Source organism: Ochotona princeps, chromosome 2, assembly GCF_030435755.1.
Source record: "Ochotona princeps isolate mOchPri1 chromosome 2, mOchPri1.hap1, whole genome shotgun sequence".
NCBI classification, from domain to species: Eukaryota; Metazoa; Chordata; class Mammalia; order Lagomorpha; family Ochotonidae; genus Ochotona; species Ochotona princeps.
Genome location: NC_080833.1, coordinates 127,838,217 through 127,909,162, shown reverse-complemented (window position 1 = coordinate 127,909,162; position 70,946 = coordinate 127,838,217). Strand labels below are relative to the sequence as shown.

Genomic DNA, 70,946 nt, shown 5'->3' with positions numbered 1-70,946 from the left:
TGCCGAAGCTGAACTAGGGCACCTTCATCAGTGCCTGGAATTCATTGGTTGGTTCATCTAGCCATTGTGTATACTGGCTGTGCCATGCTAGGGACATCGCAGCCCAAGTACCCCACCTTGGGGCATCCAAATCTAGTCCACACAAGACATGTCAGACCATGGCCTTGCTATGCAGGAAAATCACAGCAAACCATGCAATGAGATAGATTCTGGGAGGTGACATCTGACCTGGTAGCCAAGAAACCCCCATGGAGATGCAGAAAGGGGGCATCCTGATACAGAAGAGGCCCTCTGTCAGTAGGGAGCGTGGTCACCATGGTTGATCATGACAACCTACAGGTTGCATTGTCACCATGGTTGACCACCAGAGCCCTGGGGCAATCTTTGTTCATCATATATACAATGTCACACATGGCAGGAATTTTCCCAGCTGAGCTTTGGCTCCTGGCCTGTATATTTTCTCGAGTCTGAGTGCAGATGCCCCCCTGTATGCCCCGCAACTCCAGTATTTCAAGGAAATTTTATATGCAGGCAGCAAATGGCTGCTTCAAACTGCAATATTTCAAACATCTTTTACAGTATCACATTCCTTCCAGAACTCGAGTGCAGTAGGCAGAAATGATTGCCTTTCTCCAGCCCACAAATCCATTCTGAGAGTGACAGCCGGCCCCTGCACTGTGCGGGGCTGGTAGCTTCTGGGGAAACAGTCCCGCTCACTTGCTGTAGCCTGAAAGCTTCATGCAGACTCTGGTCAACCAGAATATCCTAGAACAAAGGACTGGTGCCAATTCCACAGCTGGGTGCCATCTCCTGCGCATTCTTGGAGAAAGGCCTTAGTTCTGGCAGGACACAGCGGGGTTTAGGCTTTTGGGTCCCACTGGGGTGGGGCCGCTGGGGTTGGAGAGTAGATGACTTGCAGCTGTTCCAGCCCCACACAGGTCCCGGCTGAATGCACAGGTGGGACTAGCAGGTGGCTGGGGAGGTGTTGAGATGAGTTTGTGTCCCTAACTCCCAGCTCCTGACTCCTTTGAATAACCCTCAGCAATCTCTTCTGGAATCTTCTCTCCTGCTGCCCTGTGTTACCCAGGAAGCTCCATTCATATTCAGGTACCAGTGATGACTAGGGCCTTCAGACAGGGATTCAAGTGACTGGTGCAGGACTAGTCCCCCCATCTGGATTGTTTCTCCAAAGAAGCCAAGTTATACCTGCCCAGAGGGCCAGGACGGGGTTCAAGGCCCCCACAGATGGCTTCCTCAGGGGATGAAGCTGCATGAAACCTGAGAAGATGCTGCTCATGCCTTCTCTTCCCCACGGCACCTGCCTGGCCCTCCACCTGCCCAGGCCTCCACTTGCCTAGCCTCTACCTGCCCAGACCTCCACCTGCCTGGCCCTCTACCTGCCTGGCCCTCTACCTGCCCAGGCCTCCACTTGCCTAGCCTCTACCTGCCCAGGCCTCACCTGCCTGGCCCTCTACCTACCCAAGCTTCCACCTGCCCAGGACTCCACCTGCCTGGCCCTCCTCCTGCCTAGGCTTCTAGGTGCGTGGCCCCCCACCTTCCTGGCTCTCCACCTGCCCAGGCTCTACTTGCTTAGGACTGTGAAAAGACAGCCCCCTTGGAGCCAGAGGTCTCCTTCACTGGAGCTCATTCTTCCAGGAACAGAAGGAGTGAACTAGAGCCTCTTCAAATTTGAGAGAGGAAGAAGAGCAGATAAAGAGAGTGGGAGGAAGGGAACAGGAGGTGAGAAAAGGGGGAGGCAGGACCCAGCATGGACGTGGTCTTTGAATTATAATTCAAGGTCTTTGAATTATTGTTATTTCTGGGTGTGTCTGTGCTGGTGGTTTGGGGATGGCGTTGGCATGGGTAGACTGAGTAAAGCAGATGGCTTTCCCCTATGCCTTGGGCATCATCCAATGCAGGTGAGCCTGAATGCGACAAAAGGGTGGAGCGGGATCTCTTTGTGGCCTCAGACTGCACCCTTGGGAGCAGGGTCTCCTGCCCCGGCTCACCCACAACAGATCCTAGGACTTCTCAGCCTCCACAATTGCATGCATCAACTCCTCATAGTCCATCTTCTTACCTCCTTCCTTTGGTTCTGTTTTGCAGCACAGCCTGTACATCCCCTGCCTTGACCCCCACTGGAGCAGCTCCCAGGAGTTATTGCCTGACCTGGGTTCTCTTTCACTGCCTTACGCAGCTGGTCACCAGCTGCAAGCAATGGCTTTGCATCCTTGGTTCTGTTTTATCCATTAGGAAGGAATGTTCTGGGGATACACTAGCCCTGTTTTTGAACTCCAGTGCAGGGTGCTTGGATCAGGACCTGGGTCCTGAGCAAGCACTTGGGAATGATCAAGGGAGCATGTGTTCAATGGGGGAAGGAAACCAAAATAATATTTTTACAAGAAATAACGGCTATCCCCCTCCCAGGATCTCAGAAGCTTGTTAGGATCCCTTTTTGTCCCCATCTCAGCCCCAGCCTGGGCCAACGCTGCCAACACAAGTCACCTTGCATTAACTGGCTGGTGCGTGACTTGCATGTTTCACATTGTCCTGAGCCAGGACGCTGTGCTCCACACCCCAGGAACCACTGCAGCTCACAGTGTTGGCTACAAAGGCAGGTCACACACACCCTCCGGCCACGGCCCAGTTGTTTGTGGCTGTTTTGGGGGTTGGGGCTGATTTGGCTGTTCCGGAGCAACCTGATTGTTGAAATCCTGGCCACCAGGAAAGCTGACCTCAAGTCCTGGAGACGCTGCATCTGAAACTGTTGCCAGCTTTTAGCATCGCATGGGTGACGAGGGACTCAGGAAGGGGTGGGTGCGAAGGATACCCCCAATGTCCTTCACAGGGAAAAGCAGGTCTGAGCGACGTGACCCCACACTTGGGCCACACCACCGCCCCTCCTCTACAGCAGCCAATACTTAGGATGAGGAACAAGTGTAGCAACATCCACCCACTCACCACCACACAACAGCACACAATAGCACACACCCTCCAGCCAGCTCTTGGCTCTGTCTTTGGCACCATTTTAGCTAAACAACGTTCTTGGTCTGCTTGGCTGCCACAGAGCGCACCAGACACTGGATGACTTCTCCACAGTCGACATTTATTCCCCCCACTTCTGCAGGCTGACAGATGGACATCAGGGGCCAGCACGGCTGGGCTCTGGTCAGGGCCTGTGTCTGCTTCACAGATGACTAGCCTCTCACCGTGCCCTCCACAGCAGGAGGGACCACAGAGCAATCCAGGGCTCTTCTCGTGCTCCACTCTCAGGACCCACTCACACCTGGGACATAGTTCCAGTAGGGGCAGGGCACAATGCGGCCCCCACACTCAGGTTCACTCATCCCAAGGGATGGCCTGAGCTGGGGTGGAGAGGGGGAGCCTGAGACACCAGTAGAAGAGCTCTTGTCCTCATCGACAGTGACCGAGCTGTGTCCACCACCAGTGCCGCTTCCTGAAGGAAGTGGAGGGAGGATGTTTCTGGTCATTGTGCCCCGTGCCCACTCTGCCTCCTGCACCAGGGATCTTAAGTCAGCACAAAGTCACTTGTGTGGTCTAGGGCCTCTGTGAGCCCACACATTTCTGTGAGAGGCTCCTTGCTGTCCTCTGGGAAGCCTAACTCATTCACACACCTCACCAGGCTCTGCTCCACACACCATCCCTTCGACACCTGCCCTGGCTCCTCCGAGCTGCTGCTTTGGAACTCTGTCATGGGAGATCCCCACTTCTGCCAGGGGCATCCAGAGTGCCCACCATGCAGACGCTGTGTTCTGGTCCCCCACCCAGTGCACAGCGGTGGAGGTTTTCATGTTTGTAGCAGACGCCTCTCTCCTCAGAGAGGAGCAATTGGTTTGGCGCTGGCCTGTGGGGCCAGTGAGGGAGGCAGCTCAGTCGTCTTCATCCTCCTCGTCGTCCTCCGCATGTTTGTTGGGGGCACACCTCTGGAAGCACTGTACCACCATGGCCAGGAAGAAGCTGGAGATGATAGCGGCAATGGAGACAGCCACGCCCGAGAAGATGATGATGTACAGGTCAGTGAGTGACAGGCTGAACTTGCACTCGCTGAAGCTGGCTTCCGACAGCTCGCGCAGTGATACCCTCCGGTTCTCCATGGGCAGGGAGCACTGGATGGCATCCAAACCTGTGGAGAGGCAGGTGGAATAACAGAGAAGTTTAGGGATGGCCTGGCATAGCCAGAACAGCAGCAGCACCTCCCCTCCCCTGCTTGTTTTAGCAGCTGCAGGGAAAAGTTGCTGCATGCCCTCCCTGTTACAGCCTGGCATTTGTGACCATGAATGACATGGGGGGGGGGGGGGTACAGATGGAGGAGCAACAAACAGGTTTAGGGCTCAGGATGCAAAATTGGGTTACAGAGCACCATGGGAGGGGAATATGGGGACACACAGTGAGCAGGGATGGTGCCACCCAGAGGCTGCCATCTCTAGCCACATGCCATCCTTCTCTCTGCCCTGACCTGGGGCAGAAATAAGTACAGGGTCTGTGAGACACTGCAGGAAGCCAGCTGCCCTCTAGAGGCTTTCCCTGGAGGCCTGCAGCCAGTGAGGACAGAGCTGCATGTGGCCTCCAAGGAGCACCTGCTGCTTCGGAGCTTGGCTGGGGACTGGGGAAGATCCCTAGGTGTGAGAAGCAGCTGCGGGCTCTGTCCAGTGCAGCTGGCCAGGCACTCACCTGGAGTGTCAGCTCAGGCCAGTACAGAGCAGAGGCCCCAACTCTGAAGTTTGTTTCGTTATTTACTTTATTTGAAAAGCAGAAAGAGAAAGATGGCGGTCTTTCATCTGTTGGCTCCTTTCAACAGCCAGGACTGGGTCAGGCCAAAGCCAGGAGTCCAGAACTCCATCTGGGTCCCCCAAACTGGTGGCTTGGGTGGCAGAGACCCAAGTCTCCCAGGGTGTGCATGAGCAGGAAGTTGGGCTGGAAACTGGGGAGCCAGGATTCCAACCAGACACTGCGATATGGCTGGCACATGCACACCCCAAGTGGCAACTTCAGTGGCTAGGTCCAACACCCACCTCCCATTTTCACTAGGTGACTCAATGCCACACAAGTTGTCATCGGCCGAAAGCTCTGGGACTTTTCCCCTCCCATGACTGCTGCTGCCAGTATGAATTCACCGGAGAGTGACAAAAGAGGCAGCACCACACCCTCCTGGCTAGACAGAGACCACAGCCGAGGGTGCAGGGTCAGAACTTGACAAGAGCAACGGCAGGTGACATGGCCCAGAATATCGCACAGGCCAGGAGCCGCTCTCAGTCCCCAGCATGGCTCAACTTACAGACACCTTCCAACAGCTCGCTGAGCCTCCCGACTTCACAGATGGGGGACCAGAGATGTCACATAACTGGCTTAGAGCTGCACAGCAAGTACCTGGCCAATCCTGGACTCCAACACCAGCAGTATGGCTCCAGGGACCTGACCCATGGCTGTCACATTCTGAATAAAGGAGAGTGGGGGGAGGCTGCTGGCGTGCAGGGGATGGTGACGCAGAAAGCGGATGCCTTCTTCCTATGGGTGCCTTCAAGGGAGAGGGACAGATGCTGACACTCCCGAGGGTGAGGACGGAGCTACTAGTGCAATGATTAGAGCAACTTGGAGACACCTCCTAATGGCTATTCTCCAATCCGTGAGCTGCTCTTTTAGGGGTACCCCGTGAAGCGGGGAGCTCTGAGAATTGCTGTGTCCTCTGTCTACTCCCAGAAGTCCCAAGGGAGGGTTGCCTGACAAGAGAGAAACAGCATCGCGTATGCTTACACATTCACTCAACAAACACCCACTTGGCACTTTACCTGTGCCAAGGGGTTGGCAACAACAGGGCAAAGAAGGCCACTAAGTCCAGACAGTGTAATTGCCAGGAGGAGAGAGACACTTGTTCACCTAGTCCACAGACATTCTCGGAGTATTTAGTACACAGCAGGCTTCAGTAGCCAGAGCTTTTAGACACCTGCTTTTAGACACGTGAAACTTTTGGGAGGAAGGATGACCAGTCTCTGAGAAGGTGGGAGTGGGGGTGACCATCTCACGAAGCTCTAAATGCCCACAAGAACTTCCCAGGCAGACAAGAACGTGGACATCTGGGACACAGCATGGCCAGAAACACAGGTGTTAACAACGGAAGACAACGCAAGCAGACACAGGTCTGGGCTGCGAGAAAGCCCCCGATAGCCAAGGCCTCCAAGCACATGGCAGCCAGGCAGTCCCTGGCCCCCCACTGGCCCTCGCTGGACACAGAGCAACCCCACAGATGTGTGTGGAAGAGGCGAGCGCCAGCCCACCCAGCGGGGGTAGCAGTCTGGGTTCACTTCTCAGCTCCCACCCCGACGCCCATGCCCCACCAGTGAGGACCTGGGGAGGTGACTATGACTGGTCACCTGCAACCCAAGTGGGAAACCTGTTCCCAATCCCAGTCCCTATGGATATCTGAGAAATGAATGGGTGAATGGGAATGCATTTATTTCTCTCCATCTCTCCAATAAGTAATTTTTAACAAAGTTCTAAATAAAAAATAAACAGGTGTTTTGTCAAGCCACTGGACTGTTCATTACTAAGTACAACCTATCCCTCCTGAACTACACTCTGACACAGTGACGAGTCCACGCAGGCTCCCAGAGCCACTGACATCTGCCATACACCCCTCATGTCAGGCGGACCCTGTGCTGAGCACACACGCATGGTGATCCTTACTTCTCACAGCACCCTGTAGAGGCAGGTATGAGTAGGAGGCCCATTTTATAGATGGGAAGATTGAGGCCCAGCAACTGCTATAGTGTCCTTTGATGACACAGCCTCATAGTGGCCAGATTAGGAGTGCAGCCTGGGCATCCAGCTCTGGAGTCTGGCACTGGTCCATCGGTTGTGAGGCACCCTGAGCTCAGCCACCACCATCTTGGCTCATTTCGGCTTCCTCTGTGGCCCTCAGCATTACTTATCCTGGCTCTCTCCACAAGTGCTACCTGCTTGTGTCAGACAGCTGACCCTCCATCCTCTTCCAGTGTCTCTCAAAGTCAAGTTGCCTTCTTCACACTTGCTAATGGGCTATATTTCATGTTGCCAAAGAAGCCCTGGAACCCGTGGGCCTTTCCTTCCCCAGCTCCCCAACAGAAGATAGGGGACAAGCCTGCAGGCTTCCCCCTGCCTTCTGTCCTGGCCCCACTCAGCTAGTCTACACCCCAATTACCAGGCTGACTGCCCCATGGGAACTGTTGCCTAGCAACCAGACTCCCTGCTCCTTGCTCTCCTTGAATCAGCACTTGCTTTAAAGACCCTGGAGGTAAGCTGGACCAGTCTTCAGTAGCCATCCCCTCTCTACCCCTGGCTAGAGCTTGTGACGGCTTCTTTTCTTTTAAATGATCAGCTGTTTGATCAATGTGAAAGGCAGAGGGAGGGAGAGGAAGAGAAGGGAGAAAGATTTTGCATCTAGTGGTTCACGCTTCAAATAACAGCCAGACCAGAGGTAGGGTCCAGGAACGCCATCCTTGTCTCCCACATGGTGGCAGGGGCTCCTTTGGGTCCCCAGCAGCTGCCCTCCCAGGTGCAGGGAGCTGGATGAGAAGAGGGGCAGCTGGACTCCTACCAGTGTTCATACGGGATGTTGAGGTTGCAATCAGTGGCTTAACATGCGGTGCCACAATGCCAGCCCCGTCTCTTAAGAGGCCATACCTGCAGCTGTTTCACAGCCTGCTACGTGCATGTGACTAAAGCTGGAATGCTTTGAGACACCACAATGTTGGGGTTGCCTGGTAGACTCCAGTTTCTTCAGTGCAGTGGAGTGAAATCAGTCCAGGCACCTCCCATCCCATCCTACGCCAGCCAAAGATGTCGCGAGAAACAGAAGACATAAGGCCATGTGAAACAAGGCAGGGTCAAAGCTGGGGGCAGGGGGTCAAGCTCCCACCACATCCCTCTCAGGATGAAGAATTCTGTGTTGTGGGCTAAGCTGAGCACTCAGGAATTGGGCCTGCGGCTAAAAGCACCTGGTCTAATCAAACTCATTGGCATCCTATTGTTCTGTTAAAGGGCTTGGGGGAAAGAATATATAAGGGGTAATAAAGAGAGGCTTGAGAGAGACTTCCACCATCTCTGGTCTCTGTGTTGGTGCTTGATCCCCGGACCTTCGCCCGTGTCCACATTACCGGTGCAGCTGGCTGCGACAATTCTGGAAATTCTGTCTCCTGTGAGTGGCATCAGCAAGAACTAGCCTGCCTCGAGCTGCACAGCCCCTGCCGCTCACAGCCACCCCACCCGCTGCAACGGTTCTTGTCCATCCTGACTTCCACCAGTGCCTCATGCCTGGAGATTAGACTTGGCACTTTCACAAAGCCAGGGGTTCAGGGAATGGCAACTCGGCTTTCTCTCGGGCTGCAAGGAACAGGGACTTATTTGAAAACAAAGCCCGTGAGGGGGTGGGTGCCTGGTGGGAATATCCTGATAAGCCACAGGGATTGAATGATGTTTGTAGCTCACAAAGGCAGAGAAATGAACAGGACAAAGCGCATGGGCCAGGCAGGGGGTGGGGGTTTGCTACTGCAGGGACCTGCAGAGAAACCAGAGGCTACCTGGAGGACTCTGAACTTGGGGTTCCTGATTTGGGCTCCCTTCGTCTCTCCTGTGGAACCTTACTCGGGTTTTCCTCAACTTTGCCACAACTGATACTTGGAGCTGGGTAGCTTTCTGTGAGCAAGGGGCTATCCTGTGTACCCTATGATGTTTTTCAGCCTCCCACATGAGGCCAGCAGCGCCATACCCCCCGATAATCAACCATATACCCAGGCCTGACATTCCCTGCGTGGGAGCCCCTGTTTTCGACAGTCATGTCTGCTAAGCAGGTGGCTGCTACAGACTGAATCCCCATATCCCCTAAATCCCAATGTTGCAGCCCTAACCCTTGGTGGGAAGAACTTAGTGACATAGGAAGATATAAGGGCGGGGCCCCCGGAAACAGGCCATGGAAGTCTGCCCCATATCTGCCTGCTCTGGAGACACTGCGGGCAGGCAGGCAGGCAGGCAGGCAGTGGTGGGCCAGCCAGGAAGAGAGCACTCCCCAGAACCCCTGGTGCTGGTGCCCTGACCGTAGTCAGACTTCAGCTCCTGGACAGTGCAGAGACAAATGTGCTGCTTGAGCCGCCTGGCCAAAGGTGTTTTTTGGTGGTGGCCTGGGGTGACTGAGACTGTCACTAATCCAGGGCAGACATCGACTGGGACACTGGCATCCTGCTTTCAGGTGTCTGGGTTTGGGTCCTGGCTGTCTTCCCGATGTCGGCTCTGGCTGCTGCTCAGCCTGGGACGCAGCATGGGACAGCCCAAGTCCTTGGGTCCCTGTCCCCCACAGGAGAAGCCCCCATGGAGCTGCGGCCTCCTGGTTTCAACCTGGTCCAGTCCTGGCTGTTGCAGGCATCTTGGGTACAGACCAGTGGGTGAAAGCTTTCTCTTGGTTTGTCTCTGTCTCCTTGTCTTTCAAATAAATAAAACACAGCAAACAAAACAGTTTTTAAAAGACATCTTTTTTCCCTAGGAGCGGACCTCTCAGGGGGAACTCTCTGAGCTTTGTTAGGTAGGTCTGGCCCCACCTACTGCTCGCTTTGGCTTGAGCTGGGGAGGGGACTAGGAGGGGGAAGGTGCTTGAGTCCAGGGATCTTAACCTCCAGTAGTCACCTGGCTGTGGAGGCCTCCAGGCAAGACAGTCACCTCATGCCTACTTCATATGAGCCAGCCACCACATGCACGTGGTGAGCTGCTCCCAGGTGGCCAGTGCACCATTTGGCGCCAGGCTCCATCTGCTGGCCGCCCGGCAGGGGAGCTCTGGGATTTTGGCTATTTGATTTGCTGCTTAGGTAGCTCCATGCTGAACCCACACTGATTTGGGGCTGTGAATCAATCTTAAAGATTCCCAATGACTGTAAATCTTCCTCTGAAGAACTTGTAATTACTTAATAATGCTGAATACCGAACACCAATTCATTCAAAAGCAAAGACTCCGGACATGCCCAGCAGGATGTCTCCATTACCTGCCATGATGATGGATCAGCAGAGGGGTCATAGTAGGCAGGGCCAAGATATTAACCAGCACTCGAGAACCACATCTGGGGGTAGATTGTGTGGGGGATGTGTGGGCCACAACCTGTGGAAATTCCAACCTCACTGATGGCTTAGGAGTGGGGATGGTGTCAGTCTAAGCTGGGTGAGACCAAGAAGCTTAACAACAACCACAGATGAAAGAACCCTCAACAGTCTGGACAGGTCAGGGCAGCAGCACCTGAATGTCCATCCTGAATGGGATGCGGGGTGTGCCAGGCTGCTGTGTACGTCAACACACGCAAGGCCAAAAGGAAGGCTGGTCTGCGCCAGGCATTGGCCCAAAACTCAACGGCAGGTGTGAGAATTTGGTCTGGGAGGGGATAAAGGGGAGAAACTTGGAAATTTTTCTGGTGATCCATAGCTCCCACTGGTGAACAGGAGGTCCAGACCAGGGGTCGGGCAGGCTGGGCAAAGTAGCTCCGATTGCTTGTCAATGCACGGAAAGGACATGAATTGGGCGCCCTGGGCAGTACTGAGCAAACCTTAGCCCACAAGTTAAATTGGAAACCAGGATGTACCACAAGACATGCCCAGCTAGGTTCTTGCACCAATTGGTCTGTGTGAGACAAGGACGATGAGCCACAGTGTCTAGGGAAGGGATTGTGACAGGCGATGGGCTGTGCCGAGTTGAGCCAGAGCAACCACTGGCACACTTAACACTGGCTGGAAATAGGCCCAGTTGGGGAGTTAGTGGGAGACCCTGGCTGGGTGGAGGTTCCCACCAAGGGTCGCACAGGCTGGAATGGGGCAGCGTTCTGGTTGGGATACAGTTGTAGCCTCCCTTGGCACAAGTGTGGACTGGGACTTGGTGCACCGGGCCAGGTCAGACTGCAACACCTTCTGGTGTTATGGAGGACCAGGGTAGATGCGGGACAGACTGGGCTGGGTCTCAACCCCTACTGAGCCATGTATGCGCTATATGTGGGTAGGGACGAGCCGTGGCTGGGCTGAAACATCCAACAGCAAGAACCAGAATGGGTTGAAGATGAGTCAAGAGTAGCCACTGCTTCTGCTAGGACAGTAGGTGAACGGAGTAGTGCTGGCACATGGACCCATTGGTAAGTGCGAAACCTGGCATCAGGAGGGGTTCTGATGGAGGAGACTTAGCAACTCCTCTGACAGGACACGGATCCTACAAAAAAGTGCAAGAAGCATGGAAGGAAACAGCCCAGAAGAGGTTATGGAAATTGTCCCACTGGCATACAGTTGGCATGGGTTGGGGGCGGACCTGGCTGAATTGGTTTGTGTTGTCCACTGGCAAATCCGAATGCCAGAGCAGAGTGTGGGTCAGGGCAGGTTCAGTGGCAACAAAAGCAGTGCACAACACAGAATGCCAAGGTGAGGCTGCCTGTGCCAGATGAGACCACAGCACCCAACCAGCACACATGAGAATTTGGAAGGGAGGGGCAGAGCCGACAGGGGAATAAGGGGTGTGGTTCCCTTGCTGGATAGCTACTCCCACTGGAGAGCCTGAGCTGGAAGGGGGGTGGACCAGACTAGGCAGGGCTGCAGCACCTGTGCACCTCATGTGGACCAGATCAGGGAAGAGCCAGGATGGGCGGACTATTTCTACTAGTGCTAACAAAACTAGAGGGGATGAGAGCTGTTGGGGATTAACCATAGCAGAAGCTGGCACTAGGAGCTAATAATACAGTCAAATCCAACCACAGGGCCACCTGGAGAGAGCATAATCCGGAAGTGAGAGTGATCTGGGAGGGAAATAGTGGGCTCCTTCCTCTTGGGTCACCACTTCCACAGGAGGGCACAAAATAACTAGCACAGGGGCTGGGGTGGCTAGACAGAGAGGAGCTCAACAACATCCATGAGGGCTGGACAGCTGAGCTGGTTGGATGGAACTAAGCTACAATACCCTTCAACATTTATGAGAGCCCAATGGGATATGGGGCAGACTGAACTAGTCTGCTACACATGCTGGCAAATTAGGGCAGGGATGGGACTGGTGGGGGTTATTGGGGGTTGCTCTGACTAAGCTGCAGCTCCCACTGGTTGGTGTGATGACCAAGTATGTGATGAGCAGAACCAGGATGGACTGCAACACCCATTGGTTCCAGTGGAAGTCGGGACTGAAGACGGAACCAACCCAGCAATTGCAACCACCAGCTGATCAGGGGGATGGACTGTGCTGGGTCCTGTATTTGCTAGTACATATAGGATTCTGGTCTGGCAACACCTCAGAGTTTCTTTAGGGATCCCCTCAACCGAAATGGCAGACTTAGAACCTTAACCAAGAAAAGACGGAAGATAGAACAGGTCAGTCAACCACCACAGCTATATGTTGGCAGCGAAACACTGGACAATCAGTAGATTATTCAACAGCCTCATCATGTCTGGAGTGGCGAGATTGGCAGCAATGCATAACTGGTGAACTACCGGGACCACTTGTGCAAGGATCTCAGAGCATGCCCTATATCCGGGACCTGGGGTTGGTGGGAGACTGGGTGGGGTTTCTCCTCAATATTCCCTTTAGCCCTTGTAACTTTTTACCCTAATCAACAATGTAAAGATTGTAAAAAAAAAAAAAAAAAAAAAAAAGCTGTCTTTTTTTTTTTAAAGCAAAGCCTACTTTTAGTTACCAAGTAGAGCTATTAAATCTCCTTGCTGCTTTATCTAGGCACTTAGTTAATACAGATGGAAGAATAGAGGGGACAGAGGGAGGAAGAGGAGGAGGAAGGGGGAGAGGACGAGGGGAGGGAGGCGTTCTTGAAAGAGCTGAGCCCTGACACCAGAGGCAGCAGGGCCTGGGGAGCACCTGGTGAAAGGTGGGGGCAGAAAGTGAGAAGCTGCAAGAAGACTCAGGGGGGTAGGGTGGTTGTGAGAGAGCAGGGCAGTGGAAGCATGGGGGAGTCCCTTGGGGGGGGGGTCCCCCACTGCTTTGGAAGTTCCCCTCCACCACCACTTCCCTGAGGCAGCTCTTCAGAAACCGCAGTCTCATACAGTGCCAGACAACCCACTCACTTAGCACTTCTGCATTTTTTTAAAAAGCTAGTAAGTTTATTTGAATAACGAGATTAGTGCATCTCAATTGTTTTTAATGAAAAACGCAAAAGATAGTGCCCCCTGATGGCCGGTGCTCGCTACAGTACCACACTCAAGCCAGAGTGGGCAGCCTGAGTGGCTAGCATGCCTGGCCATCACATGACCAGCATCATCCTCTCCACTTTACAGATGTACACACTGGGGCCCAGAGTGAGCGGTGTGTCCAAAGCAACACAGGAAAAAGATGGCCACACAAGGCTTCATCCCACCTGTCTGGCTCAAGTGACACTGCTGTCTGGGAACCACCCCTGCCCAGGTGATGACATCCAGGGTGGCCTCAACTCAGCTGGACCCTAAGAACAGACTCCTGTGGAACTGTGCAGCAATGTTGCTGGGCCCTACGCCAGATGCAGCACCCACTGAGCCACCCGTAGAGTGCCTGGACACCTTTGGCAGAGAGACTCCGGCTGCAAGTGTCAGACAGACCCGTGGGTGGGACTGCTCCTCCCCACTGGTGCCTGTGCACATGGTCAGGCCCAGCCCGCTGAGGGATGATGCTGTGTGCAGAGGTGAGGGTTGGTCAAAAAGCTTGCTGCCTGGCCAGTGCCCGTGCTCTGCAACCTGCCCTTGAACAGCTCCAGGTTTTGACTGGTGCCTGTCCCTGAGGCAGGAACCTGTCTCAGCGAGGCTTCTGAGAGTGACAGAACCAGAAAGATGCATGCATGCGAGCACGAACTTCTTATGGGCTAAACATTCCTAAGCCCCAAATCCAAGGCCAGAAACATCAAACCTGGAAAATGCCACACCTGACCTCGCATGACAGGTCAGGGTCAAATGCAGGGGCCGTTGAAATGTGGCACCAAACCACCTTCTGGGCCTGGTGCCATGACATAGTGGTCGACTGCTTGAAATGCCAGCATCCACGACAGAGCACTGGTTCAAGTCCTGGCTGCTCCACTTACCATCCAGCATCCTGATAATGCCCTGAGAGGAAGGCCCACGTTCTTGGACCCAGGACAGAGTCCCCAGCTTCTCCTTTCTGCCTGTCTTAGCCCTGGCTACTGCAGCCATTTGGGAATATACTAAGGCTGGAAGATTGCTCTTCCTTGCTTCTGTCTCTCTATTATCCTGCCTTTCAAACAGACAAATTTTTAAAAGAGATTTTCATTTACTTATTTTTATTAGAAAGGTAGATTTACCAAAAAAGAGGGAGAGAGACATCTTCCATCTTCTGGGTCACTCCCCAAATGGCCACAATGGTCGAGCTGAGCTGATCTGAAGCCAAGAGCCAGGAGCCCCTCTCTATGTTTCCCACGCAGATGCAGGGTTCCAAGGACTTGGGCCATTCTCCATTGCCTTCCCAGGCTATAAGAAGGGAGCTGGTTGGGAAGTGGAGCAGCCAAGCTTTGAACTGGCACTCTGATATGGAAGCAGAGCTTGCAGATGGTGGCTTGAGCTACTGTGACACAACAGTTAGTTCCCCAGTATATTTTTGCAAATGAAATCTTACTTGTCCACTGGCTTCCATACCACTTGAAGCTTGCTACAGCCACAGCACCAGAGCTGAATAATTGCTACAGACACCATGTAACCTACAAGTCAAGTTTGCCAGCTCCTCCTATTCAACACACTACCCAGGGAACACCTCTTCCAGAAAGCCCACCCAGAATGCTTCCTGGCCCCCAATACTTCCTTCCCATGGATCTCTGTGTTTCCCTGCTCAGGGCCTATGCACAGCAAGTGTGAACCACACACACTGGGAAAAGCGGGTGGGAACAAATTAGAACTGTCCAAATGAGAACCCTGGGGACTCTTCCCATGGTGGGGGAGGAGGCCAAGAGACTGTAAGTGAAGTCTAGTTTGTCAAAAGCCAATCAGAAGACGAGTGCTGTGGTGCATGGGTAAGACCCCTGCCTGTGGTGCTGACATCCCATATGGGTTCCAGTTTGTCAAATCCCAGCTGCTCCACTTCCCATCCAGCTCCCTGATAATGTGTCTGGGAAACTAGTGCAGGATGTCCAGGTCTTTGGGACCCTGTACCCATGTCTGAGACCCAGATGAAGCTCCAAGCCCCTGGCTTTGACCTGACCCACACCTGGCTGCTGCTGCCCTTTGCAGAGTGACTCAGCGGATAAAAAGATCTCTCTTGGGGTCTGGCACAATTGGCTAATCATCCACCTCCAAGCACCAGGATCCCATATGGGTACCAGTTTGAGCCCCCATGGCCCTGCTTCACATCCAGCTCCCTGCCTGTGGCCTGGGAAAGCAGTAAAGGATGGCGCAAAGCCTTGGGACCCTGTGTCCATGTGGGAGACCTGGATGAAGCTCCTGGCTCCTAGCTTCAGATCAGCTCAGCTCCAGCCGTTGCAGCCATCTGGGGAGTAAACCAGCAGATGGAAGATCCTTCTTTCTGTTTCTCCTTTTCTCTGCCCTTCCACTAAGAATAAATAAATCTTAAATTTCTCTTTCTCTCCCTGTAATGCTTCCAAATAAATGCATTAATCTTTACCAACATCAAAGCTGAGGTCTGCTGACCTTGACCCCCAGCTGTTCTTTGTGACCAACAAGCTGGGAGCCAAGGATCTATACCCCTCCTTCTTGGAGGTTCATCCCAGCCTGAGAAGGCCTGCTTGCTGATTACATACAATGGGACAAGTGCCAACGGGAGCAGTTGGAGGGGCGAACATTTCCCTCCCTGGGCTTCGGGACGAATGCATGAGACAGAGGTCTGAAGAGGACTCAAGGAACCTGACAGCTTCCTTACCCAGGAGCCTCCTGACCATCTTCATGTGAAATCACATGTTGATTTTATATCCCACCCGTCCTCTGCTCACCCCACAATCCCCAGAGCTTTCCTCAAATGACACCCCGGTCCCTATCCCATCTTCATGTGTACCTTGCTAGCTGCCCCTCAAGCACGCCAGCAGAGCCTGCCTCGGGGCCTTAGTGCCCGTGCCCCGGCCTGGCCCATTCCTCACTTTCTCCAGGTCTCTGCTCAGATGTCCCCTAATCAGAGAGGCCTCTCTGACTCCCGACCAGAGGCAGCCACTGTCCACCTTCCCCCTCTGCATCTATAGCCCCCACCCAACAGGTGACACACATACTTCCTGCCCCTCCCAAGTCTTCCTTGTTGTGCAGAGAACTGCAAACAACACATATGAATGAATATATGAATAAAGACACAGTCGGGGAACACGGCTTAGATGTGGGCCATGCACGGCTTCTGAAATTGTCTCCCCTAAGAGACAGGCCAACCACTACAGCTCGTTGATGGTGCCGGGTGGACACAGGCCCCTGCTCTGCAGCACAGACTCCTCCACATTGCCCTTTTCCCACAACCCTACTTATCAGTGGGCAATTCCTGAGTCTTGGAGATGAGAAGGGAGCTTAGGAGGTTTGTCCTGCGCCTTTCTCTCATGGAAGGGGAAATTCTCATTGCTTTCAGAAAACAAAATCAAACCATCAAACCCCTACTTATTGTATTTATTTGAAAGCCAGACTAACAGAGAGAGAGAGAGAGAGAGAGAGAGAGAGAGAGAGAGAGAGAGAGAGAGAGGAGAGAGAGAGAGGAGTGGGGCTAGAGAGACAGATACCTTCCATTCATTGGTTCACTGTAAATGGCTAAGGCTGGTCTAGGCTAAGACCAGGAACCTGGAACTCCATCCGGGTCTCCTGTGTGGGTTGACAGGCATCCAGGGACTTGAGCCATCACCTACAGTTTTCCCAGGGGCATTAACAGGGAGCTAGACCAGAAGCAGAACAGCCAGGGTTTGAACGTCCATTCTGACATGGGATGCCAGTGTTACAGACAGTGGATTAACTCACTGTGCCATGAGCCCAGCCCCTCTCATTGCTCTTAGCAAACAGGCAGAGAGGAGTTAACCATCAGTTAACACCCCTCCTTAGCCTTCCCATGTGCCAGATATTCCGAGCAGTCTGTACAGCCTATGTCCCATCAACCCCCAGACACACTCTGGCCCTCGTGGAAATTAGAAGGTGTATTACATATAGAATCAGCTCAGAATGGTGGCACTGGGACCAGGAGGAACCAGGCAGTCTGACCTTGGAGCACACACCATCAGCCTCAGAGTCCCCAGGGCCTTATCAAAGCCGGCACAAGTTCCTGCTGGGACGCTACGACCAAGAGAACCACATGATTACACCAAAGCTGTACAGTTGATTGGCAGACTTGATTAGGAATTCACACCATCTTCCTCCTGCACTGGGCTGAGTAGCAGAAAGCTCTGGCGAGAAGATGAAAGGGTCCTTTCAAAGGGTCCAGTGCTGAATCCGTTTCTTTGAGCTACTCGAACTCATTTCCATCCAAGCCGTGTGGCTGCACACAAGCCTGCTGCCTTGCCATTCCCTTGCAGGAATTCTGGCATGCAGGTAGCAACCAGGCTGGCTGCCCCCTGTAACTCCCAGAAACTGTCCAAGCCTCTTCCAGCCCTTGAGGCTCCAATATTTCCCTGCCTGTAGCTGTATCACTGTGGTTTCCACCTCTGTCACCACCTGGTGCCTTTTCAACTGGTTCACTCCCCAGATGGTCATCGGAATGAAGCCAGGGATCAGGATGCCATCTGGATCTCCTGCATGGGTGGCAAGGGTCCCAAGCATTTGGGCCATCTTCCATGTCCTCCCAGGCACGCTAGCAGGAGGCTGTACCCTAAGCGGCACAGCCAGAACTGAAGCCAGCACTTTGATATGGAAAGCTGGCAAGAGAAGTGGTGGCTTGACCTGATGTGCCAGTGCCAGCCCCGTGCACTGTCCTCCCCAATCTCCCTCAGCCTTTCTCTTACAAGGACACCTGACATTGTCACTAGGGCCATTCAACCCTCTATGCAGAGTGAGCTCATTTTCAGTCCCTTCTTTTTCATTCCATCTACACAGGCTCTCCAAATGAGGCCACGTTCCCAGGGCCCAGGGCTTAGGACCTGGACAGGTCTGGGGGTGGGTGGGGGCAGATGCACTTCCACACTTTCACCACTACAGGTGCCATCTTTGCCCATCGACTGCCGGTCCTGTCCTGCATGGGCAAGGACTATCGCTTCCCATCCACCAAGCCTGCCTGGGTGCAGCTCTTCTAAGACGCACGAACCTGTGCTAGCCAAAGGGGCTGTACAGGACCCACCCGGGCCCGCGTTTCCTTGTGCCCCGAAACTCAAGTCTTGGTGCAGCAAGCACACAGACGGCTGGAGTCCACTCGGTTTGGCAGCCATGTCAACTCACCAGCTGCAACTCCGTGCACTGCCTGACAACCCTGTGTGGTTAGCCTGTGCACAAGTTGGCTCCTGCTGTTTACACCCCAAAGGATGGAATATGGAGTCCGCGGATGAGGCTGACCTGCCCCACTGTCTCAGGTCAGCTAACTCCACCAGGGACCCTACAGAGGCAGTGGGGGTGCACCCCAGTTCTCTCCCTTCTTAGACTCACAGGCAGGCTTCAGGCACAGGGAGTTCACTTTCAACATTGCTTCTGCCAAAGGTCATCGTGCACCTGTTCTTCCCTCCACCCCCCAAACCAAAGAGGCCCAGACCACACCGGGCTGAAGCTCCTCCTCTGTTCAGGGCTGTTTTTGCTTCTCCAGTAGGGAGCCTGCTCCAGAGTCCCACCCTGCCCCTGGCCTGCTGGCTTCTCTCCCCAGAAGCTGACACCTGAGCCTGCCAGGGAGTGGAGCTGCCCCTCTGGAAATAGACGGTGGTGACACAGCAGATGATGGAGAGAGACTCATCTCTCCTGTTGTGCTGAGCCCCCCTGCAACAAATGGGCCTGGCCTGTAGCTTCCCTGTGTAGGGGACTTTCCTCTACACTGGGCCCTGCAGGGATAGATCCAATCAGGCTACAGACAGGGTCTGCAAAGCGCTTTGTGCCAAGTTTGTTACTCTAAATGTGCTAGCTGGGCAAAGCCTGCATACACGTGTGGATGAGAGAAACAAACTGAAGGTGGTAGAAGGCTCTTAGATGTAAAGTTACCAACACGTGGGCTGGTGCTGGCCTGGGTGTGTTTTTCTGTGCACATGAACTGGCTCCACATAACCACGGTAGAAGCATCTTCATGTCCAATCAGAATATTCACACCCCCTATTCTGAACAGCTATGGGCTGTTCCATGCTGGGGTAGCTGCAGGTTCTCACCCTAGGTCCAGGCTGTTTCCAAAGCAAAGTCACTGCAACGCTTCATCTGGCTCCCTAAGATGTACCCTGAGACCTTGAACTGGGGTCAATTGTGACTTGCTGGGGTCCGTGCAGTAGGTGTGGATGACAGGAAGGTATGAAGAGAACAGCTCCCCTGTTTGGCAGGGCCCAGGGGAGCTTCCAGCTGTTTAGCAGGGCATGGCTGATTTCTCTCTGACCACCTTGACACAGTTTCACCCCCTTTTTGCATGGACACTCAACCACCCCATTAAGAATTCTGTAATCTATTGAGGCATTGTTTGCCCCTGTGAGATGGCTTTTGCAACCAACGTAAGCTTGAGAGTTAATGTTATTGATAATGTCTTGGTGAGTGGGCCTTTAACTACACACAGGTATACAATTAAGCCTATCACATTTCTGGACACCTTATTGTGTGCCTACCTATTGCCCTGAAATCTGGCCCAGACATATAGCATGCCTTCTGAGAAATGGCTTGATAAGAATTTTACAAATTAGTGGAAGTGATGGGAGTATGAGCAGAAACTGCTTTGGCAAAAAATATAGTTACAGCGACCTTAAACGTTAGCCTGGCCTTGCAACTCTTTAGAACATAGAAAATGTAGTTGTTTCAGCCGCTTTTATAATTTTTTAACTAGAGGAAATATAGGGTGATTTTATTAACACCATAGAGATATACTTTGGATTATTGTTTGACTGTTTATGAGGTTGTAGAGCCTGCAGGTGTAGGGGGATTTAATGTTTGAAACTTTTTGTCTTGGATCTTTATGGTATTTTTTTTTTCTCTTTTGTTGTGTTTCTCCCACTAAGTGATAAACAAGCTGTGAAAATAAAATGTAGCAGGAATGTTTTACTGATTAGTAAGTAACCATCTGTGCTTTGGCCTTGGAGTTCTGGCTGTCACCTAATGGCTACTTCTGAAGAATGAATAACTGTTTGCTTTAAAGAAACTGCTTATGGTAACTCACAGAATTATCGTTAAGAGCACCTGGTTGACCATGAAATAAAAAATAATGAAACATTTATGCATAGCCACTTAGTCACAAAGTAAAAATAGAACAATCAAATGATTGTGCAGAGGCTTGTGATGTGTCTGAGTAAATAAAAAGGACAGCTTCTTCTTGAGCTGTAGCAAGAGGGCACCAAGTGACAGTGTTTGGGTCTTTATCACCAACTCCACGCACCCTTCCCGAGCTCCAAGCTCGGCTGGAGCTGGTCTCCAACACTGACTCCCATCACGCTTTTGCTCTGTTGATCTGACCGGCCACAGCAGGGAGTGCTGCTGATTTCATTTACTGTCGGACTCCATTACACCCCAGAGCCCAGCCCTGCCGCATATCCTCCTTGGCCCCTAGACTCTGCTTCTGCAGCCGGCTGTCCAAGACCTGGGGCATGAGCTTTACAAATCTCCTCTACTGCTAGAAGGCCTTGTGGGACAGAAGGCGAGTGGCTGAACCAGCCAGGCTCCAGCCTAGCTCCTTGCAGCATGCAGCACACCCATGGAAGGCACACTCTCCCTCCCACATCCTGGGGGACAGACCCATAATGGAAGGTGCTGGAGGGACCCTGGGTGCTGGCCTTACTGCCTGTGCCCAGCACTTCCTCCTCCCAGTCACTCCTTCTTACTAAGCAAAGGGAGGTTGCCCTGGGCCCGTGAAACATCCTTCCCTGCCCTTCAGGTAGCCTCTTCGGACCCCAAGCCCAAAGGACTAGGAAGAAGCAGCTGCCTTTGGCCTTGCATCTGCTTGGCCGAGCTTGCCACCCCAATATCCTGACCTCATAGGACAACAGGACAACAGGAGGTTGTCTGTGACACCACCAGGCTTTCTTCAGCATCCCAGAGTCGGGCAGTTGAGGTCAGCTGGAGTGGGGCCTAGAACTCAGGTCTCCCGATGCCCAGCTGGGTGTTCTTCCCAGGCAGCAGGGCCAGAAGCCGTGTGAGCTGTGGCCACTGTCACAAGCCCTTGGTGGCGCAGGAGGGATGCAGCGCCAGGACATGCATGGCCCTGCCCTTGCAGCAGCCAGGCATGCAGGCCAGCCGGTTCTAATCTCTTAACAGTGTTGACCTTTGTTCTCCACCACCACTTTCGTTCAAAGCCATTGGCCATGGAGGGGAGAAGGCCTGCTTCCCCTCCCTGTCTCACAGACACTCAGCTGATGAAGCAAAAAGCTGACTTCTACAGACAGCAAGGAGAGCAAGAGCTCCTCCTCACTTGTCCTGGTCCCACCCGGTGTGTCCTGCGGAAGGGGTGGCACGAGAGCAAGAGTCCCATCTTTCCAGCCTGCCTCCCAGCTCCAACCACAGGACACAGGGGCATGGCGAAGCGCCTGGCCTTGATGTGGATTCTCCATCCTGCCTTCCTCCGGGAAGAGATGAGTGGAGGCTGAGTGAGGACAGCTGGAATGCTAGCAATGGCAGGCAGGAGTTTGGGCTGTCATTGTCACTGCCTCTACCCAAGCCATCACTGCCATCACTTCTCCTACCACCCCCACCATGTCCACCAGGCCCAGGCTGTGTACCTGCACCATGCTCACCTCTACAATTCAGAATCCTCACCCCCAGCTCCATCTCCATGCCCTCTTCCATCCTCAGTAACAGGCACGTGTGGGGAGCAGCTCCTGGGATTGGTAGGGGTTGTTGCAAGATGGACCTGGACCAGGGCCAGGAGGTGGAGTTGGTCTCGCCAGCAGGTAAACAGGAAGTCACAGGGATAGGCTAATGACCTCACTGTGATTATGTCATTGCTACTGGCATATCACGTAGTGCCAAGTGGACCCACGGGGAGAAGCGATTGGTGGAGAACGATATAAAAGTAGCCGGTAAAAGCTAGGGGACGTCGATGATGACTACTACGACGAGAAAGACGGGAAAGGAACGAGGGCTGAAGCAAGAGAGGGACAAAGAAGAAAGATGCAGAAGAAGGATGGGAGGGAAGAAGGGGGGCAGAGAGAGGGCTGGAGAAGCAGGGAGGAAAGCTAAGACCAATGGGGACAGGGGCAGTGGAGAGAAGGATTTAAACGTGGCCACTTTCGGCAGTGGAGGGTCCGGATGCGGTTCCGGCTTTTCCCAGACCCTCAGAGTATGCCTCATCATTTTAGTGTCGCTGCTGGGCAGCAACAGGCACCTGTTGCATACTGAGCACCAGTGTGTGGTGGGATTCCAGTATGTGACAAATTGTCAGTGACCTGCTTAGAAAGAACCTTCTAGAATGACCAGCAGAAGGTGGCAAAGGCAGCACTGAGACCTCGCAACAGCTCATGACGGGAGCAGGCACTCTGGCCCCATTCTGTGGTCTCCACTCTCCACTCTCCTTAGCACCCAGTGTCCCCTATTACTCTAAGGGTGGGATCACTGGCCAGGCTGTGTGTGCCGGGAGGAGGCGGGGCTTGTGTGTTACTGAGATCTCTCCCAGGACACTGTCAAGGTGACATTCCAGTGGGCATTGATAATTCCTGAGACTCGCCACACCCACCAGGATGCCCGATCACCATGTCACTCAGTCCATTTCATCAACAAGCCTCGGCACAGGGGTTTTCATCCAGGGCCGACCTTCGCCCCTCCTGGCCTTGGTCCATGTCTGCAAACAGAGCTCTCACACCGGAGGGCGGGCTGCGACTGGTAACTGTGAAGAAGAGAAGGGGGCTGCCAAGGGCCTTGCATGGACCAGCAGGGCCGAGGGAGGGACACCTTGTGTTATCACATTTCACTGTTAGCCTGACACTTTTTAAAGAATTACATTCAGGTAAAATACGCATAAACATAATTTACCACCTTAACCATTTTGATGCACACACACACGCACACACAATCTGCCATCATCGCCACTGTTCAGGGGACAGTTCAGGGACACTAAGAACATCTGTGATGTTCAGAGTCTGTCACCGTCCCCAGCCCCCGGAACTCTGCTCATCACAAAGGGAGCCTCTGTCCAGCCCTGCCCGCTATGGACACCACCAACCCACGTCCTGTCTGGACACCTCCTGTAAGTGGGATGATGCAGCACACACCCTCTTGCATCTGATTCTTTCAAATAGCATAATATTTTCATGGTTCATTGATGTGTTAGAATTGCATTTTTTGAAAAGATTTAGCTTTTCTTTTTACTGGAAAGGCAGATTTACAGAGATAAGGAGAAACATAGAGAAGGATCTTCCAGCTGTTGGTTCACTCTCCAAATGGCTGCAACAGCTAGAGCTGAGCCAATCTGAAGCCAGGAGCCAGGAGTTTCTTCCAGGTCTCTCAGGCAGATGCAGGGTTCTAAGGCTTTGGACCATCCTCTGCTGCTTTTCCAGTCCTCAAGCAGGGAGCTGGATGGGAAGTGGAGTAGCCAGGACACAAACTGATGCCCATATGGAATGCCAGCACTTGCAAGGGGAAGATTAGCCAATTGAGTCATTTGTGTCAGAAGCAGAATTGTCTTTTTTTAATATTTATTTATTTTTCTTGGAAAGTTAGATATACAGAGAGGAGAGACAGAGAGGAAGATCTTCCATCCACTGATTCATTCCCCAAGAGACGCAAAGGTCAGAACTGAGTTGATCTGAAGCCAGGAGCATCTTCCAGGTCTCCCACATAGGGGCAGGGTCCCAAGGCTTTGGGCTGTCCTTCACTGCTTTTCCAGGCCACAAGCAGGGAGCTGGATGGGAAGTAGAGTAGCCAGGACATGAACTGGTTCCCATATGGGATCCTGGCACTTGCAAGCTGCTAGGCTATTACACTGGGCCCATGTCATTTTTTTTAAGTATTCATTTTCACCTACTTGGAAATAAAAAGCAAGAATGAATGAATGAATGAGAGAGAGAGACAGAGAGAGAGATCCTCCATCTGCTGGTTTACTCCCAAACACCTGCAGTAGCCAAGGCTGGCCCAGGCTGAAGCTACAAGCCAGGAACTCCATGTAGATCTCCCACATGGGCTGAAGTACTTGGTCCATTACTGGCTGCCTCCCAGATGCATAAGCAGGGAGCTGGAACCAGCACTAAGACATGGGACGCAGGCATTCCAGGCCAGGCAGAACAAGGGTGCCTTGTGAGGCTGACCACAGCTGATCACCCCTAAAGTAGACACGAGCACTTGGGGGCTTCACCACCTGGCCGCTGTGGGCACACAGGTATGTATCACTGCTAGGGTGCAGGTATGGGATCTGTGGGATCTTTCTCCCACAAAGGAGTCAGCAGTGAGGGTCTGGACCAGGAACGCCCTGGTGCTGTCAGGTTAGGCGGCCATATCTCGGATGAGTCCAACTTTGTTGCATTCTTTTCAGTCTCTGCTCAGCGCTGCCTCCTCCCTCTGATGCAGCCCCGTACTGCCTGCTGTTCCACACAAGGACACAGCGCCCAGAAGGGCTGGGGGGCCGGCCTCTTGTTTCCCTTTCTGTATGGCTTTGGGCAAATCAGTCTCTCTGAGCCACAGCTGCTTTTTGGAAGCATGGAGGCTATGTTTTGCTGAGACCTCTTGGATGTCCTGTCCAGCATGAGAGTCCCCACTGCGTTCTGAAGGCAGAATTTGGGTAGATGGTTAGTCTACTCCAGCCTGTTCAAGTTCCCTTGGGCTTAACTCTTCCACCACTAAGCTGAGATGCTCTAGGTTTCTGTGCCTGGCACAGGGGCAGCAGACACTAGAGGGCAGACTTGTGGCTAAGATGCCCTCCTTTCTGCAGCACCTTCCATGGCAGACACGAGAATTCTCCAGGGCAGTGGGGCAGAGGTATGACAAGTATGCATGCATGAATGACCGGGACTGCTGTCACGTCTGGTGGGATGGCCCTCTATGTCTAGAAGTCCGAATGACACGGGCTCGCTGTGGGGGCAGTGGGGAGCAGAGTCACAGAAGGTCACTGTCCTGGCACAAGGACAACAGGACACATGCTGGACAAGCATGCTCCATATTTAGAAACCTATTCTGGTTGCTGGCCGGTGATCTGATTTCCAGTGATGACTGGGTGTGAGCTGAGCGAGAGCCGAGATGTGCAAGAGGGCCCCTGAGGTTAACGTTTCTGTCTCAGCTGTGTGGCTTAAGAGCTTTGTGCATGTAGATATCAGAGAGAAGCCTGGCGGAGGGAGGGGCTGAGAAGGAGGGCCGGAAGGCGGCTGCTGCTGGCCTCCGGGCTGGCAGGCCCAGTCCCTGGGTTAGGATCACGCTGGATCACCAGGACAGGCTGAAGGAACCCTAGGCAGCCAGAGGACAGGACCCAAGCTCCCTGGGACAGAAATCCCATCCAGGATCCAATGCTCCAGTCAGCACCATTGAAAAGTGATCACCAATCCTTGAACACCACTCATGATGGGAGCCTCACTACCTCTCTTGGCTAAATGTTCTTCCTCCTGGTACATCCAAATCAGATTTCCTGTGGTCCCCAACCGTGGGTCCACCTTCTGAGATCAGAATAAGCCTCTGGGGCTTAATGATAGCTCCTGTGACATCACCAGTCCAACGTCAGGCCTCAGAAACACCAGCCTCAGCATTCTCATTCAACAAATACTGAGACTATCTGGTACATCCCAATAGTGAGCCCAGGGATCTAACAGGGAGCCCAGGAGACACAACCTCAGCCCCAGTTACCCAGGCCCCATCCGAGCAACACCAAGCCAGAGTCCACGCAGGCTCATGCTCCTGAGGCCACAGCTCTGCCTTCCTTCTGCCATTGTTGCTTCCATTCCTGGCCAACCCTCCAGTCACCAATGCTTGGATGAGAGCTACTCAGCCGTATGTGTTTCTCTAAGCCAAGGGTGTGTTCAGCAGGTCTCCGTTCTGTTCTTCTCCTTTGGCTCTGCCTTAGCATCTACTGTGTATTGAGCCATTGACTCACTCAACAAACCTGGTCCCAGTTTCAACACTGGAGGAACATCAGACCACTCAGCTATAAGACAGACTAAGAAGATACCAGGAAAATGTCAGCCAGCAGCAGATGCCGCAGGGCCACAAGAAGCCACAGGGACGGGAGGGAAACGTTTCAGAGTTCAAAGGCATGGGGGGTAGGAGGTGCAGGGACAGGTTGGCTAAACCCCAGAGAAACTGGCAACCTACTTGGGTCCAGCAGGTGGCTGCAAAGAGCAGTAGGGGGTCTTGACCTTCAACCCCAAGGGTTTGCCCTTCCTTGCAGCCTGCATTTTCACATGTGACACAGAGAGCCATGCGTGATGCTTCTGCATGCAGTGTCATGGCCTCTCCTGGACGTCTCGGAAGAAGCAGTGATGGGCCACCCACTAACTGGGGGAGGGGCAAAGTTGGCCTGACACTATTGCACCTTGAGTGCAGAGCCCCCACGCGGGGAGACCTTTGTGGGCAGCCAGGGCATGGGGCTCTCTGAGCCACTCAGGCTGTGCCCTGGAGGGAGCTGGAGCCGGCGTCAGGGCCCAAGCTGAAGTCAGAGCTAGAAGGGCTCTCTGTGGCACCCTCGTCTGGTGCTCTAATGCTGTGGTAAGTAGCAGGGACAGATTTTGGGGGACTTTAGCCAGCCTGCTGCCATCGAGCACGTGTGCCACATTCTCTCTCCATTGGATGTTTCTCTCATTAGCCTTACCCAGTTGGTCCTGGTATCATCTGGGGTCACAGCTCCTGGTCTGAGGCAAACCCATCCTCTAGGGGCCGGGAAGGCTGAGGCCAGGGGAAGGAAAAGACTCCCAGGTATCACTGGGAGTCAGAACTGACTCTGATCTCTCACCTCTCAGGACTGGGGGCTTTGAGAAGTGGTCCCTCCATCCTGAACAGCTCATGGCTCCCCTCGGGTTCCAACTCCTTGACCCTGGGAGCTGGCACGCGGCCAATGAGGAGGACAGGCCAGATGGGATTCTGGGGACTCTTTGACTAGCAAGCTACACAGTAGGGCCACCAAGAGGATGTCTTGGGAAGATACGATGCAGCCTCACCCACCTCACCCACAGGACTCACTGGAACATTGGGCCTGCCGTCCCCGTTCCCTCTCATTCAGTGGAACAGGGACGTCCAGCATCCAGCCACGTTCTATCTTCTAGACAGGGAACAAACAGGAGCAGCTCCCTGGGGCCAAGGTGGGGAAGCTGCACTTTGAGCTGCTCCATGGACTATCACTACACATCAAAGTACAGCTCTCATCACCTGCACCTGGCCCCCAGCACCCTGTGACCCTGGAACACTGGGGAACCCATTCACCCCAAACAGCTATGATCATGGTCACCTGCTAGGTGGTCTGCCCAGCCCTTCCCCAACACCGCAACCCTCACCAGGGTGCTCTGAGATGCTCCCAGCAACCAGCAGGCACCGGGTCACCCCACACATCTTCCTGATGGAACAAGCCTATCAGAGTCAAAAACAGCCTCATTCCAGGACCTACTGTCTGGGATGGAGAGAGAAGCCTGGCCTAGCCTCAGCCACTTTTTTTTTTTTTTTTTAATTTTAAAGAATTTTAATACAAACTTAATATAAACTATTTCAGTCCCTCTTAACATGTAAGACACTGACTCAAAATACTTTTATACCGTTTTTTTTCAAGTATTGCACAATATAGGTACAAAATTAATATTTACAATTACATTTTCTTCCATAATATATAGCAAAAATCTTTAAACCTTTAACAGAAAATACATTTTTTTGAAAAAGCAAATATTTGTACATTTTAATTCCACCACTAAAGGAATATCCTGTACACAATTTTAGAATAGTTGATGTCTTTAAGATGGATATTTTACAATTTCAGTAAAAAAAATACAACATGAAGCTGCTGCTGTCACAGATCACTGTAGTAAAAAGATATAAATGCAATACCATGTCGTAGAAACAATATATATATCCTCTGATATGTTACAAACTTTGTACTAAATTAAATTATACAATTAGAAAAGACCAATAAACCCACTTATTAGTGCCAATTTTTTATAAAAAAAAAAATCAGCCACGTCCTTGCTATATCTTAAATACTGTCAGAGGCCATATTTGAGAGTATACTTTAAAATATACAGTCAGTATAAAATAACTCTGTGCTTGGTTGGCAAATGAAAAATGATGCATGTTTTATTTTCGTAACCAAGCTTGAATGTATCTTCACTAGAAGCTTAAAAAAAAAATCTCAAGGAGGTGAGAAAAAAATACCCCCTTGGGCCCGAGCATTTTAATTTGTACGATACACTTTTTTTTTCCTCTGGATTTTTTGTTTAGTTAGCCATAACAGGCTGGAATTGCTGGTTAGAATACTGCATGTTATTTAAGCTAAAATTCAAGCCATCTACAAAAGACTTCTCGTTGAGGCCTCCATAGGCTGCAAACACATCAAAGGCATTGCTGTACTGGAGAGGGCTGAGGTTAAGGGAGCTGTCACCTGGGAACATTCCATTGGGACTACTACTTTGACCCTGCATATTGGGAAAAATAAATTCCTTGGCGTTAGGAGAAAGCGCAGAGGTTTTCTGCGGCGGGTGCTGCTGGGGTGGCAGCGGGGGCGGCGGCTGGGCGGGCTGCTGTGGCGGCTGCTGCTGGCTGCCCAGGCCCAGCCCGTACAGAGAGTGTGCTGAGGAGGAGATGGCTTTCTGCTTGAGGAGGTCGCTCACGTTCACGTTCACGCCGAGGTGGATGGGAGAAGTGCGGGCCACCTTGCTGCTGCGCCCGCTGTTCTTCATTTTGGTGGAGCCGAACTTGGTGGCGGCGAAAGTGGCAGTGGTAAAGGTCAGAGGCTGGGTGGACCGGGGCATGAAGGTAGGGCTCACGGCGGCAGAGTGGCCAAAGGGAGGCGACGGGGAGCTGGACACCGAGGAGGTGGGGTCACTGATGGGCATGAACACCTGGGCCTCTGGGTTAAAGCTGTTTTTGATCTCCTTATCCAGCTCACATCCATTTTCATTATTATCATCCACATATAGCACCTTCACGGGTCCCTTCTCCCCGATCTGGTAGGACACCTCGAACGGGTCGATCCAAACGCTGAGGTCCTGGGGCAGGTTGCCACGCACATCGTCAATGTCCAGCCCACTCTCTTTGGACGCTTGCTCGATCACTGGGTCCACTTTCTCCCCGATGTGGCTGGGGCATGGTGGGCACGTGTGTGGGGGCAGGGAAGCAGGTGTCCTTTGCCAGGTGGATGAGACAGCAGAGAAGGCCCATTTGCACATGGAGAGAATAAAACAGCGTGAGATGCAGGGATGAGAGTGAGTATGAGAAAGAGGGGTACAGGGCTGGCTCCCCGTGCCCCAGGGCTTGCCCCCAAGACTCCCTGGGGCTGACTGATTAGAACAAGAGCCCCAGTGGCAGTCCCACCTCTCACAGAAGTCCCCCCTCCCCATGCTGCTGCTGTTGCTGACACAGAGGAAGGTGCTCTGGGCAGCCAAGGTGTCCAGGCAGTTTAACAGACCTGCAGACTCCGTGTCTGCACCAACTCCCCCAGGCACTGGCGCTCTGCTTCATGGGAGATGCTGTACCCTCATATCTTCACCACTGAGCTGAGGCTTGGCAGGGTATGAGTGCTGTTGTCTCCCCCAGGGATGTCACACACACAGTGGTGAGGCTCTTGGCTGAGCCTGCTTCCAGCCTGGCCAGTGCTCGGGCCCATCATCATCCACTCCGCAGACCGGGACCAGGGAGGGGAGGCTGGGTGAGGACAGGTGCAAAGGCCGGTGGCCTCCTGAGTACACATTCTCACTCATTCTCAGGGTTCCCGCCCCTGGAGCCCTCCTGGAGCTTTAACCCCCAGCAGCAATAGAGTGTTAACGCTGTGACCGCAACACGGATGAAGAGTGGTGGGGTGGGGTGATGAAGGGAGGCCTGCTGGAGGCCTGTTGGAGGCCTGCTGGAGAAACTAACACCTGCTGATGAGGTAGCCACAGCCACTGGGAGCAGCATTTTGCCAGGCAGAGGCCCTGGTTGGACCCTGGCACTTGCAAGTGCTTGACCAGGCCAAGGCTTGGTGTGGCCAGAATGGGGGACAAGAGAAGAGAAATGGACACAGGGAAGGAGAACTGAACTCATTCTAAAGCATAATGGAAGATTTCCAAACATACCACGCATTGTGTCGGCTCCTGGGGACTCTAGGAGGAGCAAGATGCAATGTGCATCCTATGCAAGGCGGTATCGGTGTGACTGGCAAGGTCCAGCCGGGTGCCTGGAGGACAAGCCACAGAGGTTCCACGGGAGCCAGGGGCACAGAGGAGGAACAGGAATGCACAGAGGTCAGGGAGGAAACAAGAAGGGGGAAGAGATCAGACGGAGACAGCTAATGGCGCTCCTGTGGCCTCTAAATCAACTCTGGCTCTGGTCCCCTGGGGCTGTGCGGCCGCTGTCCATTGTCCAGCAGTGACTTCCTGCCCAGAGCTAACTGACAGAGCCACATGGCATTTTCAGGGAGCAAGCTGGGATAAGGAGAGGGGATGGTTCTTATGGAGCTCCCCATGGGGGCACACAAAGGGCCAAGAAGACCTCCTGAAGCCCTGTCGGCTGCTCCTTTGCCTCTCTGCTCCCTCAGCCCCAGAACTCTTGGACAGGTCAGGGCGTGAAAAGTCAAACTCCAGGAACTTGATACTAAGAGACAATTTAAAACCGCAGTAGCCTGTGGCACATACACTGTGCACAGCCATGCTGGAGACAGAAGAAAAAGCCACCTGTGAGAGCAGGTAAGACCTTAATCAACCCAGCTTAGGAATTGAAATACACACAGAATGCACACCGCCTCAGAGCCAGCAGCATCGTTTTGCCTACCACACAGGAAGTCTCCCTTTCTTTCTTTTTTTAAAATCATAACACACAGAGCAAGACCCAGACTCAGCTAACAGAACCAGCTTTCCAGTTAAAATGTGTGTGTGGTGGGGAGCGGGTGTGTGGGGACATTGTGCAGCAGCAAAGTGCCCTAATTGCCTGCCTGCAGCACAGCCATCCACATGGACATTAGTTCAAGTCCTGGCTGCCTCACTTCCGCTCCAGTTCCCTGCTTATGACCTGGGAGAGCAGTGGAAGATGACTCAAGTCCTTAGGCCCCTGAACTCTCCTTTTTATGTTTAAAGATCTATTTTTTATTACAAAGTCAGATATACAGAGAGGAGGAGAGACAGAGAGGAAGATCTTTCATCCAGTGTTTCACTCCCCAAGTGGCAGGAAGCTGGATGGGAAACAGGACCACTGGGATTAGAACCAGCGCCCATATGGGATCCCAGTGCATGCAGCAAGGCAAGGACTTTTGCCACTGAGCTACTGCACTGGGCCAGGCCCCTGAACTCTTGATGGAGACCCAGAAGAAGTTCCGGACTCCAGCTTTGGATTGGTTTGGCTCTGGCTCTTGCAGCCATCAGGGGAAGTAAACCAGTGGATGGGAAATTACTCCTTGTGTGTCTCCTCCTCTCATTTCTTCTGCATTGTAATTGCTTCTTTTCTATTACAGGGTTTGGTTTTTCTCTCTTTAAGACATATATTTAGCTTATTAATTTCAGTAGTGTGAATCATTTATATCTTCACCCAGATACTTTTTCTAAGTTGACTATGTTTCTTATCCAAACAGCAAAAAAATTCTGATTATTTCAAAATTATCTATTTTACAAAAAACTAGGCTTAGTTGTCCAGTAAAACTTTATATTTACAAATCAAGATCAATATAGAGGAATTTCATGTGTTCTTTCTCATCATGTAATGTGTGCAAACTACTATTTCTTACACTATTATGTAATATGTGTCATGGTTGATGAATTGATATAGAGACACCACTATAACACATGTACGTGCAAGTACAGATTTTGTTAGTTCTATCTCATGATCCAATCTTTGATGCACTTGACATTTACTAATCTTGTCACTCCTGCTTACTCTTGGGCAGCACTGTTTCACAGGCTTTCCTTGTTTTAACAACCTTCACAGTTCTGGAGAGTCATAGCAAGGTTTATCATTGGACCAGGAAGTTTCTGATATTCCTATGTATTTAAGCTGAGTTGGGAACTTTGCAGAGGACTTCACAATGGTCAGTACTTCCCTGAACTATGTTGCCTGAAGGCTAGATGCTGTCCAGATGGTGTGTGACTGCTGATGTGGACACTGGCCACCTGATGCAACAAGGCCAGCACAAGCATCCGCAATGTGGTTGTCTCCTCCTACCTTTCCCACATTAAATTACTTGGAGTAAAGTCACTTTGTACAACCTACATTTAGCCAATAAATTACATATCTTTAAAATTATAACATTATGTCATAAGAGTGTCATTTCAGCCTGTGATGTTCTTCTCATAGACTATAATCCCAGTCTGGTAATGACTTCAGATTCCATTCTGGAACACTCTACAAAGTATCTAGCCAGTTGTCATGCAGACAAAGAATAAAAAAGAATAAAAGCATCCTGGCCCAGAAGGATCTAAGGAGACATGACAAATTTTTGTAATTACATAACTCAAATGCAATCTTGGAAAAGCAACAACACATTATGGGTAAATATGGGAACTGGAGTCAGTACTTGACATCATTAGCACTGGATCATTAATTCTAATCAATGTACCATTCTAATATGAGAGGCAGCCTGGCAATGTGGTGTTTGAGAGCTCTCTGTACTATCATTACAAGCTGTCTGTAAGTCTGAAGCTCTTAAAAAAAAAGAAAAACAGCTTATTTGTAGAATTCTGCTTTTCTCGTTGTCCCTATTCCCAAGATTCATACTGGTAACTATGGAGTTACACTGATCACTGTTGACAACTGATTCCTGATAATTGCTCTGCAAGAATTAGAAACAGAATAAAGAAATTTTCTTTGTGCTTTTTCTCTCCTCACTTTCCTCATACGTTAAATGCACATTAAAAGTCCACCGGTCATGAGGTAATGAAGAACTTGCAACCAGGTAATGTTAAATGTGTGACCTAGGATACAGTTATACTCAAAGGGCTTAACTGCTAGCATCTAATAAACAACTCAATTACTTAAGCCATTAGTGGTTAGCTTTTCTGGTACAACCAAAATGAATCATAAAATAAACTATCAGGGTATTAGTTGAGTGAGATAATATATGATGCATTTACTATTCAGTAAGGAACATGTAACATTTTGGATGTCACTTATGGTTTGTGGAATTATTTTTTCCTGTCCAGAAAAAAACTGATTCTGATAACAGAGAACAGATAAGAAAGAAACACCAACATATTAGGACTGGCATTCTAGTGTGTGTTTTAGTTGAATAGCTGAGGACTGTGGAGTTTTTGGTTGAGGCTTAAGTACCATCCATTTCTGTGCCCTTTCTTTTTTAAAAAGATTTATTTATTTTTATTGTGTTAGGGATTTGTGGTGCTATCTCCATTTCCTTTCCTCCCATGATATGGCTGTATACAGAAACCTCCCTGGCAGAGGCTACACATTCACTCACAGTCTACTGTTGATTGCAGGATAGAAAGGATACATTTTTAAAGATTCATTTATTTTTATTGGAGAGTCAGATATACAGAGAGAAGAGACAGAGAGGAAGATCTTCCGTCCATTGATTCACTCCCCAAGCAGCCGCAACTGCTGGAGCTGCACCGATCCAAAGCTAGGAGCCCAGATGCCCTTCTGGGTCTCCCACACAGGTGCCGGCTCCCAAGTGCTTGAGCCATCAAAACTAACTTTCTAGGCTACATGCAGGGAACTGGATAGGAAACAGGGCGCCAGGATTAGAATCGGCATGCATATGGGATCCCGGTGTGTTCAAGGTGAGATGTTAGCTGCTAGGCCATCAAGCTAGGCCCTGTGCCATTTCTTGAACTCCCTAAAGTATAAGGACATCAAGGGCATGATGGAGATGAAAGTGCCAACCACAGAAATTTTATTATGAGATAATTACCTAAATATCACTGCTGAAAGGCAGGCTGCAATCAACGTCCAGTTGAGGTTGGTTCTGAATTTGCAACATTGCCAAGCTTATGGTTTCCTCTACACTGAAGCGAAGAGGGGAACATGATGGTGCACAGAAGGCAGGTATGGCAGTTCACAGAAAAAGGCTTGAGTGGTGCAGCATGACCTGAATGGTGGCATATGCCAGGGCCTTAGGCAGGCACTGTCCATGCCTGCCACACCACACTGCAGGGGTTTTGCATCGCCCATTTGGAGCTGTCACACTGTGGGCAGATCTTTCACATAGACCATCTGGGCTTGTTACATGAAAGTTGGCAGCCCTGGTCAACTCCCCTCTGTTAGCAACCCAGGCAGCCACCTCAAGAGCACTCATCTGTAGAATTTTGTGAAATACAAGAAGGATGTGATATATGTGAAGCACTCATTATGTTCAGGGTAATGAGAGCTACCTAGAAAATGCTTATTTCCTCTCATTTTTTGTCCCAAATCCTTTAACAAATGGCTGCACCTTAATCAGGCATCAATAGTGCTTCATAGGCTACTAAAATGGGAAGTGAATAGCACAACTTTTGTTAGTAATAGTGACATATAGCCAAGTTTTTGTAGCCAAATTCCATGTGCCTGTTTCCTTGCTGGAAACATCTATGCCAGCAATAAACTGCAACTAACATGCAAAACATATTTCCATAGATTCTATTGTTCTCTTTTTATGTTTGGGAATTGAATCCCAGAGTGGTTTGGAAACTCTGCAAAAGCCTATAGTGAAGTAAATGACAAGTAAGAGATTAAATTGCAGGTTCACAATTTCAAGTCAATTTTCTGGTTTATTTTCTGTATTTCATCTGAATTATCCCAGTAAGAACACAAGCAAAATATTTTTAAAAATCAAATTAGCAATTCAGCAATAGGATTTTTTACAACTGGCAATGGCTTCTGTTTCATTAGCATTCCTATTATAAAGGAATGCTAACTCATATTTATTCCAGACTTACTGAAACATCCGATATCCTTTAATGAAGGTGAACATTATGTTGACACATCTACATTTCCAGAAAAGAAACCTGTAATTATGAAGCATTTAGGTTTTACAGCCAGTGAATGGCAGGGCTAAGACTTTCCTACACTCTCAAAAGGGGAATGAGAAAGAGAGAGAGAGAGAGAGAAAGAGAGAGAGAGAGTCTTCCATCTGTTGGTTCACACTCAAAAAATGCTGTGACTGGACCAGGAAGATGGAAAGAGCCAGGAACTTCATCTAGGTTGCCTAAGTGGGTACAGAAGGCCAAGGGGTTGAGCTACCCTTTGCTTCTTTCAATAGCAAGTAACTGGATCAGAACTGGAGCAGCTAGTACTCAAATTTACACTCATAAATGGGATGACAGCATTCCAGGCAGTGACTTAAGGTGTCATTTCTCTTCCTTAACATTTTACACTACGTTGTCCATCACTGTAGGCTTTCACACATTACAAATGACAAGTGCCTCATCTTCCAGAAATGTCTTCATGAAAACAGTAAGCAAAGTGATGTATATTATATCCAAAAAGCACAAAAGCCTTCAAAATAATTCCATTTAAAGCACTAAATCATAGCAAATAATATAGAATATAATATGGAATATTCCCATCTCAATTTGATTTCAGAATACTAAAGACTCTAGTCCAGTGCAATCATTACATATCTAAATTCAGTGTTTTCCTTGTCCTTGGCCACTTCTTTACTAAAGTTCCTGCATACCTAGCTGCCAATTCATTGCCTGTAGCACATACATTTGATGTGTTGGTCACCACACGTCACCACACTGAAAGCAAACCTTCCACGTCTTTAGGCTAACTGTGCCAACAATGTATATCTCTATGTCCCCTAAATTCTATTTTTCATTTTTTAGGGCAATACTCCAGATGATTCTGTGTCATGGAATAGTAACTGGTTTTAAATGAACAATAGTCACAAATTATCATTCCATTTTTACATCATGTAGCACATATATTGTTACAAACATTGGCCAACAGACCAGTTATTGTCAACCCATGATATAAGATGATAGTATATTGTAGGTACATGAATGGGTACACATAAACATTTTTTTTTTTTAAATTTTGGATTTAATTCCAAGGAGAGAACTCCATCTGCCCCTACCCTCAGCACTGGGTAGACTGAGTCCCAGAATAACATTCTAGGCTTAGCATTGCCCTCACCACCAGGACACACAACCATTAAAACTGTGGGGTGGCATTTGGGTACTGCTTGTAACTCATACGACAGCAATCCTTCACTTCTGAGGTATAGATGGCACTTAATTTTGTTTCTGCCTCTCAGTAGCTGTGCTATCTCTACTTCTTGCTGGCTTAATTGTTCTCTCTCTAGAATCTCTTAGTTGTCCTCATGTACCAGCAGCTGTATCATTTTCTACTTCAGCTGTGTGATTATTTGAGTTTTAATATTATGTCCCTGAAATCTTACATCACCCTACAAGGTGTGAGGAAGACAGGAAGTATAACCTATGAGGATCAAAACTGGTAACTCATAGAGACCAGACTTGAATCAGCATTAGACAATAGCAAAACTACAAAGGCATATGGGGTAATCAGGAGACATCCTAACAACCTCTTAACAGGAGGTCATATGCACAGAGCGGGGGTGGGGGGGATCCTAGAGTGGAGCAGGTGGGCAAGAAGAGGCTTGGATCACAACCCTGAAGACTCCCAGATCCTCACCAAGTACTATCAGTATGAGCACCAAGGACTACATCCCAACAGACAAGGAGACCATGGGGAATTGGAGTGCCTTTGGAGGCCGAGAACTCTGAGCTCACCCACCCCCATTTGGATCTACCACATGGCATGGAAGAAGCCCAAGTCCTGCCTTGCAGGATCCATGGTCATCAGAACGACAACCAGGAGCACTGGGCGGTCCACAGAAACAGAAGAGCAGTAAACTTCCTTCGGGACTATTCTCTGGTCCTTGCCTGGTTCCGACTTTTGGTCCCCACCCTCTCTCGTAATGACCATCAGGATCACTCCAGAAACCCCTCAAAACAAACAAACAAAAAACTAGTATAGACAGAGAAGGACAAGGAAAGCTTAGAAACAGACAGGAAAATGTCAGCAGGGATGCACTTATAACTCACTGGGTGGGACACAAAGATTAGCTACTCCTCACTAGGGTATTGAAGATTTCTCGGCACACCCCTCCTAAAACTGTTCACCTAAACTGTTGACATAAGTCTTGTTAGAGTTATCGAGTTAGACTATGCGAAAAACAGCCAGGTTCAGCAAAATCATGCTTCAGCGCAATAAACTGTTAAATACTAAAATTAAAATAGACATGAGACAGCTGAATAGTAATCTAGAGCAATTTTAAGGTGTATATAACCCTGTTGTATATAAACTAATAATTGAAATGTCAATGTAGAAGTCACAGGATGTGGTTCAGAACTTGCATTCTTTTTTTTTTTCTCTTATAACATATTGGTTAGTCAATACCATGTCAACTAATTCCATAGCGTTATAAATTGTTACTGATGTAATGTTGGGGCTTTTAATTGATCAGGATGATACTCTGCCGGTTCTACCTTCAGACCAGAGATGGTCTCCCCAAGAAACCGTTGAACTTATCTAGACAATAAGATGCTGGACTTTATGCTTGGTAGATGCTTGCAATGAAAGAATCTCAACTGAATTTGAACTGTGGTAATGCAACAAGGTGGAGGAATCCACCATGGGTTGGGTTTGGGGAAGGGAGAAATCCCAGTGTCTATAAAACTGTGTCACATAATGCAATGTAATCAATAATATATATATATATATGTAATATATATATATATGTATATGTATAATGTCCCTGAGTGTCCTAACTCACTGCTTGTATTCATGCCGACAATGGGAAATGGATAATGAACAACCAGTATGAACACAAAGTGGTGAGATCAAATAAGATATTCTCCCTTGGTTCCATGGTGTTGGTCACACATGCACACACATACAGATATACTTACATACATCCATACATAGTGACACATAAACACAGAGCTGTATCCACTATTAGCCTCATCCACTAACAGCCGTGCCTACCTATCCCCTCAGTTCCTTATATCAGCCTTACAGTTTACAGCAGGTCAAAGGAAAGCCATTATGTAACAGTTGCAGGCAGGTGGCCAAGCAGGTGGGCTTGGTTACATGACAACGGTTACCATTTACGCACATAAAAAAAAGGGCAAGAATATAAACAGTTGAGAGCTTTTAATCTTCAATTTCCCAAGCTGATTTTCATAAGAGAGTTTGGCAAGGCAGCAGGATACAAAATCAATGACTATAAATTGATGCCTTGAGTATACACAAACAATGCTATAATTGAGAAAGAACTGCTAATATCTATCCTCTTCAAAATAATGGAAAATAACTTTAAACTTATATACCTTTGCATAAAAATTAACCAAAACTGAAACAGACCTCTATGATCTATGTTGAAAATTATAACTAATTAAAAAAAGACATAAAAGAAGAAATTAAAGGATGCAGAATTCTGCCATGTTAATGGATTGGCAGAAAAACCTTATCAAAATGTCCATATCACCAATAGTAATTCTACAGATTCAACATGATCCCCAAATGCCAATATTCTTCTTAGAAATATGAAAGCTGATGGATAAATGTGTATGGAAACACAGGAGGCCCCAAATAGGCAACACTGTTTTAACAATAAAAACATAGTTGGTGGAATCACAACACCAAATTTCAAGATGCCCCAGAGAGCAGTAGTAATCAAAAGTCTGGTCCTGGTACAAAATCAGGGAAGATGATCAGTGGAATATAATAGCAAACACAGATGTGATCATACAAATCTATAGAGAATTAAGCTTTAATGAGAGAAATAGAAACAACCAAGGAGAAAGGATATTCTGTTCAACGAATGCTGTTTGGACAATTGGATATCATCCTGCAAAAGTCAGAAGCTAGACCCTTATCTTTCACCTTATAAAAAATCAGCTCTAAGTGGATCATAGATCTAATCTACAATCAAATACCAACAAACTACTAGAGCAAAACACAGGGAATGTCCTACAAGGAATAGGTGTAAGCAAAGATTTATTAGAAAAGACATATTATGCTCACACAGATAAAGCCAAAATAAACAAATAGGATCACATCAAACCAAGGAAGCTTCTTTACAGCAAGGGAAATTGTCACTGGCATGAGGATGTAACTAACAGAATGGGAGAAAGTATTTGCACTCTACACAACAAAAAGGGGACAGACATTTTTCAAAAGATGAAATGCTAAAGAATAATAACCAGATGAAAAACTGTTCAGGTTTCCTAGTTATTAGGGAGATTCAAACTAAAACTACAGTAAAGTTTGACCTAACTCAGTGGGCAATGCTCTTCTTCAAGAAATTGGCAAACAATAATTGTTGGCAAGCATATGTGAAGAAAAGCACAGTGATGTCAGGAATGTAAACCAGTATAACCACTATGGAGAGTGCTCATACAACTGAAAATTTATCTACCACATGACTCAGTTATCCCACTCCTGGGAATATATCTTAAGGAAAGGGTTGCTTTTATTCAAGAGAGTGATCTGCTATCCTATATTTATATTAGTACAATTCACAATAGTGAACACATGGGATCAACCCAGATGCCTGTCAAAAGAGGGATGGATAAGGAAAATGTGGTACATTTGCATGCTGGAATACTACATGAAATTCTGCCATTTGCAACAATATGGTCCCAACTGCAGACCATTGTGCTCAATGCAAAACAAAAACAAAAACAAAAACAAAAAGCAAAACACAAAGCACATCATTTGTCCTCTGATATATAAGAAAACTGTCACACAAATTACAAAATGAACAAAATATACTAAGCAAGTATATACTTGCATTCTGATAAGCATACCGTGTAATGGAGCCCAGAGTATTAGCAAAGAACGGCAGCATGCACCTCTCCTCCCGAATAAAAGTAGGCCCCCAATAAAACTGCTAAATATACATTGATGATGAGATGTTAGACTCTCTACATTGCTTATACCTACAGTGTCATGACACGCACAAAAAGCAGGACACTGAGATGAAACTACAGCTGAAAGACTATATAACTAGCATAGCATGGATAGTGGGGGTGGTGGGAAGGAGAAGGGAGGGAAGAGAAGGAATGGATGGAAACCTTATAACCTACAATTTGTAACAAAGAAAATAGGAATAACAAATGGGTAGGGTTGGATGAACCTTTCAATTTGCAACCAAATGGTCCCCGCTGGAAACCATTTTGCTTAGTGAACTAGATGTCGCAAAAAGACAAATATTATGTTCTAAGACAATCGATATAAAAATTATGTGTATTACATACACGTAAGAATATATAACATGTGTGCACATAATCCCATATTAATATATTAACCAAATGCTTTATATATTAATAAACATGCACTACATGAGACTAGCACAGCAGGAAGTAAAGGAGCTATGCAGTATGCATCTCTATTTCCAAATGAAAGGAGGGCTCCCAATGAAAATTTAAAATATTCCTTTAAATTATGACACCAGACTTATTACCTTTGGCTGTAATTCTCATGTCATGATACAATTAACTTACAAATTGCACAAAGATATTATACTATTGTAATAATACAGCGAAAATGGTGGGAAAAGGAGATGGGGAGGAAGGAAGGGTGGGGGGAGGGAGGAATCCTTATACCTACAAAAATGTAGTGTGGAAAACAGTACAAATATGTTCAGAAGACTGTGATGACAGAGAAAAAATTAATGTACTTTGACATAATATGAGGTTAAATTTATATTTTTGTGATCTTAAACATCTATCAGATATAATCAACCATACTGGTTTGATAGAATCAAACCAGGCATAAACATCTGTCAGCAAATTTAAAGACACTTTTACTTTATCAACATTTATATAAGTGAGCTAAAACACAAAATATCACTTTAATATTTTTTCATTTACATGAGTGTTTAATGTAAGTCAATTAAAATACAGTTGTTAAGCAATTGTTAATATGTAGACCCAATGCAACATAGACACACATATTTATAACACATGTTTAGGCAACATATCACAAGGAAAAAAAGCAGTCTGTAACAGCATCCTTTAAATTACTTTCCTTTTTACTTAACCATGATTTTTGGTGAAAAACCTAATAAGCTATTTTAAACTGTCATGTCTCAACATCTCATCTAGGATCTGCAAATTAGAAACTACAACTTGAAAAAAATCACAACACAAAACAATTTTACTGCCTGAGAAAGAACTGAATATTTGCTATGTAAAGTAAACTACATCTGAATTTCAGAATCCTTCACTAGCACTCTATTAGAAAGGTATTTCATTGATATTACAATAAATCTTGCATCCCCTATCACTTCTGTAAGATGGCATAACTAGCTTTAAGAGATCCCGGCAACCTCATTCATTGGAACCTAATGCCTATATAGGTCATGTTGGCTTTCAGTCACAGGACCATAACTATAGGCTGCCCTAATTATTGTTGGATGACATCTGAGTTCCCCATGTTTAATTCTCTTTTTTTGTTTTATTCATTGATTACATTGTATTATGTGATACAGTTTCATAGGTACTGGGATTCTCCCCACCCCTCCCTACACCCTCCCCCCATGGTGGATTACTCCACCTTGTTGCATAACCGCAGTTCAAGAGATTCCCTCTTTGAAAGCATAACCCATGTTTAATTCTCACTCAGAATACTCATCAACCCAAAGTGTCCTTATGAAAGGCCTGGGATAGCATTCTTAGAATCTTCTATCCCACCTGCTATTACTGCAATAAATGACATAAGGGAGTTATGGACGGCAGTTCAACAGACCAGTCCTAGGAGCCCACTAACTGCCAAAAAGCACATCTCCTTGCAGCAACAAAGTGTTTTATGCAGCTGATGCCACAGCGGGGGCACAGGGGACAGTGTCCAACCAGACTCTGAGCTCGCCACAAGAAACATGTGAGTCCGAATCACTCATCCTCTGCCCCAGTCACAGCAGTCCCGCCCTTCAGGCTGTCTCCACCCATGCTAGAAGAAATGGCTTATTCTGACTATGTGCCCCAAGATGAGACAATGCTGACTGTGCTGCATAGTTATATAGATGTTCATTCACCAACAACTCTTGGACTCCAACCCTTGATACCCCATTCAGTGACACAACTGCCAATAAGTCATATCTAATTCCTTTTCCTTCAGGGATAGAAACAAATGTTTAAGGATATAAACTTGTCATTTATTATGTATAAAATATCACTAAAATATATTAATGTTAATTTTTTTAATTTAACACCCAAAGCATTTCCAACATCACTTTGCTGCCCAGATATGTATCTATAGTTGGCCTGCAAGACACTTTTATCAATTATTCATTTTTTTTGTAAAGCTCATGTTTACAAGAAAAAAAATCAAAACCTTTTCTTTTGTATTGTCTGGAAATAGTTCACTCTAGTATGTATCTGTTAATTTATTTGTCATTAAAAGAGCACTTTGCCTAAGAGAAAAGACTGACAAGTGTGCAAAATATTTACAATATTTTGTGAACTTGTAGTTTATCATCAGTTTGTATCTGTGAGTTATTGTTATAAATATTACTTGTATTCTTTGTTATGCGCAACTTTATACTTTGAAGCTTGTATCTGTAAATTTGCAATTGAAATTTATTTTGCCAATGTTTTCTGAATGAATAAAACTTCTATTGTAGCATGCCATGAAAATACATTATTATGTTTGTCATTGATGTATTATGGCTGTAAATAAAACTATAGTTTAATAAACCCACCATTCTAAGTTTATTAAACATTTCTTTTTCTTTTTTTCGCAGTTTATGAAATTTATCTTCTTATATAAATTATGTATTTCTCTGAGCAGACAGCCTTTACCTTATTGCACTAATAGCACATCTGTAATACCAAGCTACCGGACAGGTCTTTTTTTTTTTTTAAAGATTTATTATTATTGGAAAGCCGGATATACAGAGAGGAGGACAGAGAGGAAGATCTTCCATCCAATGTTTCACTCCCCAAGTGAGCCGCAACGGGCCGGTGCGCGCGATCCAAAGCCAGGAACCAGGAACCTCTTCCAGGTCTCCCATGCAGGTGCAGGGTCCCAAAGCTTTGGGCCGTCCTTGACTGCCTTCCCATGCCACAAGCAGGGAGCTGGATGGGAAGTGGAGCAGCTGGGATTAGAACCGGCGTCCATATGGGATCCTGGGGCATTCAAGGCAAGGACTTTAGCCGCTAGGCCATGCTGCCCTGCCCTACAGACAGGTCTTAACAGAGGTTTGTATTCTTCAGTATAGCACTTGTCTACCAGGCACTGTGGAGAGGGATGGGAAAAAGCTAGGATTTGGTCAGGAGGTGAAGGATGGAGCTGGGGAGGGAACAACTGATAGCCTCTGACAGCTTTTTTCCTGGGATGGGGAACATGCAATGGTTACACCTGGATCTTAGTTGTTGGGTCCAGTTGGAAGGCAACACTGCAGCTTGGCTCCCTTTGTTTCTCAGTTCTGAGTGAGGTGGAGACTCATTATCCATTTAATTTCAAGAAATCACTGTGGCCTTTCTGTTTCTTTGGGGACATCAATGGGATAAGAGTCATCAGAATTAGAATTAGCAGCAATTAAAAACAGACCATACACTGCCATAGTGAGGTGGGTGTCACCCTGTGTGTCCAAGGAAGAGCTACCATTTCAAGACCCAGCACTGGTGCCACAAGTCTCTAACCAAAAGGTGCTAGCACTGCAGCCTGCTCATTAGGCCCAGGCGATCCATGACCATGCTGAGGAACAAAGTTCTAACATTTCTGATGTTGGGTGTTCCAACCATTGGTCAAAGCTGTAATGAGACAGTCTGTTGGAAAAGTGTAAGGGGGCTGCCTGAATAGGACAGGGGAGTCGGTGGGCGGTGATTGTAACATGATTAGGCCCTCCTAGCAGATGGAGGCTGGGTTGGACAAGGCATGGGGTTAGAAGGAGCTGCAAGCCACTGGAAGTCCCCTTACTCTGCCCTTGTACTACACTGAAGACCAGTTGCTCACATACTCTAAAGCACATTCTTGCCACAGGATGAGGAGCTTGGGGAAAGTGGCAATTTGGTATTGGACAAAAGCCAATATTAAGCCTTCATGAAGGCCTTGGCGTTTAGACTGCGTAGGTCACAGTAGGTCTGGCCAATGCCCACAAAGACGATGGATTTTCTTGTGATGTATGTCAGAGAAATAGCAGCTCCCACCTTGTCATCAGTGGTGTCAAATTTGGTGAGGACAATGCCATCAATTAGCCGAGGTGTTTGAGCCATTGAATGGTCAGCCAAAGCTCTGTTGAACTTCACCAGCTGGTCCACGGCTTCATTGCCTACTAAGGCCTCCCCCACAAACAGCACCAGGTCAGGTGTATTGACAGTTATGAATTTGGCCATGGCAGTCATCAGAGGGGCATTGTCTTGCATGCGGCCAGCCATGTCCACCAGCACCACATCAAAGCCTAGGTTACGTGCAAAGGCAATGGCTTCCATGGCAATGCCAGCAGCATCCTTGCCATAACCCTTTTCAAACAACTGCACCATAGTGCGACCACTATGCTTCTCCGGGTGGTGTAGGGCACTCAGATGCCAAGTATGTGTATGCAGCTGCTCTACAGCCCCAGCAAGAAATGTGTCACAGGCAGCTATAAGCACACTGAAGCCATTTTCTAATAGCCAGAAAGAAATCTTGGCAAGACTGGTAGACTTCTCCACTCTGCTCACACCACAGAAATTCACAACTTAAGGGCGCTGGCAACCCTGGGCATCCATTATGTCCCTCAGCATGTCCACGCGGTGCTGTGGCTGCAGGATCTGCACCAGGGACTCCTGTAATGCTTGCTTTACTGTGGAAGTCACCGTGCTGAATGTCCCCATCATCTTCCCTTCCAGCTTGTTGGCAACAGATTCACAGAGCTGGACAGCAATGTCTGCAGCCACATTCTTAGCAATAAGATGGTCACGAATCTTGTCCAGTACAGATTCCATGTCTTTGCGACTCAAGCTCTTGGAACCCACAAGGCCCTTCAGCATCCCAAACATGCCACCCAGAGTCCCCTTGGTAGCACTCAGTTTGGTGGAGTTCTGAGAGACCCCTTCATCATCTGAGCTGCTGCAGTCCAGATCCTGAAGCTGCCCCCCAGGCCCAGTCCCTCCAATCAAGTTGATGTCCTCAGACAAGGGGGCAGCCTCAGGGGTTCCGTTGTTGTTAGGAGGACTGTAATCCAGGACTTCCTTGTTAACATAGCCACCAAGTTCCCACACCTTGGGTGCCTTTTGGCCCTTCTCCTTTGGAGCATCTGACTTGGACTTGCTCGACTTCTCCATACCCCTCCCATGCTTCTGGATGAAATCCTCTCTCTTCCTGCTTATCAGTTCCTCTTTGGAAAGTTCCACTCCATTCTCTGGCCCCACTGGGAGACCCGACTTGTCCACTGGGACTGCTTTATTGGTGGCCAAAGAGCCATCAGAACCTTCCTTTTAGGTCCCATATTTTGTTGTTCTTTACTTTCTCTTTGGGCTTCTCCCCCCGTGTCTCAATCATGGATCTCACAGGTTTTTGGGCCTTTTCAGAATCTTCAAATTTCTTCTTGGTAGCAGGAACGCGGATCTTACTGCTGTCCTCCACTTCCCGAAGAAGCCACAGAAAGTCATTCTGGAAGTCAAAGGTGCCATTCAGTAGACTCGGGCCACTGTGCTGCTGGATCTCCCTGTGGTCCTTGTCTCGGAAAAGCCAGTGCACATCACCAATCAGTTTGTCTACAGACGTCAGCGTTAGGATCTTCTGAAAACCAACCACAAACACCAGCTCAAATTGGTTGTCTAGTTTATACTTGAGAGTGAGTGCCTCATGGGTGAAAGAATTGTCACCTCCCCGTTCCTGCAGCAGGACCGAGCGAATCAGCGCATTCACGGGTCCAGTGCATGAGTCGCTCACGCCCTGGAAGCAGCAGAGCACAAGCCCGCCCTTGGAGAAGATAGTGAAGAAGTCGAGCATGGCTGTCATGGGCAGGGAGCCCTGCCGGCGTCGGGAACTCGGCCATGAATGCTGCTGCTTCCTCCTGTGCCAGGCGCGGTTTTATTTTTTTATTTTATTTTATTTATTTATTTTTTGGACAGTAACAAACAAACTTTTAATTGCTCTCGGATAATAAATAAATAACTGATAATAATAAATAACTGAAACTTCTTTTTAAGTTTTGAATCCATCTGTGCCACCGCAGGACTGGGCCACTACTGGGTTTTCTTCCCGTGGTCGCTGCTTCTGTGAGCCGTATTTGCACGTGCGGGGCTTATTGATTTCCCTGACCCCGCCCAGTGGGCACGGTCTTTTCGGGGTGGCATTCGCTCACTGATTCGGTCTAGACCTCAGGCTTCTTCAAAACTCCTGACCTTGTACGAGAGCCCTTGGATGGCTTCCTGGGCCTCTACCACTTCTACTGTGGCCGTTTGAAGGGTTTGCTTTCCTCCAGAGAGGACGACCAGGGGGAGGGTACCTGTCCAGGAAAAGCCCTTGAGGGTCAGCACACTCTCACGCTCTCTCGTTTTTTAATTAAAAAGGACTAAACTTTATTGACAAACTGCTGCAGACATTTTGGCAGAAGTTTAAGCTACCTATTTAGGCAGACTTACACATGTAGCATTTAATCTTCCGAGAACAAAATGGGAGGACAGTACAAATCCAATTAGGACTTTAACTTATGCACAAAGTGAATTTTGATTCCTTTTTTGTTCAGCTGTAGCGTCACTTTTATATCATGCTAGTGTTGAGACATACTTGACTGGCTACTTTGGAAACAGCTGAAAATGGAAAATTGTCAACTCAAGAAAATCATTGCCTTTTGACCCCAATGTCCAAGTGAGTTTTTCATGGAGTGCAGAATCTCAGATGGACAAAACACTTTGTCTTTTTAAATACTGAAATTTTAGTAGCTGGTACTATATCTGGGGCTAGATTTCAAAACCCACATAATGAAAAAGTCAGTTTTACAAACCTAATTTGTTGTTGGTGTTTTAATCAATTAACATTAAAAATTGCCATCAACTATTTAATTCAAGAGGATCTTTCATGTTAAAATTTAACTTTAAGGTTCAACCGCCATGTGCTTTTAAAGAAAACATTTTTAGAGACATCTGAGCTCACATTTGCATGGTGGCACCTACTGCCATTAACGTTTGTGATTTTTAAATCTTAAACAGCCCTGAATTTTGAAATATAGCCTAGTTTGGGATTCTGCAACTACAATTTTACGGGATGCCTCAAATCAAAACTAAGAGAAAGTTAACAAACCTTTACTTCAGAACTTTTAAGCAAGCAATGTCACTACTGAAACTAACAGGCTTGTGTTTTTTTTCTCAACTTTTTTATTATAAAAGGTACACTTCTGTTTATATTTAAGCAACAAAGAAAAAAAGCATCTACAAACTTAAAAAAAATTAATTCAATATTCCTAAATCTATTTTAACTCATTTAAAAACACTACATACAGAAGCCAGAATGCAGAGTTAAGAATGGAGTAAGGTGGGAAGAAAGGGATCACGAAGAAAAACACTTAGACAATTACTTGTCTGTTGTGGGTAAAGCAACAGGAATCCTGGGAGATACAAGAAATCAGTAATAAATTTGCTCATAATTGCTATTTTCCCCTCCTATTTGTTTTTAATAACGTCCATATGGATATTCTCTGTATGCGCCCTTCACTGGCCTAGCTAGAGGGGCCTTCAGAGATGGCCTGGTCCCATTCCTATAGTCAGTGCTGCAGGGCACAGCCTGGAGGAGCATGGACCAGCCTGCAGGAACAAAACATGATTTACTTCCGTTTTGGACTGGGACACGCAGGTGGTACTGGCTGCCACAGAGGCTGCGCACAGCTGCCATGGCATGGTGTCAAGTCTCGGGTAAAGGTGGCTCTGAAATTACTTCCGTTACAGTCTGGGCTCAGGGAACTGGAAAGTGCTCTTCATAAAAAGTACTTGCATCATTTTTCTGTTGAGTCTTAGAATAGTTCCCCACATCCCCTTTGTTGTTGTTTTCCTAAGAACTAAAGCTTGGCTGGACCTAGCTGAATGAAAGTTCCCTCCTTTCATCAAAGAGCCCCTTGGAGAAGCCTGACAAGACGGCAGGACCATCAACAAGGCTGGGGTCCCAAGAACAGGGACAGGCTGGTGGAGGGCACAGCTGTTCTCAATGTCCAGAGCAGCCAGAGGCCCAAGCTGCAAATCCTTAGTCTTGTTCTTATCAGCACATCTCCTGGGAGCTGGAAGGACAGAAAGGCCTTTCCAAATGCTGCAAATTGTATTGGTTGTGGGGCTTTCCAGATTAGCAGGCACCGCAGCTCCTGCTATGATGCTGGTGACAAGACCCGATGTAGAGAAGTTGTGGCAACACTTTTGTCACCTGGGAGCAGTGGTGTATTATATCATGTCAGTGTCAAAGAGCCTGTTTCTGCTACCAATAAACTGGGAAGAACAGTGCCATGGGCAGGTTAAAAAAACAAACAAACAAACAAACAAAACGGAGAGCCAGTTCACAAGGAGCAGCCTGGTGGATGCCAGCAGAGGCTGCTTGCCCAGTGAGAGAACCACACTGCCTGGAGACTACAAAGTTACCTCGGGCTGGCTTGCCATTTTGTTACCAGCCAAAACTAGACCCTGGCTGCTCCCAGCTGAACAGCCAACTCAGCAGAGATGACAGCTGAAGCAAGCAGACGCTTGTATTTAATTAAAAAGCCAACATCTATCTGCTAAGAAAGCAACAGACCTCTTTGATTCCAAATATGGCCGTTCCCAAACAGGCTGGCTTCTTAGAGAAACCTGTTCTTTCCCCAGCTCTCTTCCTTGGGATCTGGCTGTCCAGTGGTGAGCACCAAGATCTCAATGTGATGTGTAATTCTCAGGTACTCTGATATAACTTGTAGAATTCCAAACAGCGGCTTAACTGCTGCGCCAAATGTCTACTGCTGTTATTAGTAAAGGTTAAGCAGCTTTACTGAGATCTCTGCACCCAGAGAGAAATCCTATTATCTGAAAGATATTTTCAATTATTCTATGCATTTATTACTTCAGGAAGAAGGGGATCATTTAATTGAAAATGTTAGTACAAAAAAGATGTAGGAGGATGCAGGACTTCAGGGAGCCATGTGGAAACCTTCCCATTTTGTTTGGGAAGCCGAGGGGCACACCTCAATCTGCTTGCCACTTGCTGAAGTAAACTGATAGAATGATGGGTGGCCCCAGGAATTCCACACACTGTACCTCACAAAGACTCACTATAGATATTTAAAGTGTATTTTGTTCACAGTGACTCCTAGATCTGGCATTCTTTTAATATCACCAAGAAATTTCTTAAAACACTGACATAAACTGTAGGGGTCCATGACACATGAGTGCCTGCACTATCAATTTCAGTAAGTCCTCATCCATTTCACACTCCTGGCACTTCACAAATTCTCACATTTAAAATCCCCACAAGAATGATAAAAGTACGAATAAGACCCAAAATAACTCACGTGAGTCTCAAGTTCCCGTCAGCACCTGATGACACTGTGAATCAAACCTCGGTTTCTAATTACCAGTTCCTCCGCATGTGACACAAGTGCACCAAAGGTAAGTCCTTCAAGTTTCTCAGGAAACTCTAAACTTCCTCAGCTCAGGGCTTTCGGGGAGTCTCTCTTTGTCCCTCTGGAATCGCACTGCGCATTACTCCGGCAATAAATGTGCTAAATAAACATTTTAAACTGTGGAACCATCAGGGCTGAAAAGCAGCCGTACAGTCCCTTTTCTGTAAAGTATCCTTCATTCTGGACAAGTGGTGCTACTCGGTGAAAAGTTGAGGTTTTCCTCTCCAAGGTTGAAAGGAGAGGAGACCCCTCCCCCATCTACGCTCAGGTGTGGCCCCCAACTTTCACACAGCACAGCTCCACCTTTCTCTCCCAGCCTGGCCCTGCTGACTTGCAGGATGGAGCAGGCTGTGCCCCGGGAACCCACTGGAGAAGGGGGACTGACCTGAGGAGCGTCTTTCTCATCGGGCGCCTGCAGAGGGAACATCCAGTCACTCAGGCAGCAGGTGTCGGTACCCCCAACAGGTAACACCTGTCTGCACTAGCAGAGCATGGCGGCGATGGGCGGAGCCGTGAGGGCAGCAGCCAATCCCCGCGGGAGAACGACCCTCGGGTCTTGTGACGCATTGAGCGAGCGTCAGCGCGCAGAGGGAGACGCTACCAAAAGGGTGGGCGTTGATAGTCCTGTGCCCCAAGCTTCCTAAAGGTCCGGTCTCAGCCTCAACCATGTTTTCCTGGAGGTGGATGGCAGAAATAAGGTAGGATGCAGGTAGAGATAAGCTAAAGGAAGTCGAGTCCAAAGCTGACTCCTATCCATTGCTTTTACTGGAAAGTAGAATAGCTCTCATCTTGCCTAATTTTTTTCCTTTTTCAATTCCGTAAAGGACTTCTTCACTTAAAGAAGTATATATATTTTTTCAAAGGCAGATTAACACAGAGAAGGAGCCGCAAAAACGATCCTCCATCCTAAGATTCATTCAACAAGCAGGTGCAGTGGCCAGAGAGCCAATAGGAAGCCAGGAGACTGGAGTTTCTTCAGAGATCCCACATGTGGACCGGATTCAAAATATTTGCACCATCATTTCCACTTTTCCCAGGCCACAGCAGGGTAATAGATGGAACGTGAAGCAGCCAGGCCATTAACCATGGCCAGTAAGGAACCCTGAGTAAATCTAAGCCCTAACCCTAACACTAACCCATCTTTCTGAAATCATCTACACATTTCCTAGACCACAGCAGGGTGATATATGGAAAGTGGAGTAGCCGGGTCATTAACCAGGGCCTGTAAGGACCCTGAGAAAATGTACCCCATAAACACAAGCCTAACATTAACACTAACCATATACCTAATCCTAAATGTAACACTACCGCATATTTGTGCTGTTATCTACAGCTTTACCAGATCACAGCAGGACGATACATGGGGGTTGGAGAGCCAGGCCATTGATTAGGTCCTACATACGACCCTGAGCACATGTAGGCCCTAAACCTAAATGAAACCTATCCCTAAATCTAAACCTAAATCAACACTAACCCTAAAACTAATCCACCTTTTTGTCATCATCTACAGCTTTCCCAGACCACAGCAAGCTGATATATGGGAAGTGGAACATCCAGGCCATTAACCAGGGATTATATGGGACCCTGAGCAAATGTAAGAACTACTCCTAACCCTAACCATAAGAAAAACCAATCTGTGTGCCAACAACCACTGCTTTTCCAGACCACAGCAGGAGGATTTTTCAGAAGTAGAGCAGCAAGGCCATTAACCAGGGCCTATATAGGTCCCTGAGCAAATGTAACCCATAAATCTAACAGTAACCCCAACACTAACCCTAGCGATAACAATAACCCTAACCCTAATGCATCTTTGTGCCATCATCTGCAGCATTCCCAGACCACAACATGGCAATTATGTGAAGTTGTTCAACCAGGCCATTAGCCAGGGCCTATATGAGACCCTGAGTACATGTAAACATTAACCCTAACACTAACCATAACATTAATCGGACCTTAAGCCTAACCCGCACTTAACTCTAAGCCTAAACCTAACAATAACCATCTTTGTACCATATTCTACAGTGTTTCCAGACCAAAACAGGGTGATACACAAATTGGAGAAGCCATGGTTTTAGCCAGTGCACATAAGGGACCCTGAGCATATGTAACCACTAACCTGAACGCTAATCCTAATACTAAATTTAACCCTTACCATAATGTTAACCTTAAGCCTAACCCTAATCTCAAACTGAACACTAACCCATCTTTGTGCCATCAAGAGCAGATTTCTAGACCACAGCAGAGCGTTGCGTGGGATGTGGAGCAGCCAAACCAAAAATAAAGCCTTGTGGGACCCTGAGGAAATGCAACCCCAACCCTGACCCAAAACTAACCCTAACAATAAACTTAACCCTACCCAAAACCCATATTTGTGAATTCATAAACAGCATTCCCACACCACAGAAAGACGATATATAATAAGCAGGTAAACCATGCCATTAACCAGAGGCTGTATGGGACTCTGAGCAATATAAGGCATAACCCTAAACCATCACCTACAGCTTTCCCATATCACAGCAGGGAGATACATGGGAAGTGGAGCAACCAGACCATTAATCAGGGCCTATAGGGACCCTGAGCAAATGTAAGCCCTACCCCTAAGCTTAACATTAAGCCTAACACTATCAATAATGCTAAGCCTAACCCTACTCTATGTTTGTGCCATCATCTACAGCGTTCCCAGATGAGAGCAGAGTAACATCTGGGAGGTTGAGCAGCCCCACCATTGATCAGAGCCTATATGGTACCCTGAGCACATGTAAGACCTAACCACAACCCTAACCCTAAAACCTAAGCCTTACCCTAACCCTAACACTAACCCATCTTTGTGCCATCATCTACAGCTTTCACAGAACACAGCAGGGTGATACATGGGAAATGGAGCAGCAAGGCCATTAACTGGGGCCTATAAAAGACTGTAGGCACATGTAAGACCTAACCCTAACCCTAACACTAACCCATTTTTATATCACCATCTACAGCTTTTCCAGACCACAGCAGGGCAATATATGGGAGGAGGAGCAGCCAGGACATTAACCAGCCATATATCATTAACCAGGGCTTGTATGGGACCCTGAGCAAATGAAAGCCTGAACACTAAACGCAACCCTAAAACTAATCCTAACCAAAACCTTAAGCCTAACCCAAAACCATCTATTTGCCATCATCTACAGCTTTCCCAGTCCATTGCAAGGCAATATATGGGATGAGGAGTAGCCAGGCCATTAACCAAAACCTTTATGGGACACTGAACAAATGAAAGTCTCACCCAAACCCTGACCTAACCCTAACAGTAACAAAACCTAATCCCTTCCCTAAGAAAAAGAAATTTTTTTTTACCATCATGTACACCACTCCCAAACTACAGTAGGGCGTTATATGGAAAGTGGAACAGCCAGACCATTAGCCAAGGCCTATAAGGGACCCAGAGCAAATGTCACCCTTAACCCTAACCTTAAATGTAAGCCCAACCCTTACCCTAACCCTAACACAACTTTGTGCCAATATCTACAGCTTTCCCAGATGACAGCACTGCCGTGTATGGGAAATGGAGCAGCCAGGCCATTAACTGGGGCCTATATGGAACCCTGAGCAAATGTAAGCCCTAACACTAACCCTAACCCTAAAACTAATCCTAACCATAACCCTAAGCCTAATCCTAACCCAAACCCATTTATTTGCCATCATCTACAGCTTTCCCAGTCCACTGCAAGGCAATATATGGAAGGAGGAGCAGCCATGGCCATTAACCAGCCCTATATGGGACCCTGAACAAAGGTAAGCAATAACCGTATCCTTCCTTAACCCTAACTCATCTTTTTCCATCACCTTTTTTTCTTTTTTTTCCCTTTTTCAAATATATATTTTTTATTGCATGTCATTTTGTTATAACATTTCAGAGGCTCTGAGGTTGCCCCATCCCCTCCCCGTATCCTCCCCGCATGGTGGATTACTCCACCTTAATTCATTATTACAGTTCACATCTCGTCTTGTTTCTTTCAATGCAAGCATGCACCATGCTTTGTGTCCAGTATCCCATTATCCAGCTCAGTTCAACAGTTTCTTTGGGTGACCAACTCTGGTCTGAAGACATAGCTGGCCGAATATCGTTCCGACCTCTTAAATGCCGTAGCATCAACAACAATTTCCAACATTATTGGGTTAGTTTATATTGTATTGTGTGACTGCTATGTTAGACGATGCGAGTTCTTAACCACCTCCTGAGACTACTTCATTAGCACTTCAAATATAATTTGTATACTACTAGCTTCTATCTACCTTTAATTGGCTATAGGATATCATTCAGCTATCTCATGTCTATTTTCATTTTAGTTTTTAGCAGTTTATTGTGTTGAAGCATAATTTTTACTGAACTTGGCAGATTATAGGATAGTCTAAACTGGTTTGTACCTTTAGCAAGGCATGTGACACCCATTGAGGCATAGAACATTGTTGGGAGGGTTGCACAGAGAAATCCTCCATTCCCCAGTTAAGAGTAGTTTATTTTCGTGTCATACCTAGTAAGGTAAGTGTGAGTCCCCACTGATCGTTTCCTGTCTAGCAGCCAGGCCATTCCTTACCCAGAGCCTATCAGAGAGCATGACATATAGTCGACCTAACCCTAACCCTGAATCTAACACTAACCTATCTTTATATCACCATCTACAGCTTTCCCAGACCACAGCAGGGAGATACAGGGCAAGTGAAGCAGCCTGGCCATTAACCAGAGCCTATATGAGACCCTGAGCAAAAGTGAGCCCTAACCCTACACCTAAGCCTAACCCTAACCTTAACCCTAAACCATCTTTGTGCCATAATTTACAGATTTCCCAGACCAGAGCAGAGCATTATATGGGATGTTGGACAGCCAGGCCATTCATCCGGGCCTATTTGGTACCCTGAGCAAATGTAAGCCCTAACCCTAATACTAACCATAACCCTAACCGTGACACTAACCCATATTTGTGCCATCATGTACAGTTTTTCCAGGACAATGCTGGGTGAAACATGAGAGGTAGAGGAGTCAATCCATTAACGAGGGCCTGTATGGGACTCTGAGCAAATATTAGCCTAACCCTAATTGTAAACCTAACCCTCACCCTAACCTTATCCCTAACCCTAACCACTCTTTGTTCCATCATGTACAACTTTCCCAGACCTCACCTGCGTGATATATTGGGAAGTTACTCAGGTAGGCCATTAACCATGACCTGTATGGGACCCTGAGCAAACGTAATCCTAACCCTCACTTTAATCTTAACCCTAACCCTAACCCTAATCCTAACCATAACCCCAACCCTAACCCCAACAAATCTTTGTGCCATCATCTTCAGCTTTCCCAGACAACTGCATGTCGATATATGGGAAGTGGAGTAACCAAGCCATTAACAGGGCATCAAAGGGACCCTGAGCAAGTGCAAGCCCTAAACCTTACCTTAATCCTCACCCTAACTCTAACCTTAACCCTACCTCAAACCTTAACCCTAGCCCTATCTCTAACTGTAATGTGATGTATTTCTGCTTTTTGTTCTGGCAGACACACTAGTTTATGTTACCAGAAAAGCTTAATGTAGAAATAAAAGCCAGGAACCATTTGCTGACAGAAAAGTTTATTTGCGAATGGACCATGTGAGCCGGGAAGGACAGGGAAGCACCTCTGAGAGAAAGCTGGGAGTTGGGGTGCTTTTTGAAAGGGGGAGGGACAGAGAGACACTAAAGGTTTGAGGAAGGGTCTTGGGCTTTTAAGTGTTCTCTGACTCCTCATTGGGTGGGAAACTATAGGTAAGATGTTCCCCATTGGTGGTCTCTTAACTAGTTAGGAAATTGGTGGCCAATGCTTGTGCCACCCACCTGAAGGTGTGGCCAAGATTTTAGCAGGCCTGGATGGTCTCAATTTAGTTATAAATTAGTGTGAAACACTTCTTTGATTATTAATCAGAATCAAAAACATGTTTCCCTTTTGATTTGCATGTTTTTCTTTAGTATTATTTTCATTTCACATTTCAAGCTGAGTCTACCGGAATACAATATTTACAACTTCAGCAACTTTGAAAATTGACTTCTGATGATAGAGTTGGCTGAAACATAGTGTTTGTAATAAATGAATTTTTATGATCCTTGATGAATTGTTTGTCATGTAATTAATGACTGACTTAAAATACGTTATGTGATAATATGGCTAAGTTTTAAGAAATGAAACTGCCAAAAACATTGAAAACTTTGTATTTGAAAAAGTAAAATGTTAACTAAGATTGAAGAGCATCATTGATTTTTGAGTCATGAATGTGTAATAATATCACATATCTATTGCCATATTGAGATTCTGTAAATTGAAAAAAAAAATGGAGGCAAGGTTTTATGCATAGGAACACGTGAGTCCCTGAGTCTAAAATCTTTCAGTGGTTTAGTATGTAAGAAATTTAATGCAATGTCAATGGAATGGACAATAATGACAATATTTATTTACATGACCATGTTTATTTTTATATTTTTAACATTTATATTTTCATTCATTTGGAAGGGTTACAGAGGGCAAGAGAAATGGAAAAGGAGAGAGAGGAAGATGAGGTGCGTGAGAGACCTGTTGGCTCACTATCCAAACAACCACATTATTCAGGGCTAAAACAGGCTGAAACTAGGACCTGGGAGGGCACGGGTCCAAATATTTGGACCATCATCCACTGGCTCCCACAAATGAGCAGGGAGCTGTTTCCAAACTGGAGCAACCAGGATTTGAGCATGCTCTTCTATAAGGGATGCTAGCATTGCAAGCAGCAGCTTAACCTGTTCTGTCACAGCACAGGCCCTGATACTTCTTATTCATTCTGCTGGACTTCAAGTGTAACTACAATAAAGCAAAGCATGTAATGGTATTGCTCAGAAAAATTACATATATATAATATAGAAATTATATATGTAAAATTTATATACATATAAAATATATTTATATAAAACAATTATCACCAATAATGTACTCAGGAATATAATTTAAATGACATGTAAAATTTCAAATAATAAATCTTAATAATATAATTTTACTCAAAACGCAAAATTAAATAGCATGAAAAAAATGAAATAATAATGAACACTAATAAAACAGTCTACAGAAAAAGAGAATTTAATGTATAAAAATTGAAAAAGTGACTGTTACTATTATGGACATAACTGATAGTGTAAAAGTTAATGATAAAGCATAGATATTACAGATGTAGCTGTCCTCCATTAGGATTTACATGTCTCAGAAGCTAAAATCCAGAAAGAGCCAACAGCCCCTGGGGAGCCGTAGTGAAAAGCAGGGACATAGGATCCAGCTGTGGTTTGTGAGGTTCTTGGGGTTAATAGTTTTCAAGTGGTCCTAAAGAGTTACATCATTGATGTCTAAGCTTTTCAACTTCTGCAGGTACAAGACTGTGTAGGGGAAGGTCTGAGCTGGGGCAACTAGCTCAATTGGGTCCTTCTACCATGTGTAGTCTGATGGCGTGAGCAGAGCCACCCAATTAACAAGGATTTCAAATGCACAAAGACTAAGAACAGCTGGGGAGTCAGGTGTTTCTTCCCTCACCAGATTTTGCAGTTATTTCCAAAATAACAGTATTTGCCAGCAGTATGGCACATACCAATGCTAAACACCTGTAACAACTCATTGAGGTTCTTTATTTTGTTGCTCAGTCATGCCTCAGAATTTAGCTATGCCTCAGTGTAATTTGTCAAATGCTCAATCAATAACCCAACCACTTTAATAATTCCATAGAGAAGTGCAGGGAAATTACTTTTGCTAATGTAACACCTAATTTATTTCTTGAAAACTATTATTATTCAAATGTGAAAGTAGAAGTGAAATATTTTTTTCTGAGAACTAAGACATGTTTTGTCTTCCTAGTGATGTTTTTATTCTGGTTATTTCAGTAAGCATTAATTGCTATATTTCTGTGTCACTAATTTGACACTTTGGTATTGAGCCAATTTTGTTTATTATCTTGAAGCTTCTCACCATAATCTTTATTGAAGAACAGACTGTTCCACTACTGCAGTAAGCAAGGCTGACTAGAAATGACAAGATTGAGGTTTTCTGTGACTTCTTGGAGAAACTGATTATTTGCTTCAAATCTGCTACTGTGATACAGTTTGTTCAATAATTTTTACTAATCTATGATGTGTCACTTAAGGAAATCTTGAGATGAATGAGCAAGGCAGGATATAACAGTTAATAAATGGAAAACTACTTGAAGGCAAACAAAAATAATATTACAGAAAAAGGGAGCTAATAGAAGGGTAAGACCTATATGAATATTATTCATTTCTTTTATCTGAAATGCAGAGAGGACAGGCAGACAGTCTGTCATCCACCATTTGATTGCCTGTATTCCCACAGTCATGTGGCTGGGTTAGTCTGAAGAACCAAGTTCTCAACCAGAGACTCCCACAAGGCGACCAACAATCCGACTACTTGATTGATCACCCTGCTCCCCACGGTGCACATCCGCAGTGACTTAGAAACAGGGGCAGAGCTCAGACCCCAAAGCAGACATTCCAGCATAGGATGTGAGCATCTCAAGCCACATCTTTACTGCTGAATCCAACGCCTGCTCTTAGGAAACAACTATTCCATAGACTTCTACATAAACAATTTGTCATGTTAAACTTGAAAATTCAATTCCTTGGGAGATGAGCTTCACATCTTCTTCATTTCTTAAAGTCTTCCCACTGGGGACCCAGGCACTGTAGCTTAGTGGCTAATGTTGTTGCCTTGCGTGTACCAGGATCCCATATGGGCACCGATTTGCATCTTGACTGCTCCACTTCCCATCCAGCTAACTGCTTGTGACCTAGGAATGTAGCTGAGGACAGCCCAAGGCTTTTGGACCTTACACACATGTGGGACAACCAGAGGAAAAGCTCCTGGCCCCTGGCCCCTGGCTCCTGTCTTTGGATTGACTCAGCTCCAGCCATTACGTTCATTTAGGGAGTGAGCCAGCAGAAGAAAGATTTTTGTCTCTCTTTCTCTCTGTATATCTGCCTTCCCAATAAAAATAAAACTTTAAGAAGTATTGATTATATAAAATATGGTTTCAAATAGTAATTAAAATGCTTATTATAAAAAACTAAAAACTTTAAGAATGCACCGAAACAAGTTCATTTTTCAATATTTACTTATTTATTTATTTATTTTATTTAAAATGCATGGAGATAGAGATTGGAAAGAGAGAGAGGAAGGGAGTGACAGAGACAGACAGAGACCTTCTATCTACTTGCTTAATTCACTAATGACTGCAGTAGCCATGGCTGCTCCAGGAACCAGGAAGCCCATCTGGGTTTTCCATGTGGCCAGAAGAGTTGCACACACTTGGATCATCTTCAGCTTCATTCCAGGCACACTAACAGGGTGCTGGTTTATAAGTTGTGCAGCCAAGACTTCAACATGTGTTGCTGTCATCCCAGGTCCTGTGTCACACGGCTGGGTCCCACACTTAGACTTTAATTCCTTTTTATTACAAACATTTTAAATTCATTCATAAAAAAGAATAAACTATGCTCCATGAAAAGATTAAACAAAAAGATATGGGTGTCACAAAATTATTTTTTGACAAAATAAAGTCCAAAAATTAGCAAGCAATTGATGACAAAGGCACCATATTATAAATGTAGAAATAATAGAAAGCACAGCCCTGGTTATACCAAGCAAAGCTCCTGAGGTGCTAGGATTTGGGCATTTGTTTCAAAGTTGAATGTTCCCAAAGTCCATCTGCTGAAGATTTGATCCTTGAAGTGCTGAGTTAATGGGACCAATAGTGTATGGGCTTAATCCAATTATAGTGTTCTCAGTGAGAAGAGCTGGGAGGTTATTGGATCTGATGGAACTATACAGGTGGCACATACATGTTGACCATGAGAACACGGACATGTACATGCACACGCCAAATCTCACTGTCATATTCCTTGGACTTCAGAATTCTGGCAACAAGATTATCATTTATTCCCAGAGGCAGAACAAATGGGTTTGGCCCAGTTAGATTGTGAAATACCCAGAATCATGAGCCAAAATACATCTCGTTCCCTTTTTAAAAATGTGACTAGTATCGCTTCTTAGCCTTTTGGCTAAGATCAAGTGTAAAAATTTGACTAGTACGTAAGAATTGAAGGCAGAAATAGCAAATTGAAAATGTAGTGAAATAATTACATTTGACCCATTAGACTAGATGTTATTAAAAAAAACCAGCTAAAACTTCCAACTTTCCATATCACACTGCATGTTAAAGCTGTACACTATCGCCCCTACTATTCAACAGGATCTTCTCAACAAAACCATTTTCTAAGTAAAGGAAAGACACTCAAATTGGAAAGTTAAAATAAAATTATCTGTGTTTATACAGAACATGATATTCTAGGCTGAAAACTATAAATATGGTAAAATAAAAATCTGACAAATCATCAAAGTTGCAGAATATAAAAGGAACACAAAACCCAGACACATCTTTATATGCTCTCAGTAAGAAATCTGAACCGTCCTTTAAAAATTGCAGCTTCAACAATAAAATCCTTCAGAATAAATATTATACAGGAAATGAATGGCTTCCCATCCTAAACATGCAAAGCATTGTTTGAAAACAAGTAACAGGGCTGTCACGCTGATAGAGCAGATGGAAACTGCTTGCAACATTGGCATGCCACATGGGTGTAGGTTCATGTCCGCAGCTGCTCCGCTTGCAAGCCAGCTACCGGATGAGGGCCTGGGAATGGAGTAGAGGATGACCCAAGCGCTTGGGCTCCTGCACCCATATGAAAAACCTGGATGGAGATCCTGCATCCTGGCCTCAACCTGTCCCAACCTAGACCATTGCAGCCATTTGGGGAGCAAACAACTAGATGGAAGAAATACCTATTTTTCCTTGATACTTACAATTTTTTCAGAAAAATAAGTACATCTTAAAGATCAAAGAAATAGAAAGTCACCTATGTTGATGGATTGAAAAACATACTACTCTAAGCCATTTATAAATTAATCTGTATCAAATATGCAGAACTAGAAAAATCTTAATTTCATATGAAAACTTCAGAAACACTTAGTACTAGATATTCATAATTGTTTCAAAAACGAACAAAAAAGATGCACCTTTCCTGGTTTCAAAATGTAAAGCAATAATGATTAAGCCCATGCCATCCTTGAATGAAGTACACATATTAATCAGAATGCAAGGGTCAGAGAGATGGTCACATAATCATAATACATGAATTTTCAATAATACGTCAAGACCATTCAACAGAAAAAGTATATTTTTTCAACATATAATGCTGAAGAAACTGGGTATCTATGAAAACTATGAACCTTTATCTCAGAATATAATAAGTCAGGATTTATCTAAATTTAAGAGTTTAAACTGTAACATTCTTAGAAGAAAATACAGTTGAAATCTTTATAATCTTGCATTAGATGATAAGTTCTTGAACATGAAAGGATGAGGAAAGTGAAGACAAAATAATTCCAGTTTCATCAAAATTAAAACATATATAAATCCTTTGTATCTAAAAGCGACCATGAAGAGTGAAAAAACATAGAATAAGAATTTTGAGTTACGTATCTGAAAAAGGATGATTCTCTAGAATATTTGATTAATTCTTAAGTCTCAATGACAATCACAGCAACAAAAAACTCAATTAAAAATCAGCAATGAGCTTGTGTTTTCTCCCAGTGCTCATTAAACACGTCCAAGGTACTCAACATCCTTATTTATGAAGTAAAGTGCAAAACCACCATGAGATACACTTAACACTAATTAGGATAGCTATTGCAAAAGCACATCAAAAGGAAATGTAGAGAAGGGGATTGAATAGCTAATGGGAATGTAAAATAAAGCAATTGCCATAAAAAAAGCCTATTCAGTAGATAATCAAAATAGCTAATCCCATAGATAGTTAAATAAACATAAAAAGGAGATATAAACACACATAATATACTATATAGCCTAGCCCTAGAACAATGTAATTTTGATGCATGCTGCAAAATAGAATGGCCTTGAAAACAGCATGCAAAAAATTAATTGAAAACGGGACACAGGGTGCTTAATTCCACTTACATTTATTGTACAGGCAAGCGTGTATACAGAGATAAAAAAGTAAAATAGAGATGATTTAATACTTTTTATTTTTAATCTTTTTATTTATTTATTTATTTATTTATTTATTTATTTATTTATTTATTTGGAAAGGCAGATATACAGAGAGGAGAGACAGAGTGTAAGAGACAGAGACAGAGAAATTCACTCCGCAAGCGGCCGCAACTGCTGATGCTGAGCCAATCCAAAGCCAGGAGCCTCCTCCTGGTCTCCCACACGGTGCAGGGTCCCAAGGCTTTGGGCCCTCCTCAACTGTTTTCCCAGGCCACAGGCAGGGAGCTTGGATGGGAGGCATGGCTACCAGGATTAGAACAGGCAACCATAAGGGATCCTGGTACGTTCAAGGCGAGAAGTTTAACCACTACGTTATCGCGCTGGGCCTGAGGTGATTCAACACTGTAGCAAGGGCAATGAGTTAGAGTTTAACAAGCAGAATATTGTTTTGAAAAATGAAAGCCTTGAGTATCAATGATAACAGAAAATTGTGACTGTTTTCAAAGCCACTAAACCATAAATAGATAAAATGGTAAAATGGTAACTTTTATGCATACACCCATTGTTTAAGAAGAAATAGCAAAAACTGAAATTGCTGGACTGATAAAGAAGACTTACAGAATTTCCTGCAGAATAAATTACTCTAAGTAAGGACAATGCATTTGATTTTAGAACCCTAATTGTAAATTTTTGTGCCTTTATATCTATTACTCATTCCACTCTCTGCAGACAAAACTCGACTTTTTTGCTACAATTCAGCTAAATGCTACAAATTCTATTAGTTCCTAATCAGTCCTGCAAAGAGCAATTCAACTTATTTTCCCTCACAGAACAGTAGCCAGCTCTGTGTGCATGAATTATTCATTCATTTAATAATAACACTTTCAAATGCCTATTCTTTTCTCAAGCATCTTGTGACTTGGAGGTACCGATAAGTCTTTTCACTAAGCTTTTAGCATATACCAACTTCAAATATATCTAGTGGGTATATTTTTCATTTGGAAATTAATCTGAAGTCTATAACTGTGGAGAAAAGCCATTTGGCCTGTTTTATTCTACATGCAGCAAGTTAAAGCATTATTTTGGGAAGATGTTCCCTCAAAATCTAAGTATGAAATTGGCTTTAATCACCAGGGTAACTGGTCTGTGATGGATCTAAGGAAGGAAGCCTTCTGCAGTGCAACTTCTCTTGTAATTAGCTACTGTATTTTCTAAACCCGTAATTCTTTTTGTGTCATCCCTAGAATTCATTAACATAGCCTAGAGATTGATTTGTATTGTTTTTTTCTTTTTCTAAAAATTGCAAAGCAGCGTGCATTTGCCATTTTTGTGGGCTTCATTCTCTTGTAAAAGTCTCCATGTACATGTAATACAGTACAACTGTATATGCTTTTCTTCTGTCCATCAGTCTTTGTAGCCAGTGGGTTCCCAGATCCAGTCAGTGAGCCACATGCCGTTTAAAGCATGGAGGGAAGAGGAGGAGGCACTGGGGCACAGTAACAGAATCCACAGAATGGAACACCTGCATCCGTTATGGGAGTGCCTGGTTTGATCTCTGATCATTCAGCACTTTCAGCAAGTATTTAGGTGCCTGCACACATATGGGAGAATGGGACAGTTTTTCCTGCCTTCTGGCTTCAGCCTGTTTAAGCCTCATTGCTTACAGGCATTTGAAAAAGTGAAATAGTGTATGAAAGATTCCTTTGTGTCTTAGGCTCTCCGTCAGTTCCTGTTACTCTGCTTTCAAATATATAAATGTCTTAATACACATAACACACATAAAATATACACACATAACACACATACACTCAACCAAATGCAAGCAGGGAGATTATCTTCCCTATATAACTTTTACCAGGAAAACCTCCATTTCTCAAAAAAAAAAAAAAAAAAAAAAAAAAAAAACTACATCATTCCTTGCGTAAGGCTGTACTATTTTCACCTCTATATCAATGTCAACAAGCAAAATGTGTGGAACTTGTTGGCTGAAGTTCTGCTCTTCTGTTGCATGAGAATGGAAAGCCAAGTAAAATAAAGTATTTGACTTGTCAGATTTGGTTAGTAAAGGTGATGATTTAGAAATAGAAATGATTTAGAAAAGATGTGCATTTTTTTTTCTGGTTTTAGAAAGCAAATAAAAAAAATCCCCAGCATTAAATTATCAGATATTTATATTTCTTGTGGATATCCAAATGTAAATATTTATGTTACAAGTACTGATGAAGACTAAAGTGATTTCCAATGTATAGCATTGGGCTCAATGCGTTGAATAAACCAACCAATATATGTACATCCTCAAAAAATACACACACAGGACCTGCACAAAGCTGAAATTCAGCCTGCATTGAAGTGAAAAGTCTGAAAGACTAAGACCAAGACCCAGAAATTGATGTTAAAACCCTTCTCTAAAGAAGAGCTCAAATCACAGTCAGGATTACAGGTTCTGAAAAGTAAACCACACGGCTTTAATTAAGACATGTCTTTGTATGTAGATCCCTGAAACCTGTGAAAGGTGGCCAAAATTACCAGGTTTAGGAGTGAATTGAATAATGGACATCAAAACAAACCTAGGAGAAGAAGTAGGATACAGAGTACGCGGTCTTTGTACATGTGACCCAATTCCTGGAAACAGGTGATGCTCAGTGTACTTATTTATTTGCCCCAATTAGACCGTGTATAGCACAGACTAGAGCAGCAGAGGGGAGTGGCCCAGATCATGTGGGGACAGACTGACTGAGAGGATGCCTGTCTGTTTCTGTCTAGCAGTCTCTTCTTTGCCAAATGGCTTACATCCCTGACCCTGAGATCCCTATGAAGATGAGTCCAACATTCAACTTTTCCAAGGGCTTATTTTTAAGATTAAATGAGATCATGGAAACAAAGTCTTTACAGCATCTCCTGACAGTCTGTGTATTTTCATAATCATTGCACAATAATAAGTGAAAACTGGAGAAAAGTAAAAATGCATGGATAAGGATAAAAGCAATATTAAGAATACTTTTAGAAGTAAGCATTGTAGCACAACATGTTACCCTGCCATTTCGTATAACCAAACCCTATTTCAAAATGCTTGTCTTTTACTCAAGTCTCTGCTCTTCTGTGTGTTCAACCCTAACCTAATGATTTGACTGGAGGAAGGTGAACTTGGCCAAAGTGCCTGGCTCCTTCCACTCACCTTGAAGGCTCAGGTGGAGGGCCCGGCGGCGTGGCCTAGCGGCTAAAGTCCTAGCCTTGAATGCCCCAGGATCCCATAAGGGCGCCGGTTCTAATCCCTGCAGCTCCATTTCCCATCCAGCTCCCTGCTTGTGCCTGGGAAAGCAGTCGAGGACGGCCCAAAGCTTTGGGACCCTGCAACTGTGTGGGAGACCCGGAAGAGGTTCCTGGTTCCTGGCTTTGGAATGGTGCGCACCAGCCCATTGCGGCTCACTTGGGGAGTGTAACATCGGATGGAAGATCTTCCTCTCTGTCTCTCCTCCTCTCTGTATATCTGGCTTTCCAATAATAATAAAATCTTTAAAAAAAAAAAAAAAGACTCAGGTGGTGCTCCCAGCTTCAACCTGGCCAGACCCTGCTTTCAGAGTCATCTGGGGAGCGAACAGGCAGAAGGAAAAGCTCTAACCCTCCTTCCTACTATTTCACTCTGCCTTTTAAGTGGCTAAATATATTTTAAAAATAGAGAGAAAAAGTTCTAAAACATACACTCATTTAAAAAAACTGTAGGTCACAGCATATTTTTAAAAGATTTTTTTTTAGTTTTATTGGAGAGTCAGATATACAGAGAGAGAAGGAGAGATGGAAAGAAATATCTTCCACCCTCTGGCTCACACACCAAGTGGCCACAGCAGCTGGAGCTGAGCCATTCTGAAGCTAGGAGCCAGGAGCTTCCTCCAGGTCTCCCGCATGGGGGCAGGATACCAAGGCCCTGGGCCATACTTGACTGCTCTCCCAGGCCACAGGCTCCAGGGAGCTGGAAAGGAAGTGGAGCAGCTGGGACATGAACCTGCACCCATATAGGATCCCAGCGCATACAAAGTGAGGACCTCAGCCACTAGCCTACCGAATGGAGCCCCGAAGTTCACAATGTCAATTTATCCAATTTCTAATGTAACCATTTTTAGTCACATCTTTTATTTAAGTCACAGATTTAAAAAGAAATAATCTGCTCAATGAGTGAGTGGGTGTGAATCGTGTATCACTCATTCAGTGGTGAGACAGTTGTTTCTTCCAAGTGTATTTACAATGAGGGGTATTCCTGTTTAGTAAAAATGTCCTTGGAGACAACAGATAGAGCAGTTCACTGCACAGCACTGATTTGAGCACAGAAGGTGAACCCCTTGTTCTTTCTCACTCACTCAGAGTCTATTTACAAAAGAGCAAGACTCTCAGATTCAGTGCTAGTGTTGTAGCACAGAAGTAAAGCTGCCCCCAGGAATGCCAACCACTACAGCAGGCACAAGGCTGTGTCCCAGCTGTGTCCAGCTCCCTGCAATGGCCTGGGAAAGCATCAAAGATGGTCCAAATAGTTGGCTCCTTACACTCATGTAGGAAACCGAGAAGAAGCTTCTGGCTTCTGTCCTGAATGTTGGAGCCACCTTTGAAGTAAACCAATGGATAAATGATGGGGAAAACATTTTGAAATCCATGCAGAATGTTTGCACCATACACATGTTCTGGGAACATTTTTTAATGATCCTGTATGCATACAAACAATAAATCCTTTGAATAAACCACTCCAATTTATATTCCTGCAAATACACAAGAACACAAAGGGCCGATAAAGCATTAGTAAAAGCCAAAAGTATAGAAAGCCTGGTAAATAGTGTGGTGCTGCTGTTTTCAAATATGTTTATAAAAAAAGTACTATACATCCTTGACAGTAACATAGGAAATGTGAGAGTGTTTATATTCTTGTAAGTTGTAGTCTACTAAACACTGCCAAGTTAATCTAAATGAGTCCCAACACTTAGTAAGCATTAATTTTGACTTAGAGTATATTCTTAAAATCAACAGCTTACAGGATGCCATGGATATGTGTGTGCAAATAAATAGAATGGGGAAGGGATTTGCAATTCCAAATGCCATAATTATCTGGATACAGGTTGAGTATGTGTTATCTAAAACGTGCACAGCCAAATCTACTCCAAAAGCTCTGTTTTTGTTTTTTGTTGTTGTTAATGCTCTTTGTTTATCCTTTTTTAAGTTTTGGAAATTTTTTCATGAATATAATGAGATTCCTGAGGGATGGGACTAAAGTCTAAACATAAAATGTATTTATATTTTATACGCTCCTTATATACACAACCTGAGGGGGATTCACTTTGGTGCTTTTAATGCATTTGCAGTTTATCACATGGAGACAGATGTGAAATTTTCCATTTGTGAACTTCTGTCAGTTCTCAAAATGTTTCGGTTTTGGAGCCTTCTGGATTTATAATTTTTGGATATTGTTAGAATGCAAAAGGTAAGAACTAAGTTTTATTAAAGAATTAAAAATATAGATATATAAGTATACATATGAACACATACACTATATGTATATACATACATATATAATCATACATATACATTCATACATACATATTTATAACATTTCATGTGTATTAAAAGTTTATATTCATTGACTGCTTTGACTCAGTGACACATTTTTTTTTTTAAAGATTTATTCATTTTATTACAGTCAGATATACAGAGAGGAGGAGAGACAGAGAGGAAGATCTTCCTACCGATGATTCACTCCCCAAGTGAGCCGCAACGGGCCGATGTGCACCAATCCGAAGCAGGGAACCTGGAACCTCTTCCAGGTCTCCCACGCGGGTGCAGGGTCCCAATGCATTGGGCCGTCCTCAACTGCTTTCCCAGGCCACAAGCAGGGAGCTGGATGGGAAGTGGAGCTGCCGGGATTAGAACCAGCGCCCATATGGGATCCCGGGGCTTTCAAGGCGAGGACTTTAGCCGCTAGGCCACGCCGCCGGGCCCGACTCAGTGACACATTTTAAGAGGCAGATGAGCTATACATGAAAAACTTCATGACATAACCAATATTAGCTTTCTTTTCTTTTCTTTTTTAAAGATTTTGCTTTTATTACAAAGTCAGATATACAGAGAGAAGGAGAGACAGAGAGGAAGATCTTCCATCTGATGATTCACTCCCCAAGTGAGCCGCAACGGGCCGATACGCGCCAATCCAAAGCTAGGAAGCAGGAACCTCTTCCGGGTCTCCCCCGTGGGTGCAGTGTCCCAATGCATTGGGCCATCCTCGACTGCTTTTCCAGGTCACAAGCAGGGAGCTGGATGGGAAGTGGAGCTGCCGGGATTAGAACCAGCGCCCATATGGGATCCCAGCGCATTCAAGGCAAGGACTTTAGCTGCTAGGCCATTGCGCCGGGCCCAGCTTTCTTTTCAAAAGTGTATAATTGTCCATCGCAAGTTATCTAAAATTCTTCGAAAGCATTTAGAATGTAGCCCAAGCCAACAGATAAAACATATTCTGAACTACCATGACTAAGTGAATTTTTAAAAATAAACTACATTACATTGTTTTAATTTTTATTGCACTAATCTGGATATAATTGAATTTGACTAAAACACAGTCACATAGCCTGGTGAAAGTCAGAAGAGCCCTTTGGATTGTGGAAGACTCTACTTTCCAGCACACATCAAATCACCATACAGGGTGGGGTTTGTACTTAATGGTCCACACAAGGCTCAAGATGCCCATGTCTCTTAAAACATAAATGTACTGGAGCTTAACCTCTCATCATGGTTCTAGACTCCATCTTCCTGCAAATGTAGTTCATGACAATCTCTCATAAGGCTCAACTGATTGGTTTCCTATCACACACAAGAGAGCATTGTGTTGTTTTCAGGAGTTTGGGCCATGACTTGGTGGATGGTCTGTCTCTTCCTCCCTCTCTTCCTGTTTCTGTTTCTCATTTAAATTCATGAGGGAATTTTTTTTAAACAAAACTAAATAACTTTTTTTCTATATATCATGAATAAGCTCTAGTTTTTAATTGTAATTCCTTCAGCACCACAAGGGGTCACACACTAGCATCTTTTTTTTTTTTTTCTTTGTTACATTTTATTATTATTATTGTCATTTTGTGATACAGTTCCATAGGGTCCTGGTATTTCCTTTATCCCAGCCCCAATCCCCCCCCCCCACCGCTACCTAGTTCCTCTATATCATTACTAAAGTATATTTCTTCATACACAGTCCTATCTCCATCATTGCGGGCATGGACAATGGCAGAGAGTCCAGAATCCTGTTGTCAAGATACAATGAACAGTTTAATTATAAGTCCATCTTTGTCTGGAAGTAGAAATGCATATTGCATAATAAATTTGTATATTTTTTTCTATTGTTGATTTTGTATTATGACTTTCATTTGAGGAGATGTACAGTAGCTGTGAAATGGAGACTAACATCCAGAGGTGAGGATACAATGTAGCATCTTTTTCTACAAGGTTTTCAATTCCTATTTGCAGCACTCTTGTGATGTATTTTTATTTTTGTAGCTTGTTTGTTAACATCATGTTGATGAAAATCTATTGTTTTTACCCGGTTGTAGACTGTGTTCACAGCTTCTATATTTTAGGGGAAGTGTAGCAGGGACTGATATTTTTATATATGGAGACAAAGTGCTTTACATCTCTATGCATACAGACCAAAGATGGACTCCCAGTGAAAGAACTGAATACATCCTAGCGGTAAGATGATGGACTCTGACAATATCTATGCCTACTGTCAGGAAACACTTCAATAATAACAAGATGGAATTTGACTGTTCATGAATGACAACCATTGTAAAACTAGAGGGGAAATTAATGGGATAGTTGGACCTTAGGGAAGGACACAGGCAACCCCAGAGGCTATGGAACTATATAATAAAACAAAACAAAATATCTTTAAATGTAAAAAAAAAAGTAAATAACCAAAGCCAAACTGCCTTTTTTTTTCAGTGAGAGCCTTGGGGTCACCAGGCCTGGCTGTCACACTCTCTTTGCTGGTCCCTCCTCTGATGAGAGGCTAGGCAGGCCCTAGAAACATGAAACAGAAGGAAGCAAGCAGAAAAAGTACTCTGCAGAACACATATGTGGGTATAACCCGAGACTGTTCTCATCAGCTGGGTATACGCCTCTACCTGTCTACCTCTTGTCAGGTGGGAGCTGGTCTGCTGGTTGTAAGATGTTTGTGATTCAGGCTTCCTTCTGAGTCAGGTGAGAGTAGAGAAGCATGGGGAACATTCTTTGCCACTGGATCATCCCAAGATGCCAATGTTCCATCATGTCTCCAGTCTCTGCATTAAACTAAGATCCTGTATTCTAAACACAAAGACTGAACTAATGCTTTAATAAAATCTGTGTTTTCCTCTGGCCTCCAAAGCAAAACATGTTGTGAAGCATGCACAGTCACAAGATTGAATCATCAAAATCAGAAATTGCAAGAAAAAATAAGGTGCATCCATCATAGGTATGATTAGAGATGTTTGTTTTGAAGGTTGTATTAAGCCAATATATATATTTTTAAAACTTATAACTGGACAAGTGGGATGCTGGACTCTGCATGGTGTAAACTTTTAATTAGGGAATCTCAACGGAACTTGAGCTGTGGTTATGCATCAAGGTGAAGGAATTCATGATGGGGGAAGGGTTTGGGGTGAAGGGGGGGGAAATCCCAGTACCTATGAAATTGTGCCATGTAATGCAATGTAATTAATGAATAAATGAATATTAAAGAAAAAAAACTTATAAATATAATTTAGCAGCCAAAATGTTTTAAAACAACATTAGATTCCTCCTGTGGTTACCAAAGGTAGCAGAGTTGGTATCTGGATCATGTCCCTTCAGTAATGACTTGGCTCTCTAGGGAACTGCTTTTTTTTTTTTTTCCTTTTTTTTTCTATTAACAGGGATGCTTGTCCATTCTGTTGTGCCCAGAAATACACTGAGTATCACTGAGGCAAGAAGATCCTGTGCACTCACTTCTAAAATGCCTCTCTTTTTCAGATAACAGCTTCAACACACATGGTCCAAAATCATACAAATAATAAATCAGATGTTAAAGATTGATCTTTAAACATTATAGCCAACAATACCACACTTGCCTATGATCTCTCTGATATAAAAACACATCCACACTTCAGTGGCCACCAAGTATTTAAACCTTTCTTCTTTTTTGTTTTTTGTTTTCTAATGGGATT

General features: G+C 45.9%; 2 protein-coding genes across 2 annotated transcripts; both read right to left on the bottom strand.

Annotated features, from left to right (window-relative positions):
• Positions 1–28,369: 28,369 nt before the first annotated feature.
• LOC131479620 (protein Tob1-like) lies at positions 28,370–29,231 on the bottom strand. The gene has a single exon (XM_058660973.1). It carries the CDS (start codon positions 28,986–28,988, stop codon positions 28,371–28,373), a length of 618 nt encoding a protein of 205 aa, XP_058516956.1. The 5' UTR covers positions 28,989–29,231; the 3' UTR covers position 28,370.
• Positions 29,232–44,114: 14,883 nt separating this feature from the next.
• LOC131478242 (signal recognition particle receptor subunit alpha-like) lies at positions 44,115–46,032 on the bottom strand. Its single transcript, XM_058656615.1, is given in 2 exon segments — positions 44,115–45,516; positions 45,518–46,032. Coding segments are annotated over 2 exon segments (1,911 nt in total). The 5' UTR covers positions 46,027–46,032.
• Between the last annotated feature and the right edge of the window lie 24,914 nt (positions 46,033–70,946).

Excerpts from the sequence above, each read along its gene's own strand:
- LOC131479620 (XM_058660973.1), bottom strand. The coding sequence starts at position 28,988 with ATGCCCATCAGTGACCCCACCTCCTCGGTGTCCAGCTCCCCGTCGCCT.